The sequence below is a fragment of the Cetorhinus maximus genome, chromosome 21 (genome assembly GCF_964194155.1).
Source record: "Cetorhinus maximus chromosome 21, sCetMax3.hap1.1, whole genome shotgun sequence".
Lineage (NCBI taxonomy): Eukaryota > Metazoa > Chordata > Chondrichthyes > Lamniformes > Cetorhinidae > Cetorhinus > Cetorhinus maximus.
In genome coordinates this window covers 81,380,363-81,452,451 of record NC_135899.1, presented here as the reverse complement: position 1 = coordinate 81,452,451, position 72,089 = coordinate 81,380,363, and the positions used below count along the sequence as shown (strand labels likewise).

Below are 72,089 nucleotides of genomic sequence, written 5' to 3'. Positions count from 1 at the left end.
AGGGAAGACATTTTAGAACAGAGATGAGGATAAACTTCTTTAGCCAGAGAGTGGTGAATCTATGGAATTCATTGTTACAGAAGGCTGTGGAGGTCAGGTCATTGAGTGTATTTAAGACCGAGGTAGATAGGTTCTTGATTGGTAAGGGGATCTAACGTTACGGGGAGAAGGCGGGAGAATGGGGTTGAGAAACTTATCAGCCATGATTGAATGGCGGAGCAGACTCGATGGGCCGAATGGCCTAATTTCTGCTCCTATGTCTTATGGTCTTATATCGGAAGGATTTACAGACTGATAATCAACCTCGGCCAAGTTATGAACACACCTTCCATGGCCATCAAGTCCTGAAGTGGGACTTAGACCCGGAGCTTCTAGCCCAGAGCTAGGGATGCTACTACTGCACCACAAGACCTCAACCTTCTCTGTAACTGTGCTGCTGAATTTCAAAGTATCTTCTGTCAAATAAAAAGATAGGAAGCTAATTTTACAACACAACGATGCCCATTTGCTCTTAGTTTTGTGATAATGGTTTCAGTTTAATTTCCATAGAGTACACAATGTTTGCACCATTAATACTTCATCAGTATGCAGTTGGTGATCCGTTTCTATTCCCTGCTCATGAACATACAGCAGCTCCTGCAAAATATTTGGATCTATTCTTGTGCATTTAATAGGATCCCAAAGAACTGTTGTAAAGCAATATAAAGTGCTGCTTTATATACTGACTCACACTGGGATGAAGAGACAAAGGTCAGGTATTCACTTTCCATGAATAGGATTTTTTTTTCAAAAAAAGGTGTTAGTCAATTCATTGTTATGATGAGGCAACTCACACAGGCCAATTCAAAACAAATATATGGTGGTAACTGTTTTGGCCCATGTTCAATTTATCTCTTCCAGGCCAAAGCCTGAGTAAATGTTTGCCTTTTAATAACATGTTATCTGCAGCACAATAAACAAGTTAATTGGAGCAATCAAAGTTGATTTAAATATTTAATTCTTTTAAAGCCAATGCCTTAATTTCGGTAATGTCTTTTGGGTTTTATGGGACAGTTAGTGTTGCAGTGCTGCCTAATGTCTTAAGCTTCAATGGAAAAGATAATGTGATGAGCCAGTGCAAATATAGAGCCATAAGATGATTACTGTATTAGGGGTATCTACAGGGAGTTCAGGGAACAAATCTGCTTTTTCTAAAATTGAGAACGTTTACAGAACACTGGCGATTTTCCTGATTTCCGTTCCCATCAGGAAGTCTCCCTTTTGGATCCCTCTATCAGAAAATCAGGGGTGCACTGCCCAATGTTTTGCTTCTGTTTATTTTAATGGATGGAAAAGTACTCACAGATGAACATAGGAACAGATATCAATATAACTTTCTGAGATGCCGCCTTCAGCCTTGCAAAATTAGAGGACATAAGTATTTTATTCCCAGAAGAAACTCAGCAGGTCTGGCAGCATCTGTGGAGAGAGAAACAGAGATAACATTTCGAGTCCATATGACTCTTCTTCAGAGATGGTACCTATACTAGCCGGATGGGTTGCACCTGAACAGAGCTGGGACTGAGTTCCTTGCGGGGCGTTTTGCTAGTGCTGTTGGGAGGGCTTTAACCTAACTTGGCAGGGGTGTGGGAACCAAGAGAAAATATTAGAGAGGAATACCAGGGTGCACAAAATACAGGGAGGGACAGATAGCACTAGTATAGAGAATAGTAAGTTAATAGGTGAAGTTGGGGTAAGGGGGAAAGTAACAAAATCTCAATCAGGGTTACTATGCATGTATGTGAATGCACGGAGTATAGTAAATAAGATTGAGGAGTTACAGGCGCAGGTTGCCATGTGGAAATATGATGTTGTGGCGATAACAGAGACCTGGCTCAAGGAAGGGCAGAACCGGTTCTTAAATATTCCCAGGTACAAGGTGTTCAGAAAAGATAAGAAAGGAAGGAAAGGAGGAGGGGTGGTGGTATTAGTTAAGGAGAGCATTGCAGTGCTGGAGAAAGAGGATGTCCCAGAGGGTACAAGGACAGAATCAATCTGGCTAGAGCTAAGGAACAAAAAGATTGCAATTACATTGCTCGGTGTAGTCTATAGACCGCCAAATAGTGAATAGTGAGAATAGGTAGAAGAACAAATCTGCAGGGAAATTACAGTGAGATGCAAGCATTATAGAGTAGTTATAATGGGCAACTTTAATTACCCGAATGTAGACTGGGAACAGTGGCAGTGTAAAGGACGGTGAGAGGCAAAAGTTCATGGATTTTGTTTAGAAAATTTTCTACAGCAGTATGTGTCCAATCCAACAAGAAAGGATGCATTGGAAAAACTCAGCAGGTCTGGCAGCATCGGCGGAGAAGAAAAGAGTTGACGTTTCGAGTCCTCATGACCCTTCAACAGAACTGAGTAATATTAGGAGAGGGGTGAAATATAAGCTGGTTTAGGGGGAGAGAAGTTGGGGGGGGGTGGTGGAGGGAGTGAAGTTGGGGGGGTGGTGTTGGTTGTAGGGACAAGCAAGCAGTGATAGGAGCAGGTAATCAAAAGATGTCACAGACAAAGGAGCAAAGACATGTTAAAGGTGGTGATATTATTTAAACAAATGTGCTAATTAAGAATGGATGGCAGGACACTCAAGATACAGCTCTAGTGGGGGTGGGGTGGAAAGACTAAACAGGGCATTAAAGGTATAGATTTTAAAATAATGGAAATAGGTGGGAAAAGAAAAATCTATATAAATTATTGGAAAAAACAAAAGGGAGGGGGAAGAAACGGAAAGGGGGTGGGGATGGAGGAGAGAGTTCAAGATCTAAAGTTGTTGTATTCAATATTCAGTCCGGAAGGCTGTAAAGTGCCTAGTCGGAAGATGAGGTGCTGTTCCTCCAGTTTGCGTTGGGCTTCACTGGAACAATGCAGCAAGCCAAGGACAGATATGTGGGCAAGGGAGCAGGGTGGAGTGTTAAAATGGCAAGCGATAGGGAGGTTTGGGTCTTTCTTGCGGACAGACCGCAGGTGTTCTGCAAAGCAGTCGCCCAGTTTACGTTTAGTCTCTCCAATGTAGAGGAGACCGCATTGGGAGCAACGAATGCAGTAGACTAAGTTAGGGGAAATGCAAGTGAAATGCTGCTTCACTTGAAAGCATTGGAAGCATTCTACATTGGAGAGACCAAACGTAAACTGGACGACCGCTTTGCAGAACACCTGCGGTCTGTCCACTAGAGCTGTACCTTGAGTGTCCTGCCATCCATTCTTAATTAGCACATTCATTTAGATAATATCACCACCTTCAACACCTCTTTGTTCCTTTGTCTGTGACATCTTTTGATTATCTGCTCCTATCACTGCTTGCTTGTCCCATATTTCACCCCTCTCCTAATATTACTCTGTTGAAGGGTCATGAGGACTCGAAACGTCAACTCTTTTCTTCTCCGCCGATGCTGCCAGACCTGCTGAGTTTTTCCAGGTAATTCTGTTTTTGTTTTGGATTTCCAGCATCCGCAGTTTTTTGTTTTTATAAGAAAGGATGCATTGTTGGATCTGGTTCTTGGAAATGAGGTGGGCCAATTAGATCAAGTGTCAGTGGGTGAACATTTAGGAGACAGTGATCACTGTATTGTACATTTTAGGATGATGATAGAAAAGGACGATAGGCAATCCAGAGTAAGAATAATTAACTGGACAAGAGCCGACTTGGATGGGGCAAGAACAGAGCTGGGCCAGATAGACTGGAATGAAAAATTGGCAGGAAAAACTGCAGCTGAACAATGGGCTACCTTCAAAAAAAATTGGATTGGGCACAGTCAAGGTATATTCCATTGAAAGGGAATATATAGGGCAAACAAATCCAGAGCTCCCTGGATGAAAAAGGAGATAGAAATTAAGACAAAGAAGAAAAAGTGTGCCAGGTGTCAGGTAGGAAATACAATTGCGAACCAAGAGGAATACAGAAGGTTCAGAGGGGAGGTGAAAAAGCATAATAGAGAAGAGAAGAGGGATTATGAGAAAAGACTGGCAGCCAACATAAAGGGGAATCCCAAAGTCTTCCATGGGCATATAAATAGTAAGAGGGTGGTAAAAGGAGGAGTAGTGCTGATTAGGGGCCTAAAAGGGAATTTACACATGGACGAAGGGGCCATGGCTGAGGTATTAAATGAATACTTTGCATCCATCTTTACCAAGGAGGTAGATGCTACCCAGGCCATGGTGACAGATGAGGGAACTGTGTCAGTAGAAGGGTTCAAAATTGATAAGGAGGAAGTGGTGAATAGACTGTCGGTACTTAAAGTTGACAAGGCACCGGGACCGGATGAGATGCATCCAAGGATATTGAAGGAAGTGAGAGTAGAAATTGCAGGGCCGCTGCCCATAATCTTTCAGTCTTCCCTAGACTCAAGGGAAATGCCAGAGAACTGGAGAATTGTAAACATTACGCCCTTGTTCTAAAAAGTTTGTAAGGATAAGCCCAGCAATTACACATCAGTCAGTTTAACTTCAGTGGTGGGCAAGATTCTAGAAACAATTAATCCATATAGAATTAGTAGTCCCATGGAAAAATATGGGCTGATAAGGAAGAGCCAGCATGGATCTCTAAAGGGGAAATTGTGTTTAACTAGCTTGCTGGAGATTTTTGAAGAGGTAGCAGAAAAGGTTGATGAGGGTAATGCTGTTGATGTGGTGTACATGGACTTTCAAATACAATGCCACACAACAGACTTGTGAGAAGTTATTGCTCATGGAATAAAAGGGACAGTAGCAACATGGATAGAAAATTGGCTGAAAAATGGGAAGCAGAGGGTAATGGTCAATGGATATTTTTCAGGCTAGAGGAAGGTTTGTAGTGGAGTTCCCCAGGGGTCAGTATTGGGACCCTTTTTTTCCTGATATATATTAATGACCTAGATCTTGGTGTGCAGGGGACAGTTTCGAAGTTTGAGGACGATGTGAAGCTTTGGAGTGTTGTAAACTGCGAGGACAGTGTAGAACTTCAAAAGGACATAGACAAGTTGGTGGAGTGGGCAGATAAGTGGCTGATGAAGTTCAATGCGGAGAAATGTGAGGTGATGCATTTGGTAGGAATAACATGGACAGACAATATAAAGTAAGGGGTGAAATTTTGAAGTGGGTGCAGGAGTAGAAAGACCTGGGTGTGTATGTGCATAGATCATTGAAGGTGGCAGGACAGGTGGAGAGAGCAGTTAATAAAGCATACAGTATCCTGGGCTTTATTAGTAGGGGCATAGAGTACAAAAGCAAGGAGGTTATGCTGAACTTATATAAGATACTCGTTAGACCTCAGCTGGAATATCGTACAGTTCTGGGTGCCACTATATAGGAAGGATGAGAACACATTGGAGAGAGTGCAAGAGTGGTTTACAAGAATGGTTCCAGGGATGAGAAACTTCAGTACGAAGGTAGATTGGAGAGGTTGGGACTGTTCTCCTTGGAGAGAAGAAGGTTAACAGGAGATTTGATAAAGATGTTCAAACTCATGAGGGGACTAAACAGAGTAGATAGGGAGAACCTGTTGCCACTGATAAGAGGATCAAGAACGAGAGGGCACAGATTTAAAGTGATTTGCAAAAGAAACAAATGTGACTTGAGAAAAAACTTTTTCACACAAGTGGTTCAGGTCTGGAATGCACTGTCTGGAAGTGTGGTGGAGGCAGGTTCAATTGAGGCATTCAAGGGGGCATTAGATGATTATAAGACCATAAGACCATAAGACATAGGAGCAGAAGTAGGTCATTCGGCCCATTGAGTCTGCTCCACCATTCAATGAGATCATAGCTGATCTAATAATCCTCAACTCCACTTTCCTGCCTTTTCCCTATAACCCTTGATTCCCTTACTGATTAAAAGTCTGTCTATTTCAGCCATGAATATATTTAACGACCCAGCCTCTGCAGCTCTCTGGTAAAGAATTCCACAGATTGACAACCCTCTGAGAGAAGAAATTCCTTTTCATCTCTGTTTTAAATGGGTGCCCCCTTACTCTGAGATTATGCCCTCTGGTCCGAGACTCTCCCACAAGGGAAAACAACCTCTCAGCATCTACCCTAAGCCCCCTAAGAATCTTACATGTTTCAATAAGGTCGCCTCTGATTCTTCTAAACTCCAATGAGTACAGGCCCAATTTACTCAACCTCTCCTCATAAGAAAATCCCTCCAAACCCAGAATCAATCTAGTGAACCTTCCCTGGACTGCCTCCAATGCCAGTATATCTTTTCTTAGATAAGGGGACCAAAACTGTTCACAGTATTCTAGGTGTGTTCTAACTAGTGCCTTGTATAGTTTTAGTAAGACTTCCTTAATTTTATACTCCATTCCCTTTGAAATAAAAGCCAACATTCCATTTGCCTTCCCTATTACCTGTTGAACTTGTATGTTAGCTTTTTGTGATTCATGCACCAGGACCCCCAAATCCCTCTGTGATGAAGTTTTCCTCAGTCTTTCTCCATTTAAATAATATTCAGCTCCTCTATTCTTCCTGCCAAAGTGCATAACGCATAACCTCACATTTTCCCACATTATATTCTATCTGCCACATCTTTGCCCACTCACTTAACCTGTCTATATTTCTCTGTAGGCTCTTTGTGTCAACCTCACCACTTGACTTCACACCTATTTGAAAAGAGGTACGGGGAAAAGGGAGGGCAATGGCACTAGGTGATAATGCTCATCTGGAGAGCGGGTGCAGACACAATGGGCTGAATGGCCTCCTTCTGTGCCATTAAAATGCTGTGATTCTGAGTCATATGGACTCGAAACAGTAACTCTGGGCTGTATCTTCCGGTCGGCGAGTGGAGGATGGGGCCCGCTCGCCGACATGTAAACTGGCGCGAGGTGATGTCGGGCGTGCGTCCCAACGTCACCCCGCGTCATTTAGATTTTCAGTTCATGGCTGCGCGCCCGCCGAACTGTCAAAGGCCTATTAAGGCCATTAAAAAAGTAATTAAACTGATTAATGGACCGGCCCATCCAACCTTAAGGCAGGCAAAGAGCCCAGGCGGCCTTTAGATAAAACACGAAACCTCATCCACGGGTGGGGTGACGTTTCATGAGGGTATTAAAATTTGTGCAAAATGTCGAAATAAAAGAAATTGACATGTCCCAGTTCATATGACAGTGTCACATGAGGGGACCTGTCAATAATTTTTGTTTCTCATCGTTATTCAATGTTTGAAGCCTGAGCCGATCTCCCTGAGGCAGCTCTTAAAGAGCGCACTCCCAGCTCAGGGAATCCACCCCCCCACCCCACCCCAAGCCCCCACCCGCACCGGGAGCGCACAGTGCTTCCTGGTGGACGTCACGCTGGGTGGGCCTTAATTGGCCTGCCCATGTAAATCGGCAGCGTGCCCCCAACCAGGGGCGCCAATCGGGAACCCGCCCACTCGCGCCCGCTCCCGCACAACCCTCCCCCCCCCCAACGGGGGGAAGATCCCGCCCTCTGTTTCTCTCTCTCCACAGGTGCTGCCAGGCTTGCTGAGTTTTTTCCAGCACTTTCTGTTTTTATTTCATATTTCCAGCATCCGCAGTGTTTTGCTTTTATTTTGTTCTCATGTGTGTCTGCAACTTCCCAAATTGCACAGCTACTGGGCGAGGCTTTCAGTCAACGGTGTGAATTCATAAAATTACAGCGTGTAAGGGTAGGAATTGGTCCTCACCTGCCTGTTGTCCCCCATAGAAAACAGGGGCAAAAATGAACATGTTGCTCCCCAAGGACGCCTGAACATCATTAACACCACATTGACCATGGACAGTCCTCAACTATTTGGACCAACAATTAGTGTAAGGCTCCGTGCATTGCTAATGAGGGGCCGAATGCCTGTTTTAGGTCCCCTTGGGGCTGGCCTGAACAGGCCAGATGTTGAAAACATCATTTTTTAAAAGTTATATGGAGCATCCATACTTGTGTATGGATTTTTCAAGGCTTAAGATGGTACCTCAAAGGTATCAATTGGAAGCTTTTTAACGTATCTGTTCCCATGTTCATTCATATTTTAACATGGAAGTCCGTATGGATGCCTTTGAGACCACAATGAGATGGGTCAAGAGCACTTTGATCCTTCTCACTTTGCTTCGGTGAGTGCGAGGTCCTAATGCTGTGATGTATTTATAACATATACTCATATATATTAAATATATGTGGCGTTGCTGTAGACACAGAGAAAGGTGGGGGTGAGGGGCGGGGTGATTTGAGGCCATGGAGGGGTTTGTAAACGAGGATGAGAATTTTAAAATGAAGGCGTTGCTTACCCAGGAGCCAGCATAGGTCAACAGGCATAGGGGCAATATGTGAATGGGTCATGGTTTGTAACTTGTAAGAGGCGCAAAAAATTTGCAAGTGACATTAAAGTTAACAACAGAAGATTTTAAATATATATAAAGAGAGAGACAGACTGTTTGGCATCATTAAAGATGGATGTAGGTGACTATAATAGATAATAGTGAGGAAGTTATGTTTAGTTTGCATAGACCCTTGGTCAAAGCCTCTGCGTTCAGTTTTGGACATTGAACCTCAGGAAGGATAAATTGACTTTGGTTGGGGTACACTGCAGATTCTACGGAATGATACTAAGACTTAAATTATGGCAACAGGTTGCAGATGTTGGTTTGTATTCCTTCACATTAAGAAGGTTCATCCTGAGTTTATTAAGTTGTTAAAGGGATTTAATAGGATAGATACAGCGAATCTATTTTCTCTGCTGGGAGAATCCAGAACACGAATGCCTGATCTTAACATCAATAAGGTTATTTAAGGGTGATGTCAGGAAACAGTTTTTAGGTGACACAAAAAAATCATTTCAATGAGGCAAAGGAAAGTCATCGAAAGAGCAAAAGAAAGACTAAACGATCAAAGAGACAGAGGGAAAAGCGCCCGACAATTTTTTTAATTTACTCGTTCACCGGCTATGGGTGTCACTGGCTGGGCCAGCATTTATCGTTCATTCCTAATTGCCCTTGAGAAGGTGGTGGTGGTGACAGTGTGGGATTCAGTGAGCTGCCTTCTTGAACCACTGCAGTCCATATGGATTTGGTACACCCAGAGTGCTATGAGGGAGGGAGTTCCAGGATTTTGATCCAGCAACAGTGAAGGAAGAATGATATATTTCCATGTCAGGATTGTGTGTGGCTTGGAGGGGAACTTGCAGGTGGTGGTGTTCCCATGCACCATGCATCCCTTGTCCTTCGAGGCGATAGAGGTCACAGGTTTAGAAGATGCTGTCAAAGGAACCTTGGTGAGTTGCGGCAGTGCATCTTGTAGATGATGCACACTGCTGCCACTGTGCATCGGTGGTGAAGGGATTGAATTTTGAAGGTGGTAGATAAGGAGCCAATCAAGCAGGCTGCTTTGTCCTAGATGGTGTCCAGCTTCTTGAGTGTTGTTGGAGTAGCACTCATCCAGGCAAGTGGAGAGTATTCCATCACATTCCTGAATTCTGCCTTATAGATGGTGGAAGGCTTTGGGGAGTCAGGAGGTGAGTTAACCTTGTAGCCACAGTATTTATATGGCTGGTCCAGTTCAATTTCTAGTCAATGGTAATCAGCAGGATGTTGATAGTGTGGGATTCAGCAATGGTAATGCCATTGAATGTCAAGGGAGATGGTTTGGCTCTCTCTTGTTGGAGATCGTTATTGCCTGGCACTTGTGTGGGCTGAATATCACTTGCCACTTCTCAATCCTAGCCTGAATGTTGTCCAGGACTGCTTCAGTAACTGAGGGGTTGGAAATGATGCTGAAGATTCTGAAATCATCAGCGAACAACCCCACTTTTGACCTTATGTTCGAGGGGAGGGCATTGATGAAGCAGCTGAAGGTGGTTGAGCCTAGGGCACTACCCTGAGGAACTCCTGCAGCATTGTCTGGGTACAGAGATGATTGACCTCCAACAACCACAACCATCTTCCTTTGTGCTAGGTACAACTCAAACCAACTGAGAGTTTCCCCCCTGATTCCCATTGACTCCAGTTTTACTAGGGCTCCTTGATGCCACACTCGGTCAAATGCTGCCTTGATGTCAACGGCAGTCACTCTCACCTCACGTCGGGAGTTCAGTTTTTTTGTCCATGTTTGAACCAAGGCTGTAATGAGCTCAGGAGCTGAGTGGCCCTGGCAGAAACCAAACTAAGCGTTAGTGAGCAGGTTATTGCTGAGTAAGTGCTGCTTGATAGCACTGCCAATGATACCTTCCATCACTTTGCTGGTGATCAAGAGTAGGCTGATGGGGTGGTAACTCATCGGGTTGAATTTATCCTGTTTTTTGTGTACAGGACATACCTGGGCAATTTTCCACATTACCAGGTAGATGCCAGTGTTGTAGCTGTACTGGAACAGCTTGGCTAGGGGCGCAGCTAGTTCTAGAGCACAAGTCTTAGTACTATTGCTGGAAAGTTATCAGGGCCCATAGCCAGTGCCTTCAGCCATTGCTTGATATTACGTGGAGTGAATCGAATTTGCAGAAGACTGGCATCTGTGATGCTGGGAACCTCTGGGGGAGGCCAAGATGGATTTTTTTTATTCTTTCACAGGACATGGGCTTCGCTGGCTAGGTCACCATTTTTATTACTCATCAATAATTGTTCATGAGAAGGTGGTGGTGAGCCGCCTTCTTGAACTGCTGCAGTCCATGTGGTGTAGGTATAGGCACTGTGCTATTAGGGAGGGAATTCCAGCATTTTGACCCAGCCACAGTGAAAGAACAGAAATATATTTCCAAATCAGGATGGTGTGTGATTTGGAGGGGAACTTCCAGATGGTGGTGTTCCCATGTATCTGACACCCTTGTCCTTTTGGATAGTAGAGACTGGGGGCTTGGAAGGTGCTGTTAAAGGAGACTTGGTGCAGTGCATCTTGTAGATAGCACACACTGCTGCCGCTGTGCATTGGTGGTGTAGGGAGTAGATGTTGAAGGTGGTGGATGGGGTGCCAATCAAGAGTCTTTGTTCTGGATGGATTCGAGCTCCTTGACTGCACTCATCCAGGCAAGTGGGGAGTATTCCATCACACTCCTGACTTGTGCCTTGTAGACGTTGAACAGGCTTTGGGGAGTCAGGAGGTGGGTTATTTGGTGCAGAATTCCCAGCCTCTGACCTGCTGTTATAGTCACAGTATATATATGGCTGGTCCAGTTCAGTTTCTGGTCAATGGTAACCCCCAGGATGTTGATAGTGGGGCATTCAGTGATGGTAATGCCATTGAATATCATGGGGAGATGGTTAGATTCTCTCTTGTTGGAGATGGTCATTGCCTGACACTTGTGTGGCACGAATGTTACTTACCAATTGTCAGCCTAAGTCTGGATATTGTCCAGGTCTTGCTGCATTTGGACATGGACTGCTTCAGTATCTGGGGAGTCACAAATGTTGCTGAACATTGTGCAATCATCAACGAACATCCCCACTCCTGACCTTATGATGGAAGGAAGATCATTAATGAAGCAGCTGAAGATGGTTGGGCTGAGGACACTATCCTAAGGAACTCTGCAGTGATGTCTGGGAACTGAGATGTTTGATCTCCAACAACCACAACCATCTTCCTTTGTGCTAGGAATGATTCCAACCAGTGGAGAGTTTCCCCCCTGATTCCCATTGACTCCAGTCCTGCTAAAGCTCGTTGATGCCACACTCAGTCAAATGCTGCCTTGATGTCAAGGGCAGTCACACTCACCTCACCACCTGAGTTCAGCTCTTTTGTCCACGTTTGGACTAAGGCTGTAATGAGGTCAGGAGCTGAGTGACCTTGGCAGTACCCAAACTGAGCGTCAGTGAGCTGGTTATAGCTGTGTAAGTGCCGCTTGATAGCACTGTCAATGACGCCTTCCATCACTTAATTGAAGATCGAGTGTAGACTGATGGGGTGGTAATTGGCCAAGTTGGATTTGTCCTTTTTTCTTATACAAGGCATACCTGGGCAATTTTCCATATTGCCGGGTAGATGACAGTGTTGTAGCTGTACCAGAGCAGCTTAGCTAAGGGCCACCTAGTTCTGGAGAACAAGTCTTCAGTACTATTGCTGGGATGTTGTCCGGGCCCATAGTCTTTGCAGGATCCAGTGCCTTCAGCCATTTCTTGATATCACATGAAGACCGGCATCTGTGATGCTGGGGCCAACGGAAGAGACCGAGATGAATCATCCACTCAGCACTTCTGACTGAAGATTGTTTCAAATGCTTCAGCCTTATCTTTTGCACTGGTGTGCTGGAGTCTCCTCCTCCAGTTAGTTGTTTAATTGTTCATGACTATTCATGGCTCGATGTGCCAGGACTGCAGAGCTTAGATTTGATCCGTTGGTTGTGGGATTTGTTATGACACAGCAGTGGGTAAAGGCTGAGTTGTTTAAATCCCAGAGGGAAACTTGAACAACTGTCATAACCTATATTTTCAATTGGTATGTTTGAGATGCAGCTCTGAATTCAGGAATAAAACCACCAAGCCTCGAGAGGTTTATATAAAACTAAATTAAACATTTATTAATCTAACAATTAATTAAACACATACATATGTCTACAAATTACTACCATAATGACTTTTAAACAAATCCCCAAATTAATCACTCCCAGGTAAATCTTCACCAAGGCAACAATAACCTGTAGACTTTAAACAGACACCAGGCAAAGCACATTTGACCTTACGAATTCAAAATGAAGTCCCTTGCAATTTGCAGACACAGTTGTTGGCTTACAAGCTGGTTAGATCTTAGATGCTTCTGACCTGCACACACAAAACTCCTTTCTGATTATATCTAGCTTTCCCTTTGAATGTAAATTTTCCATTGTATTACTAGGTTATTTTTAAATTTTACCTCTCCTAACAGTAATCTTTTCATTCCACCAATTCTATGAGTAATATAAACACATTGCTTGGCATCTCCCAGCTAGGTGCAAGATTTTACACCTTCTTTGAATGCAAATGCAAATTGCACTTTACCTTTTAACTAATTTATGTTTATCTAACTAACATCTCAAAACTATACAACAAAGCACCCAGACTAGCTGGCTTTAATCCAATTAAGCCACACATTGACAGAGACATAGACACACACAGAGACACAGACCTAACTACAAGTCCAAGTTAAAATAATTTCCAATAACATTATAGACATAAATATCTCTTCATGACAGATTGCTTAGCTTTGTCTATCGCATACTGCTTTCGCTGTTTGGCATCCAAGTAGCCCTGTGTTGTGGCTTCACCAGGTTGACACCTCATTTTTAGATAGGCATGGTGCTGTTCCTGGCATGTCCTCCTGCACTCTTCATTGAGCCAGCATTGATCCTCCGGTTTGATGGTAATGGTAGAGTGGGGGATATGCCAGGCCGTGAGGTTACAGATTGTGCTTGAGTACAATTCTGCTACTGCTGATGGCCCACAGCACCTTAAGGATGCCCTGTCTTGAGGTGTTAGATCTGTTCGAAATCTATCCCATTTAGCACAGTGATAGTGCCACACAGCACGATGGAGGGTATCCTCAATGTGAAGGCGAGACTTCATCTCCACAAAAACTGTACGGTGGTCACTCCCACCAATACTATCATGGACAAATGCATCTGCGACTGGTAGATTGGTGAGGGTGAGGTCAAATAGGTTTTTTCCTCTTGTTTGTTCCCTCACCACCTGCCGCAGACCCAGCCTAGCAGCTATGTCCTTTAGGACTTAGCCAACTCGATCAATAGTGGTGATACCAAGCCAGTCTTAGTGATGGACATTGAAGTCCCCCACCCAGAGTACATTCTGTGCACTTGCCACCCTCAGTGCTTCTTCCAACTGGTGTTCAACATGGGGGAGCACTGATTCATCAGCTAATGGGTGGGCGGTAGGTAATAATCAGTAGGAGGTTTCCTTGTCCATGTTTGACCAGATGAGGCTTCATGGGGCCCAGATTCAATGTTGAGGACTCCTGGAGCAACTCCTTGCCAGCTGTATACCACTGTGCCACCAAGCAAATTGAAGAAAGTAAATAAAAATCTATAAATACTTGTTTACAGGAACAGCCTTTGATGTTGAACATGAGAGAAATATCTGAGTAAATAGGAAAAAATGTAACAATTCCCTTGCCTGCTGTTTTATTTAGAGATTCCTATCATAAAGGTGGCGTTTTAAATTTAATGAAGCCTTCACATCTTCTGATCTTCACAGCCTTGTAATCTGGCCATCCCTAAGTTGCAAAGCTTATTTTACTGTATAAACCACTAGAGTAATGTGTACAGTTCTGGTCATCTAATGACAGGAAGATTACTATTGGCCGTGAGAATTAGAAGGGGTCAGAAGTAAAGATGATTCCAATTATCAGAAGCTTAATCTGCGAAGAAATGAAAATTGGACTTGCCTTCTTTGGAAAACATGAGAACATGATGCAGCTTCATCGAAATTTTCAAAACTCTTGAAGCAGATTTACTTGATACAGGAAGATTCTGTGAAGGGTTCAGATATCAAGCCGTAATGGCTTGCGTTTAAATAAGGCCCCTGACATGGAAAAGCAGCAAAAAATCATTTTTCACTGGCATATTCAAACAAAAGCTGAAGCCGAACCAGCAAAGGAGATGTTAAAAGTGACAACTGGGTTGCTTGAAAGGAAAATGGAGAGGCAGGGGGAGTTTAGCGAGGGAATTCTAGGTGGCTGAAGGCACAGTAGCTATGACGAGCTAACAGGAGGCAGGATAGGGAGTGGCGGATGCAGTAGTCTGGGAAGGAGCCAGTTAAAAAGTAAGAATAAGGAAGGTGCTCGTGGAATATGATATCAGGGATAATCATTTTAGTGGGAAGTATAAATGTGTTCAACAGGTGTGTTTCTGGAGAGCCAAAAGATTGCAGTATATGTGGAGAGATAGTTTGGTCTATCAAGAATGATAAGCTTGTTATATTTTACAGTCTTTTTCTTTTCCTCCTCTTAATTTTTATGTTCCCATATGTCAATGTAACATCAGCTTCATTGTGAAGCACTTTGAGATGACCTGATAAAGTACTGGACACAGGCAAGTTTTCTCTCTATTTTTCTTTCTTTCTATCAACTCAACTCAATCTCCAATTTCTTTTCGATATTGAGACAACAATAACATTGTTTACTGTTAGAGCCATTACTCATTCATGTCCTGTCAGGATGGAGTCCACAATCCTAGTCACACCCGTATGGCCGCCTGGCATTATTAAAAATAAATAAACTTTATAATTACTCTCTGATCTGTAACTGAAGGAGCTCGGAGGCTAATTCCTTTCAAATTCCCTTTATTTTAGGAAGCATTTTGAAAAATGATGGGATAGTGCAGATTCAAATCAGTTTCTACACAATGCACATTAAAGCACATATTTCCACATCAAGATATTTCTAGTGTTCTTGGGGCTACAACTCAATGATTCCATTTAGTAGTTATTTAGTACAGTACACTTCTGTTAATATATGTCCTGTTAATGGGACTATTGACTTCAGCTTAAAAAAACATTTGTTAACCTACAGATTCATACCCCATTGATTTTACAATGGTTTCTTAACATTGGGCTCCAAACAATTTCAGTGTAATACAAGAGCTATTTTCCAATATTTGGTTCCTAATAAATTTAATAAGCAGGCGACTCTTTCATTATCTCGTACCTGGAACCAATTACTTTTCATCATTCCATCTACACAGGAAGAGGAACTTTCAAAATAAATAATTACCATTTACTGTAAGCAGTTATTAATGGCTTTGGAGAGATTATTTAAATAGTCTACGTTACCACTAGATGTTGACATCATTCTGCTTACTAATGCTGATGAAAATACATGGGAAAATGGAAGAGGGCTGTTTTAATAAAGAGAAATAGATTAAATAATAAAAAATATATTTCTTTAAAAAGCTTGACTAGTTTCCTCAAAAAGAATGTTCTAATCATTAAATAGAATATTTGTTCTTGCATGTTGATATAGAAAAATAATTAAAAATGTAGAATTGGATTTGCAAATAGTCCAACCGCTTTGTGATATAACCATGCAAACAATACATTTCTGAGAATGTCTGCAAAGCAAGTTATAGCTTCCATCAGATAAGTAAAAATTATTTCCTCAGGAATCCCTTTTCATTTCGCTAAAATAATTGGAAAGGAATCGGTGAGAAAAACTTCATATTGAAAGATTGTTCTGTGTATTGGGTATTTTGTCTGGAGTTTCTCTTTAATAGGAATGTTTGGACTTGGGGAGAGACCCTTTGTCATAGATTGGAAGTTTTTTTTAACATGTAATTCTGCGAAACATGTTATTAACGCGTTGTGTAATGCAATGTTCACAAAAAAAAATTATACAGCAACTTTCACTGATTTCCTGCCTTGCCGCACTACAGGGATTTTACAAGAGTCGGTCCTAATGACATATTCCATCAAACCCAGGCCCATATGAAGGCAGCATAGAGAGCTTTCTAAAGAGGAAAGGGATGGCGGAAAACTGAGCTGCAGGTAAAATTTAAAGTGATGTTGCTACTTAGAACAGGAGGAAAATTTTGTTCCAGACTTGCAGATACTGTTTGTAAAAATATTTTTTTAGCCTTGCCAAAGGCTGGACCAGCTACATGTCTGACCATTCCAACACTTCCTTTGTTTTACGAAGGGTGGAATTTACAGAATGAATCCTTCTGTAATACCTATTGAGGAAAATTTAATTCCATGGCGTTGCTAAAAATCCAGTTCACCGCTTCATGTATCGCAGGAGGGAAAGGCTACGGTAAAGGCCATGCAGCAATTTAATTTTGCATTTTAATCAGGAAGATGGTTTGGAAGCTCATATTTAATGTGAATATTTTATCATTATATATAGGTGGTGAGTAGATAAGAACTCTTTGGGCAGAATTTTACAGCCCTGTTTCAGTGGGGACGGGGCTACAAAATGAGGCGAGACATTATAAACCCCATTGACTTCAGCAGGAAGGTAAAATCCCGCTGCTGTAAAATTCTGCCCTTTAGGTGTGTTCAACATTGGCGCGAATAGACGGAACATGCACAGTGCACACTCTGTCCATTTGTACCTCAAAATTGTCATTGGGGTCCCATGAGGCACTGGTTTGTATATAAAAAGTGCCCTTCTATCTGAAACGAACAGGTGTGTACACTGCCCATCTAAAGGTCCAAGACACTGGCAGCTGGAATACCAGTGTAAGCCAGGCATTAAGTGAGTTGTTATCATTTAGAAGCTGCCACTCCTTGGCTTTGGCCCCAGTGACGATCTGCACGGGGTTTACTGATCATCCTTATGATCGATGTGTATCTTCAGCATAAGGGAAGGAACCATGCACATCTGCTTGCAATGTGTGAAAAGTGGACTCAGTTGGTAACATTCCTGACCCTGAGTCATAGGCCCGGATTTTCAGGCCCTGTCGTGGTGGGACCCACCGTGGGCAATTCAGCAGTCCAGACAAAAGCCCGTTGACTTTCGGCAGGACCAGGCGATCCCGGCAATGGGAAGGACCAGAAAACCCCGCCCACAATGTTCCAGCTTCAAGCCCAATTCCAGGGCTTGAGGGCACAAAGCAAAGCTGACACTTGATGATGTCACACTGAGAGGGAGCACTGCACAGTCAATGTGCTGTCTTTCAGATGAGGTGTTAAACCGAGTTGCCATCTTGGGTAGATGTAAAAGATCCCATGACATAATTTTGATGAAGAGCAGAGGAATTATCCGTGGTATCCCAGCCAATATCTATTCTCTCATCAACATCACACAAAAAAATTATCTAGTCATTATCACATTGCTGTTTGTGGGAGTTTGTTGTGCGCATATTGGCTCCTACATTACAACAGTGACTACACTTCAAAAAAAGCACTTCATTAGCTGTAAAGTGCTTTGAGGTTGTGAAAAGTGCTATACAAATTCAGGTCTATTTTTTTCCTTTCTTTGATGTTTTCAGTGTACAGGTTTACTCATCATTGTTTAATCTAAGTAAAACCTGCAAGGGGTTTTGGCAATGTGATATGAGGCTTACTCTCTGGAATTCCCTTTCTAAATCTCTGCCTCTCTATTTCTCTTTCTGCCTTTGAGACACCCCTTAAAATGACGTCTTTGGTCCAGCTTTTGGTCATTTGCCTTGACATTGCCAAATGTAGCTCAGTGCCAATTTTTTTCTTTAAAACACTGCTTTGAAGTGCCTTTGGGCCTTTTATCACGTTAAAGGCACCATATAAATACAAGTTGTTATTGTAAAACAAGGGTGTGCCAAAAGAGTATAACTTTCCAGGATCTGCTTGTTGCTATCCACTTGTATAATGAAATGTAAAGCTCTTAAAACTCCGTAATATCTTTTAACCCTGAAAATACTGTAAAGAAGAAGCAGAACAAAAAATGCACTTTGGGTAATATATTCTGGTTTTGCCACAGGAATTTCGAGTGAACGTATTTAGCATTCGCGCAGCATGATTTCGAAGATGTAGGTTTTTTTTCCCACTGAACTGGTTGTTTAATCCTCCTTAATCAGCTAATTTAACTATTTAAGATGCTTAGACAGAAGTACCATCGTTAAGTAACAGAAAGCTTTAAAATAAAACAGAATTTAAGGAGTAGTCCAAAAAAAAAACAAACTTCAGTTCTTTATAGGTTAATCCAAAGTGATCCAGTTGGGTTTTGTATTCATCCTGGGCAAGATTAATAATATGTGTAAATCCAGTAGAACGTGTAAAACCCGACTGCAGGAGTTCTATAATGTGGATTGTAAGCGTCATATAAGTTATCTGACATTTTGATATTGAATGATTGCAATATTTTACCTTTGATAAATCAATGTTTATCCATTGTGACAATGACAACTCACACTGCAGTAAATCTATTTGTTTTCTTCAGTCTGTCAGTCACATTTTGGAATGCGTTTTGGAAAATTTTAACAACACTCATTTTTGTCATGAATGTAGTCTTTGTGGACGATTGAATAAAATCCATTTGGTTGGTGGCACATGAACCCAGCAGCGTGCCTTAACCTTGATAAGTGTATGGCAAGTTTCCCTGTAGCCTGCTAGAATGGAATGCTGGACGATATCTGGCTATGTCACCCTGTGGGGATTGGTATGTGCCCAATAATGTCGAGTTGAAAGTGATAAAGTCACTCTGCTTTTCTAACACTTTTACAGCCGAGATGGAAGATGACAGGCGACCATCCAGCATGGAGAACGTGACCACCCCATGACCCACAAAGTCATTCACTGTGATTGTGCCCCTGTCTGAAAAGAAATACTTGCATTTATATAGCACCTTTCACAACAACAGGACGCCCCCCAAGGCACACTACAGCCAGTGAAATACTTTCGAACTGTAGCTACTGTTGCAATCTAGGAAACGCCATGGCCAACTTGCGCACAGCAAGCTCCCACAAACAGCACTAATATAAGCATTAAAATCAGTTCCAAAGAAGAGTCATATTGAACTTGTAACGTTAACTCTGTTTCTCTCTCCACAGATGCTGCCTGACCTGCTGAGCTTTTCCAGCGCTTTTTGATTTTTATCCCACAAGCAGCAATGCGATAATGGCCAGATCATCTGATTTGGTGATGTTGACTGAGAGATAAGTGTTGGCCAGGACAGCGGGGATAGCTGTCCTGCTCTTTTTCAAAATACTGGTCACGGGATCTTTTCCGTCCACTGGAGAGGGCAGGCGTGGTTCTTGGTTTAACGTCTCACCCAAAAACAACACCTCCAACAGTGCAACACTCCCTCCGTACTGCATTGGGGTGTTAGCCTTGATTTTTGTGGCTTGAACTCACAGGCCAGAATTTTCGGCTCAGCGGGCGGGGGCGCCCCCACACAACCCCTCCCGACGGTGGTGGGGGGGGGAAATTCTCCCCATAATCTACCAGCTGAGCAATGGCTGACACTGAGTACCTTCTATATTTCACAGCCCCAGCTTCATATCCTCTCCCCACAGTCAATAAAAAAAAAATCACACTCGGTGAGACATAATGCTACGTTTATTTTTATGCATTTGAAAAGTCCGCAGAATTGGAGTTTTGATGGTTAAAAAAACAAAAGCTGTGAGTAATTTCCACATACTCAGTGATTAGCCTCAAAATGCCAGAAATGAACTTCATTGATTTAATACATGCATCAAGCTACAGGACAAAAATATAAATAATATTGAATCTCTGCGGAGTGTTCTTTTAACAGTGCGGATATCAGTTTGCAGCATTTACTGCCCTAACGACAATATGCTCGTCGTAAATCTAAATTGCACAATCTGTAAATGAAGCGCTAGACATCTCTGAGTGAAATGCTGTGTCCCAACACTCCGTGGAATTGACAGACTCATTAAACAAGAAATAACTAAGCAGCAAACAGGTGCTATTTAAAAATTTTTTTTAAAAAACAAGCAAAAATAGCTGGTGGCTTAATTACACCAACAAATATTAACTTTATGCATTAATTGGATGTCAGGGGAAAATCTGTTCTAAATAACACTCAAAGCGATGCTGCCTAAAGTGGCAATGGAAGTATTGGTGATATGTCTGCTCAAATAGAATGGTGTGCTCAATTTAGATTCATTATTCAGCCTTCAATTCCTTCTCTTAACATCATTACTTTAGAGATGGCATTTGTTTTCTATGCCTGGGTAGTTACATCTATTTCCTCTTGTCAGATCACACTGTCCTTGTGCAACTTTATCAATTATAACTTTGCAACATTCAAACTATACTTCCAGATGTTCATTTCACTCATGATCCCATAGTCTCTGTGGGATTCTTTCTGCCCTTCTAATGAAGCTGTGAGGCTTTTTATTAAAGGGCAGAATTTGGCCAAGTGTTAGGCTGCCAACTAGTGTCACTTGTTATTAAATCTGATATCACCTAAACATTAAGATTAAAAGCAAACACCTATATCATTGAAATATGGTTGCACTAATGGGATGTAAGCATTAGTCGTGTCTTTGTACAGCAAGAACTTGCATTTATATAGCACCTCAATGTAGACAATGTGGAATTATTCTAAATGTCGAGAACGAGGGGGCACAGATTTAAAGTGATTGGCAAAAGAAGCAAGTGCGATGTGAGAAGAAACTTTTTCACACAGCAAGTGGCTCGGGCCTGGAAGTGCGTCGGAGGCAGGTTGAATCGAGGCTTTCAAGAGGGCATTAGATGATTACTTAATTAGGAAGGATGTGCAGGGTTACGGGGAAAAGGCAGGAGATTGGCACTGAGTCATAATGCTCATTCAGAGAACCGGTGCAGACACGATGGGCCGAATGGCCTCCTTCTACACCGTAACAATTCTGTGATTCTGTGATAAGGTAAAAAGAGAACAAAATGTGACATCTTAAATTGCCTCAATAACCAACAACAACAACAACAACTTATACTTAAGGAGGTGTTAGGGCAGATGGACCTAAACTTTGTCAAAGAGGTAGGTTTTAATCAGCATCTTAAAGAATAGAGAGGAAGAGAGTACAGAGAGGCTTCAAAAGGGAATTCAAGAGCTTAGGATCTTGGCAGCTGAAGTCATGGCCACCAGTGGGTCAATTAAAAGCTGAAGAGACCAGAATTAGATGAACAGAGATATCTCGGAGGATTGGAGGAGATTGCAGAGGTAATGAGGGGGCGAGGCCCTGGCTTTTTTACCATATTTGAAGTGTGATATGGAATGTTGGTAAAACAATATGAGACAATGGACAAAATATGAACTAAGGCCTGAATTTTTCAGGCAGCAGGTGGGCTTGGCGGGAGCAGGCGGGGGCGATGGTGGAGCCTCTCTCTGCCCGCGATCAGCTCCATGCCGCCATTTTACGCAAGCGGGTCAATTAAGGCCCGCCCTGTGTAATACACATGCCGTCGTGCTCAGCGTTACCTGTGCGGGCAAAGGGAGGAGGGAGAGGCGGGGCCAGTGCTCTTTCGCACATGCGATGGGACATGTTTTTAATCTTTCCGGAAAATTTTTTACTTGTTTAATAAAAGCTTTAGGAAACCTCATCCCATTCGTGGATGGGGTTTCCTAAAAAAAACACGAAGGCCGCTTGGTCTTTTTGCCTGCTCGGGACAACCTTAAGGTTAAGGTTGGACGGGCATCATTACTAATGACATGAATGACTTTCTTAATGGCCTTAATAGGCTGTTTACATATGGGCAGGCGCACAGCCGACTCCGGCGCGTGCCCGCCGAACGAAATATCGCGGGACTGCGCGGTGACGTCGGGACACACGCCCAATGTCATCGCGGGTCATTTTACGCGTCGGCGTGTGGGGCCCACCCTCCGCACACTGACTGAATAACCCTGCCCTAAGTTTCCAAATCACGGGTGAGTGAAATCATTGTTGTGAATAATGATTTGTCCAGATAAAAGACATCAAACATTATTTCACCTCTTTCAGGGGAGACTGTAGTTTCCACAACTGCCAATAAAAGTAAATTGCAATTTTTATTCTAAATCCAAAAGTCTTGGGTTCAGAAAATTAAAATGCAAACGCTGAAGCCCGGATAGCTCACAACGAGTCTTTGGTAGTAAGGCAAAATCCAAATTGACCGATATCGCAAGTTAAAACAGGGGGAAAAAAAGTGTTAGCCCTTTTCTGCTGTAATTTCTGATCTTGAAAACTTGACATCGTCCCAAGAGCAAGAAAAAGAAATCCCCAAGCAGCATCCAGTCTACCGAAACTTGCCTCACCCAATAATCTCTAACTAGCTTCAGGGTGTGCAGGGATGACCTGAATAAATAGTCTTAAAATGAGCAGGTTAAACCTGACTCCAGACATCACAAATAGGTTGAACACCATGATTGCCTGTGAGCAGTGTTCGGGGAGGTAGGGTAATATGGTAAAACATATGCTGGATTCATTTTCACAGTCACATGGAGCAATTTAGTTTCAAGGTGTGAATTCCTGAAGATAATAGCAACAGATCTTAGAAATGTAAACCAGTATTAGTGTCCAGACTGAATAGCCTATACAAAACCATAACTAATTAGGTATTATTCTAACAGGACAATCAGTCCACTAAGATGTCCAATGGGTGGCAAGAGGGAATGGGGAATGTGTCCATTCTCTGTAAGGAAAAGCTGATGCATACTTTGCTCTGTCCTCATCTAACTTTTCAGAATTCTAAGAATACAAATTGCGGCAAATATAAGGCCTTTCAAGGTAAACACAAAGCGGTTCGATTCTTATCACTTTCATTTTGCAATTCATGCAAAGAGAAAGTGCAATCCTGTTGTCCTGATCTTCAGAATGTCCCATTAGTACCTGTTTCTGTGGCATAATGACAAGAAAAAAATGGTTACACAAGATTTATGCCCCCAAACACATAGTAACATGTTTCTGGACAGGTCACAGCTGGAGCTGGCAATATGATGTCTTGGTACAGCACCAAAATGCAAATTCAGCTTAAATGAAATGGAAGCAACATTTAGGGCAGAATCTTCGGCTCGGCCAGTGGGGGCGGGGCCCACTCGCCGAGGCATAAAATGACACGGCGTGATGTCGGGTGTGCATCCCGACGTCACCGCGCGTCATTTAGATTTTCAGTTCGGCAGGCGTGCAGCTGACTTAAGGCCTGTTAAAAAGCAATTAAGGCCATCAGCTGAGCTGCCCGTCCAACCTTAAGGTTGGCGGGCGGGCAGGCGAAGAGCCCAGGCGGCCTTCGCATTTTTCATGGAACCTCATCCACGGGCGGGACGAGGTTTCATGAATGATTTAAAATTTTCAGAATAAATTTTATTAAAATTAATGCACACGTCCCAGCTCATGTGACAGTTTCACATGAGGGGACGTGTCATAAAAACGATTACAACACTTTATTAGTCTGTTTAAACTTAAAACTAACCTCCCTGAGGCACCTCTGTGCCTCGGGGAGATTTCTGCGCTCTCTCGCACGCATGAGCGAAATAGCGCATTCCTGGCTCAGGCAACCCCCCCTCCCCTTAAATATCATCTGCATGACATTCCTTCATTAATGCCAGGCACAGGTTAAATGCAGACTACACCCATAGACCATGGGCATCATCAGTCACAAAGCAGCGCATGAGGAGAGTAACAATCAGAAGCATCTGTCAGTCTGTCGTGCGTTGTTTCATAATGCATGGGATTGACGCATTGTTTATCAAATCAAACAACTGTGTCACTTTACTCATGGCAAGAGTTGCAAAAGGAAGCTTTCCAATGGCATGTTTCCCTAAAGCCTAAGATGGTATTGAAAGCATATAGCCCTGCGTGCTCCAATTTAACAGCCATGCCCCATATCTGAACTGTAAGGAATTCCACTCAATCGACATTCAGTTTGTCCCTAGCTCTGTAAGCAGCTGCTCCATCCCTACAACCATCCAAGATATCTCAGAGGTCAGAGTGCTTCCACACTCTGTGCAGTTTTAACTTGTGTGACAGACTTGGCTTCCAGTGGGGCAGGGAGCAGCCCAGAGGCGATGTAATTAAGGGAGAGAAATAAAAGTGACAAACAGAAAAAGTACATAAGTTCTTAGTTTTAATATTAATTTCTATTTATTTTTAAATCTGCAACAGGTGAGAATGAGACTGCATACTTATAAAATTAATATTTTCAGGGCCTGAGAGGTTGTTCATCAATAATTATCACTGATTACACTGTTAAAAACTCACTTGTTCCTAAATGTGCCAGCCCTAATTTTTTCATTTTATTATGGAACTAGCGGGTAATTACCCCAAGTTCACCCCTTTTACACTGATTTCAGCATTAAATCTATTAGTAAGGATTGCAGCAGGATGTCCTGTGGAGGCTCAGGATATCTTGGCAACAACTTCTGGGTTTCTGCATTTCACTGCACATGGTGCAAGGTTTACCCAGTAATAACAGTAAAATGCTGATTACCTCGCTGTTATTATTACAGAAACATCCAGGTCAAAATGTAATGAGTTAGACAATATAATAAGTACTGAAATATAAATGCCAATAACTACATACAATATTTCCTTTAGCATAACATTCAGAAGAGACATCAGTTGACATGAGAGAATTGGTTGAGGCAGAATCAATGTTTAGAACTTACCTTGGGTCATAGCTGAAAATGGGTAATAATGAATTGGCAGTGCAATATACACCCATCTAATTTTCTTTCCCTAAATGGAAAAGGGAATTGGGTGGAATGTAAAGTGGGCAGTTGATTCCTGATCACCCATTTTGCAATACTACCCAAGATCAATTTCATTCATCAAATCTCCTAATAAAATGCTATTTTAACTTCTTTGTCCCATGCTACTGCTAGTCATATTCTTTCATAAAAGCGTGCAAACCTTTGTTTTGGGCACAACCTTACATCTCCTCTATATCATTATTGATTTTTGCTGGGCTTATCATAAAATAATTTCTATTTTGAAAACATCTCACAGTGCCTAAGAGGAAGCAGTAATCAGACTGATCCTATGTGAGATGCTGTTGCCATCTAGTGCATAAACTGTTAACATGTTTTCCTGTAGAGTAAAGAGACTGAGAAATGATAGATGTTTGGTGTGTTATAATTCACTCAGGGAATCCAAATGGCTGTGGCAAAATGCACCCTTACATGAATGCTGTAGTCCGGAGCTATGGATACTGATGATAGAGGCTCCAACTTTCTTTCCATCACATGGCTGCACAGGTGTCTCTCCCGCTCTTACTGCCTGCCATTGGTGCATGTTGGGATGATTTGTAGGTGGTTACACAACTAGTTTGGTCATGTTACATGCCCCATATCTGAACTGCAAGGAATTCCACTCCATCCATATTCAGTTTGTCCCTAGCTCTGTAAGCAGCTGCTCCATCCCTACAACCATCCAAGATATCTCAGAAGTCAGAGTGCTTCCACACTCTGTGCAGTTTTAACTTGTGTGACAGACTTGGCTTCCAGTCCTAGGGCAGAATCTTCTGGCTGATGGGCGGGTGGCGGAGCCCACCCGTCAGTGCTTAAAATGTCGCGCGCTGACGTCACGCGAGCATCCCGGCATCAGCGCGCGGCATCATGATACTTAGGTCAGCGTGCCCACCTTTAATTAAAGGCCTCGTTAAGGCCATTAACTCACCAATCGACCAGGATTTTGAGGGGCCCGTGCGCACTTCAGGTCGACGCACGGGCCCAACGGGCAGGCGGGTAAGTGATTTTTTTTTTTACAAACCTCATCCGGTGGCGGGATAAGGTTTGATATCGGAATTATAAAATTGCAATAACGTTTTTGTGCATTTCATTAACATGTCCCATCTCGCGTGACATTTACACGAGGGGGTCATGTCAATGATTTTTTAATTTTTCATGTTTCACTGACTTTCAGCGATCTCCCTGAAACAGCACTTTGCCTCAGGGAGATGTGCGCTCTTTTGGGCGCATGCATGAAAGAGCGCACTCTGACAGTTGGGGAAGTCCGTCTCCCACCCCCCCCACCGCCTGCACAGTAAGCACATAGCACATCCTGTCGGTTGGCCCGCTGGGTGGGCCTTAATTGGCCCACCCACTCAAGGGCAAAATTCTGCCCCTAGGGTGAGACTCGAACCCAGAGCTTCTGGCTCATCAGAGAGAGCCACACCACCCACTGTGCCACACGACCTGTGATATATGTTTAAACCAGGACAAATGCACTGTTTTGAAGTTGTTTGTACAAGATGGATTGAAATGAAAGTGTTATGTTCAGTATTACGCATGTGTGAATAATGTTATTCATTGCTTTTTTTTAAGATTGGACACATGCCCATTAAGGCTGTAAGATGTTGGCAATGCTATTCCAGTCCCTTTTCTGAATACTTCAGAAACAAAAACTTCTAATCATGAAAATAGTGGTGACTCAGTCTTCAGAATAGGTTTAATATATACATGTTATATAAAGCTTTTCATCTTAGAATATTTATTCGAATCACTGCCTCCTCTATGTCAATGTTCTTTAATTGTATTGCCAGTCTGCCCTGGTTCTGCAATTTAAAAACACAGAAATTGCATATCTAATGTGTTTTCTTAAGCAATGGCAGTGTTTATTTGAAAACTTGGCTACAACTCTCTCAACATGTGCCACTGTTTCACAGCCTCACCTCTTTATAAAACATACCTTTATGTTCATCTTTGATTGAATGTAACACAGATGGCTGGGCAAAGAAATAGGTAGGACACTTTTTTTTTTAATGTGCCTAGAAAATGTCTCATGTATGAGACCATTCTGATGGATCTAAAGTAAGGACTGAAAGTGTACCACAGGGGTGAGGTTCATAGATGTCCTTGTAATCATATTTTCATCACTTGTCCTTCATTTTTGTTTTGGCTTTGACTTTATTCTGAAACTCTCCTTTTTAAACGCTTTGTTCCAAACAGGACAACAGCAGTTACTATTCAAACAACTTTATCATTGATGGTGTAATGATCAACAATCTCCTTCAGCGCCTCAGTTAGATAAAGCTTTCGACTCATTTTGAAACCTTGTGGGTTAAAACGGCACATTCACTACATACAATTTAGCCATCATTTTAACAGATGTCGAGTGCCCCTAAATTAAAAAGCATGTTTTCCAATAATTACAAACTGTATCAAATGGTCTCGATTGGCTGGTGTCCTAACTCATGCATAGAGAACTAGGGTTTGCATAAAAGTCACCATTACCCTGGAAACCATTCTTTGTTGTGAAGCAAAATAGCCATTATCTTTCACACAGTTGGAATCTGAAAATAAAACTAATTATTGCCCACTAATAAGCCCTCTGTAAGTGGCCACTGGGAAGAATTGCATTCAGGTTTAATAACGTACTGCACCATCAGCTCAAGCTAATGATTCCCCAAGCCACACTCACAACAGTCGTCTCTCATCATCACTGCAGGCTGTCTTCTTTGATTCTGGCAGCAATTATAGATTAACCCAAGCAACCTAATGCCAAGTGATTGGTTTGACATGAAGTGGGTTTTAATTTCAGCAAAAAGATAATCCTGTTTGTGGCAAGATGTGAATTCATAATAAATACAATCTAGGTTTGAGTCTTTCGCAATTGCTTTTCGACAAAGATATTGCAACAATTTTTTTTTTCATTCTTCTTGCCATGTACAAAAATACACGCTGTTTTATGTTCCGGAGAAACTTGCAAACCTGCAGCACTCCCTAAGAGTTTATTCTTCCCCTATGGTTCCTGCACAGTGAGCGTCAGAAGGCAGTCAACACCTGAGCCCATTCTGTCCTCACCTGGCATCTGCACGTGTGATTCCGACAGGGTTCACCGAATACTAACCACAAGTGGGATGATGTTTCCTTCTCCCTTCCGAGTCCAGGGACGCACAAGCTAATTGCACCACTGTTGACACTGCTGTGCTTGGGATCAACCAAGGTAACACATGGAATTGAAACTGGGACCTTTCTTGCTCAGGACCACACCACACAATGCATTAGCCCACAGAGCCATGGGGGAAGCTCAGATTGTTTTGAAATAAAATACAAATAAAATCGTGCCATTACTAAGTATTAGGAAGATGAATTAAAATATTTGGCTCTCAATTAAACAACTAATTAACTAATATTGTACAGGATTGCCTCACAATGGAATTTCTTATAATATCTATTAATGTTAACGTGGCCATTTCTCTGGTTGAAATGAAGTACTTGGTCTGTTAATGAAATGACCACTGACAAAGGATCACTATCTCGCTCCTTTCTATTGTTGAAGTCTGAAGAAAATCTGTCCATTCATCACCATCAGCTAATCTCAACTCAATTTGTACGCATTAACTGCGACTTTTTAAAAAATGAATAAAAAGGTTAACATTTGCAGAATATGATTTGTTATTTCAGGTATGATTTCGCAGGGATTAAATAACAGGAATGTGCCAGCTTTTGTTAGTATGATTTCCTATTTCATGATAAACACGTTGGATAGCACTGTGAAGGTGCCTGACATTATTAATTCTTTATGTTCTGTCGAAGAAGTCAAGCATCAGCATTAGGAAAGAGAGAACAAAGAACCTGCTTAGCAGTTGGGCAAAGTTTTCTTTACATTTTTCTTCCCTCTCCACAAGCCTTCTCCTAGAAATGTCATAGCTCATTGACTGCACGCTGCTATTTTGACTTTTCTATGGGTCTGGAGTCACATGCAGGCCAGACCAGGTAAGAACAGCAGGCTTCCTTCTTTAAAGGCCATTAGTGGGCCAGATGGGTTTTTATGACAATTGGTGATAGTTTCATGATCACCATTACTGGGACTAACTTTTAAATTCCAGAATAATTAATTAATTGAATTTATATCCCCCTCGCTGCTGCAGTGACCCCAGAGCATTAGCCTCAGCCTCAGTGATATCACCCAATGCACTGTCAATAGTTAAGTTCCACCTCCACTTTGCAGGGTTATAATCATGACACTTCATATGGCATCTCTAAGGGACTGGGACTGCAGTGTGAATGGAGTGAAACAGAACATTTTGTCATGAAACATTTAATTGTATATTTAAATGTCTATGTGATGTCAAATGTTTTGGTTTTTTCTGAAGAAGTTCTGTTCCCCCATAGTCCAGGCCATTCTGCTGCACATTGTGTGAATCCAGTAAAATCATGCAAAATAGGTTGTGAATCATTCATTAGGCTATATATTATTGACTTCGCCTATAATGGTGCTATTGGAATTAATGGTTTATTTATAAGGGTTACTATACACTAACTGCCACCAATTTCTGGAAATCTTTTCCTGAAAACAAAAGGCATGCATTATTAATCTTCCTGCATCCTAGCTGATGGTGTGAATGTAACAGTTCAGCTTAACACCCGCTGTGATTGACATTACAGTATTATAAATCAAACAGCTCTTTCAGCGGGATAGATTCAGCATTTCGGGAAAAAAAAATTGTATTCGCTGAAAACGTGGATGTCTGCATGTTTATAATTTGCCAGCATGTTCCACTTTGTGTCAACTCTCTACATGTTTGTAATGGTGACTGGGGAATGGGAGGGTAAACTGTGATGTTTCACACTTCATTCTTCGGCAGGAAGGAACATAACTGTGTGACTGTACAGTCTCACATATATAACTTATAAACAACAATTTATGACATTTACAAATGATGCTCACCATTATTTGGAATCAACAACAACGTGCATTTATATACAATGGCAAAATACGACATATGCTGGAAGCAAAAATAAAAACAGAAAATATTCAACTGATCAGGTAGCCGCGGTGGATATTGCATCTCTGACTTTGCTCTGTTCTGATGAAAGATCATTGACCTGAAATGTTAACTGTGTTTCTCTCTCCACAAATGATGTCAGGGCCTGCTGAGTATTCCCAGCATTTTTTGCATTTATATGGTGCCTCCAATAAAACCTTCAAAGGCACTTCACTGGAACATAATTAGATTAAAAATTGACAACAAACCAGAGGAAGAGACATTGCCCTAGATGTTGTGATGGTTACAATGGAAAAACTGGCAGCCTTTGACATCATTACTTTGATGAAACTGATATCAAACACTGGAAACCGCACATGCGCAGTTAAACACGGAAATCCAGAAGTTACCAAAAAAATATCATCTTCAACTGCTTCATTAATGACCTCTCCTCCATCATAAGGTCAGAAGTGGGGATGATCGCTGATGATTGCACAATGTTCAGCACCATTCGCGATTCCTCAGATACTGAAGTAGTACCTATACATCTGCGGCAAGAAAGAAGCATATTATCCAAACAGTGAGACATTGCAGGGCACTGAGATGCAGAGGGATCTGGGTGTCCTAGTGCACGAATTGCAAAAAGTTAGTATGCAAGTACAGCAAGTAATTCAGAAAGCTAATAGAATGCTGTCGTTTATGGCAAGGGGAACTGAACACAAAAGTAGGGAGGTTATGCCTCAGTTATACAGGGCATTGGTGGGAACACATTTGGGGCAGGATTTTTCGGGGTTTCCGGAACCCCCGACGTCATCCCGCCCCATTTAAATATTCAGGAAGGCGGGGGGACAGCGCGATTACCTGTCCACCCGCCAACCTGTCAATGGCCAATTGAGGCCATTGACAGGATCATTGGGCCAATTAAAGGCCCTGCCCGTCCGACCTTAAGGCTGGCGGACAGGCCAGGAGCCCCAGCGGGCTTCTGAAAAAACTTGAAACCTCTTCCACTGGTGGGATGAGGTTTCATGTCTGTTTTAAAAATCTTTAATAAAGTTTATGCGATATTTATTAACATGTTCCATCTCGTGTGACATTGTCACATGAGGGGGACATGTTAATAATTTATTTTTCTATTTTTCAACTTTCAAAAACCATCAGTGATCTCCCTGAGGCAGCGCTTAGTCTCAGGGAGATGTGTGCACTCTGACAGTTGGGGGATCCCTCGCCCCCTGCACAGTAAGCACATAGCGCTTCCCGTCGGGCAGCCCGCTGGGTGGGCCTTAATTGGCCCACCCACTCAAAATGGCGGCGGGGCCCGTTTCAGCGGCAGTGATCGGCTGATCGGCGATCGGCTGCCCGCCCACCGCCAAGCCGGTGGGGCCCACCCGCCCATCGAGGGCAAAATTCTGCCCCTGGAGTATTGTGTACAGGATTGGTCTCCTTTTTTGAGGAAGGATGAAAATGCAGTGGAAGCACTTCAGATAAGGTTTACTAGACTAATACCTGGAAGGCAAGTTGTTTGTATATTAAACTATGGCCCTGAAATTGCACCATGGGATGGTAATAGAGGAATTTTCCAGAGTATGTTTCACTTGGTGGCCATAGATTTCTTCTCTGTTTCTTAAATTTCCCAGGGCATTACATGGCTGCAGGGAGGATGGGGGTCGGGAGGTGGTGTGGGAGAGAGAGGAAGTGTTTAGTCGTGATGCTCTGGTCAGAGTAAGTTTGGGACAGGCTTGATGAGTCAGCTGGTTGTTTAAGGCTTCATTATGTTTTTATTAATGGGTTAAGATTTTTATATTTGTGGTACGTGGGCATCATTGCCAAGGCCAGCATTTATTGCCCATCCCTAAATGCCCTTGAGAAGGTGGTGGTGAGCAGTTTTCTTGAACTGCCGCAGACCTTGGGGGTGCAGGCACACCCACAGTGCTGTTAAGAGAGTTCCAGAGAGTTTTGGCCCAGCGACAGTGAAAGAAGGGCGATCTAGTTGCAAGTCAGGATGGGATGTGGTTTGAGGGGAACTTGCAGGTGGTAGTGCTCCCATTTGGTCATATCCATATCTATTGCAAGATTGCATGGTCATAGAACTAAGGTTTGGGTAGTGCTAAGTTTTGATAGAACCCTGCCCGGAGTATCCTGCATATAAGTGGAGTTAGAGGATGCAGCTTTTATTCTGTTAACCTAAAGGGGCTCCTCCTAGGTATTTAACTCCGCTGTAGCCTTAAGCTTCCAGACTCCAGCCAAACAGTTTGCCAAAGGGGTGCGGCATATAGAAAAAGACATCACAGTTACAGCTCATTCAACAAAGTGTGAATTTTTCAAGGGTTTTTACAATAACACTAACAGTGTAAGAGCGGAGGTCCCCCCCTAAATGATACGATTTCCCATTGATAACAGTCTGAGGGTGAATCAGCAGCACACCCGGTCAGGAAATGAAGAATTACAGCAACTTCTAGCTCTCTCTGTTATTCTGCACATATGCAGACTCCAGAAGTTGCTGTTAAAAAAAAACCAAAATACTACGGCTGTTGCAAAGCTGAAATAAAAACAGAAAGTACTGGAAAAACTCATCAGGCCTGGAAGCATCTGTTGAGGAAGAAACAGAGTTAACATTTCGAGTCCAATATGACTCTTCTTCAGAACTCTAGAAGTTGCTGTCAGTTTCACCATCACTAATGTCCCTGAACACAGACAGTTTCACCATCACTAATGTCCCTGAACATAGACAGTTTCACCGTCAGTAATGTCCCTGAACACAGACAGTTTCACCGTCAGTAATGTCCCTGAACACAGACAGTTTCACCGTCAGTAATGTCCCTGAACACAGACAGTTTCACCGTCACTAATGTCCCTGAACACAGACAGTTTCACCGTCAGTAATGTCCATGAACACAGACAGTTTCACCGTCAGTAATGTCCCTGAACACAGACAGTTTCACCGTCAGTAATGTCCCTGAACACAGACAGTTTCACCGTCAGTAATGTCCGTGAACACAGACAGTTTCACCATCAGTAATGTCCCTGAACACAGACAGTTTCACCGTCAGTAATGTCCATGAACACAGACAGTTTCACCGTCAGTAATGTCCCTGAACACAGACAGTTTCACCGTCAGTAACGTCCATGAACACAGACAGTTTCACCGTCAGTAATGTCCCTGAACACAGACAGTTCCACCGTCAGTAATGTCCCTGAACACAGACAGTTTCACCGTCAGTAATGTCCCTGAACACAGACAGTATTCACCGTCAGTAATGTCCCTGAACACAGACAGTTTCACTGTCAGTAATGTACGGTATTACAGTTGAATAAAGGCAACTACAGAGGCATGAGGGAGGAGCTGGCCAGAATTGACTGGGAGATGAGCCTAGCAGGAAAGACAGTGGAACAGCAATGGCAGGATTATCTGGGAGTAATTTGGGAGACACAGCAAAAATTCATCCCTAGGAAGAAGAAGCATACTAAAGGGAGGACAAGGCAACCATGGCTGACAAGGGAAGTCAGGGACGGCATAAAAGCTAAAGAGAAAGCATACAATGTGGCGAAGAGCAGTACGAAACCAGGGGATTGGGAAGCCTACAAAGACCAACAGAGGACAACTAAAAAAGAAATAAGGAGGGAGAAGATTAAATATGAGGGTCAACTAGCCAGTAATATAAAAGAAGACTGCAAAAGTTTTTTAGATATATAAAGGGTAAGAGAGAGGCAAAAGTGGACATTGGGCCGCTGGAAAATGACCCTGGAGAAGTAGTAGTGGGGAACAAAGAAATGGCGGAGGAACTGAATAGGTACTTTGCGTCAGTCTTCACGGTGGAAGACACGAGTAACATCCCCAAAGTTCAAGAGAGTCGGGGGGCAGAGGTGAGTATGGTGGCCATTACCAAGGAGAAGGTGCTAGGAAAACTGAAAGGTCTGAAGGTGGATAAATCACCTGGGCCAGATGGATTACACCCCAGAGTTCGGAAGGAGATAGCTGAAGAGATAGTGGCGGCGTTAGTGGTGATCTTTCAGGAATCGCTGGAGTCAGGGAGGGTCCCAGAGGACTGAAAAATCACTAATGTAACCCCCCTGTTTAAGAAGGGAGTGAGGCAAAAGATGGGAAATTACAGGCCGATTAGCCTGACCTCGGTCATTGGTAAGATTTTAGAGTCCATTATTAAGGATGAGATTTCAGGATACTTGGAAGTGCATGGTAAAATAGGGCAAAGTCAGCATGGTTTCATCGAGGGGAGGTCATGCCTAACAAATCTGTTAGAATTCTTTGAGGAGGTAACGAATAGGTTAGACAAAGGAGAGCCAATGGATGTTATCTACTTGGACTTCCAGAAGGCCTTTGACAAGGTGCCGCACAGGAGGCTGCTCAGTAAGATAAGAGCCCATGGTGTTAGAGGCAAGGTACTAGCATGGATAGAAGATTGGCTGTCTGGCAGGAGGCAGAGAGTGGGGATAAGGGGGTCCTTCTCAGGATGGCGGCCGGTGACTAGTGGAGTTCCGCAGGGGTCAGTGTTGGGACCACAACTTTTCACTTTATACATTAATGATCTAGATGAAGGAACTGAGGGCATCCTGGCTAAGTTTGCAGATGACACAAAGATAGGTGGAGGGACATGTAGTATTGAGGAGGCGGGGAGGCTGCAGAAGGATTTGGACAGGTTAGGAGAATGGGCAAAGAAGTGGCAGATGGAATACAACTTTGGGGAAATGTGTGTATTGAATTCAAATTCTACCATCTAATATGGCAGGATTCAAACCCCGGTCCCCAGAGCATTTGATGACTTTGTCCTCAAACCTGCTGACAAGGGTGGTGCTGTTGTTGTCTGACGCACTGACCTCTACCTCGCAGAGGCTGAGCGCCAGCTCGCAGACAATTCCTTCTACCTCCCCCTGGACCATGACCTCACCACTGAACATCAAGCCATTGTTTCCAGGACTGTTACTGACCTCATCTCCTCTGGAGATCTTCCCTCCACAGCTTCCAACCTCATAGTCTCCCAACCTCGGATGGCCCGCTTCTACCTCCTACCCAAAATCCACAAACAGGACTGTCCCGGCAGACCGATCATGTCAGCCTGTTCCTGCCCCATGGAACTCATTTCTTGCTCTCTTGACTCCATTCTCTCTCCTCAGTCTCTTGCCACCTACATCCGCAATTCCTCTGACACCCTACATCATATCAACAATTTCCAGTTCCCTGGCCCCAATCGCCTCCTCTTCACCCTGGACGTCCAATCCCTCTACACCTCCATCTCCCACCAAGATGGTCTGAGGGCTCTCCACTTCTTCCTTGAACAGAGGACTGAACAATCCCATCCACCACCACTCTCCTCCGTCTGGCTGAACTTGTTCTCTCACTGAACAATTTCTCCTTAAACTCATCTCACTTCCTCCAAATAAAAGGTGTGGCTATGGGTCCCCGCATGGGCCCCAGTTATGCCTGTCTCTTTATGGGGTATGTGGAATATTTATTGTTCCAGTCCTACTCAGGTCCCCTCCCACAACTCTTTCTCCAGTACATCGATGACTGCTTCGGTGCCGCTTCATGCTCTCGTCTGGACCTGGAAACATTTATTAATTTTGCTTCTAATTTCCACCCCTCCATCATTTTCACATGTTCGATCACTGACACTTCCCTTCCCTTCCTTGATCTCTGTCTCAATTTCTGGTGATAGGCTATCCACCAATATCCATTACAAGCCTACCAACCCCCACAGCTACCTCAACTACAGCTCCTCACACCCTGCTTCCTGCAAGGACTCCATCTCATTCTCTCAGTTCCTTCGCCTCCGTCGCATCTGTTCTGATGATGCCACTTTCCGAAACAGTTCTTCTGACATGTCTTCCTTCTTCCTTAACCAAGGTTTTCCACCCACGGTGGTTGACAGGGTCCTTAACCGTGCCCGGCCCATCTCCCACACATCCGCCCTCACACCTTCCTCTCCCTCCCAAAACTATGATAGGGTCCCCCTTGTCCTCACTTATCACCCCATCAGCCTCCGCATTCAAAGGATAATCCTCCGCCATTTCTGCCAACTCCAGCATGATGCCACCACCAGACACATCTTCCCTTCACCCCCCCGGCGGCATTCCGCAGGGATCGTTCCCTCAGGGACACCCTGGTCCACTCCTCCATCACCCCCTACAGTTCAACCCACTCCCATAGCACCTTCCCATGCAACCACAGAAGGTGCAACACCTGCCCCTTTACTTGCCCCCTCCTCACCATCCAAGGGCCCAAACACTCCTTTCAAGTGAAGCAGCATTTCACTTGCACTTCCCTCAGTTTAGTCCACTGCATTCGCTGCTCCCAATGCGGTCTCCTCTACATTGGTGAGACCAAACGCAGACTGGGTGACCGCTTTGCGGAACACCTTCGGTCTGTCCGCAAGCATGACCCAGACCTCCCTGTCGCTTGCCATTTCAACACACCACCTTGCTCTCATGCCCACATGTCCATCCTTGACCTGGTACAATGTTCCAGTGAAGCTCAACGCAAACTGGAGGAACAGCACCTCATCTGCCGACTAGGCACTTTACAGCCTTCCGGACTTAACATTAAGTTCAACAACTTTAGATCATGAACGCTCTCCTCCATTCCGATCCCCTTTTTCTCTAATAATTATTATATATATTTTTTTAAATATTTTTTTCTTTTCCCACCTATTTCTATTGTTAGTTTTAAATTTATTTCCATCCATTGTTTTATCTCCACCTTTTAGCCTATTTTGATCTCTTCCCCCCACCCCACCCCCACTAGGGCTATCTGTCACTTGCTCGTCCTGCTTTCTACCCTTAATGTCCCCATTAGCACATCCTTTAGATAATATCACCACCGTCAACACCTCTTTGACCTTTTGTCTGTGACATCTTTTGGTTATCTCCACCTATCACTGGCCCTCTATCCAGCTCTACCTGTCCCACCCCCCTTAAACCAGTTTATATTTCACCACGTTTCTATTTTTCCTTAGTTCTGTTGAAGAGTCATACGGACTCGAAATGTTAACTGTTTTCCTCTCCGCAGATGCTGTCAGACCTGCTGAGTTTTTCCAGGCATTTTTGTTTTCGTTCCCCAGAGCATCGCCCTGGGCCTCTGGATTACTAGACCAGCGACAATACAACTACACCATCACCTCCCCCATAACTTCGAACATTTGATCAGAAAATCAAATTAATTGGCGATACAGGGGGAAGAAAATAACTGAATAAAATCCATTGTTAATCAACAAAGCAGAGCCCCTCCATTCTGCAGCCTCCTCAGTCAGCAGCCAATAGTGAGGACCTTTACTCAGCACGGATCGATTGACGTCAACCTGGTCCAATCGGCTTCCAGGGCTAGAGCGGCACCGCCCATTGCCGTGATGACTGACATTAAAGGTAGCCAATGGGAGTGGAGAGGAGGCGGGACGGCGCCGGGCGAGTAAGCAATAAGGGGCCGCTTTATTGGGAGGTGGGGGTTGGCCTGAGTGTCAAGTCTTTCAGCTGAAGCCACTCTGGTTCCCGGGGAGGGGAAGCCGCCGTTGCCGCCAGAGATGATCGATCAGAAGCGCAAGGCGCAGGAAATGGCGCTGGTGCCGACCAAGCGGCCGAGGAATGAGGCGGCGCAGGGGGGCCCGCAACAGCAGCAGGCGGTGCTGCAGGCGGTGAGGCCGGGGCCTCCGGGCTTGGGCCGCCCGGGGGAGGGAGGGAAGGAGTGGGGGGGTGGAGAGTCGGACCGTTCCCCCCGTCAAATCCGCCGCTATCCCCGTTATATCTCGGGTTTTCAGCCTCTGCAGCATTTTGTTTTTGCTTTCCACCGATCGAAGGACCTAGAAAGAGCCAGGCCGCGTGACGTCATCACCGAGCGCCGGTCCAGCCTGAGCACAAATCACAGAATGGTTACAGCACAGGAGGAGATCATTCGGCCTGTCATGTCTGTGATGGCTCTCTGAATGAGCAATTCACCTAGTGCCACCACCACCCTGCCTTCTCCCTGTAGCCCTGCACTGTCTTCCTTTTTAAATAATAATCCAGTCCCCATTGAATGCCTCGATTGAACTTGCCTCCACCACACTTTCAGACAGTGCAATCCAGATCCTAATTACTGAAGCCATGCAAAAGTTTTTCCTCGTGTTGCCATTGCTGCTTTTGCCACTTGCTTTGAATCTGTGCCCTCTCGTTCTAGATCGTTCCCCCATTAGGAACCACTTTCCCCCATCTGCCTTGTCCAGACACTTCATGAATTTGAATACCTGTATCAAATTCCCTCTTAACCTTTTCTCCTCCAAAGAAGACAGTTCCACCCTCCAATTTATTCATGTAACTGAAGTTCCTCACCCTGGAACCTTTTTCATGAATCCTTTCTGCACTCTCTCCAGTGCCTTCACATCCTTCCTAAAGTGGGACATCCAAAACTGGATGCAGTACTCCAGTTGAGGCTGAACCAGTGTTCTGTACAAGTTCAACATAACCTCCTTGCTTTTGTGCCCCTATTAATAAAGCCAAGGATGCTGTGTACTTTATTAACTGCACTCAACCTATCCTGACACCTTCAATAACCTATGCACATGTACACCCAGGTCCCTCTGCTCCTGTTTCCACTTTAGAACATTTATAGAGTATTAAAACCCCAGAGTACTGTGTGCAATTTTGGCCTCCACACTCAAACACAGTTATTGAGATTAAAAACTGTAAATGCTGGAACTATTCAACAGGTCAGACAGTATCTGTGGAGGGAGAAACCATTAAAATTTCAGGTCAATGACCTTTCATCAGAACCTTAATAGGATTTTGAGGTGTTTTGACCGGGCACAATGCACAGCATTATCTTAAATTAATGTTAGCCAGATAAGGATGTGAAAGAGAAAAGAATTGAAAGTTATGCTGATAAGAGTGGGAGGATGGTTGTGGGTTCATAAATATCGGCATAAGTACTGGTAAGTAGCATGAAGTGCAGCTCGCTGGAGTGCTATTAAACTGAGTACTTAACTCAGGGAATTGATGAATGAAGTGAAAGAAAGAAAGCCTTGCATTTATGTACTTTAGGTGTACAAATGGAACTAAAGGTTGACAAGTCCCCTGGACCTGATAGCCTGCATTCTAGGGTCTTAAAAGAAGTAGCTGCAGAGATTTCGAAGTTCCCCCTAGATTCTGGAAAAATTCTAGCGGCTTGGAAAACTGCAAATGTAACACCTCTGTCAAAGAAAGGAGGGAGACCGTAGGAAAGTGTGGGCCAGTTAGCCTAACATCTATCTGGGGGCAGGGGGAAATGCTGGAATCTATTACTAAAGAGGTAAGAGCAGGACATTTAGGTCCATAACTTCCAAGCTCCAGGCTATTGTAACTCGCTGGCGAGCGAGCGGGGGTATCCCCTGCCCCCTGGAAGTCCCTAGGTAAGGATAGCCGGAAGTTCAAACTTCCATTGGGTAATTGCCTTGCAATGGGGACCATCCAAAAATACAACGTAAGTCGCAAACGTCGGATGGTTCCAACTGTCTTATGGTAGAAGAATTAAAACCATTTCAAACTTCTAGGTAACTATAGTCCTGACCCAACCCCGACTACCCCCCTTGGGCTGGATTTCAAGGTAAAAAAACTACAAGCGGAATGGCAATCTGACTCTGATTTGCCACTCCATGGACATTACGGACCTTAGAAAATCATAATACTATCAGGAGGAGTGAACGTGGTTTTGTGAAAGACAAATCATGTTTGACAAATTTATTAGAGTTCTTTGAGGATGTAACAAGCAGGGTGGATTAAGGGGAACCAGTAGATGTGGTGTGTTTGGATTTTTAAAGGGCATTCGATAAGGTCAAAGGTTATACACAAGATAAGAGCATATGGTGTTGGAGGTAGTACATTAGCATGGATAGAGGACTGGCTGACTAACAGGAAACTGTTGATATAAATGGGTCATTTTCAGATTAGCAGGCTGTGACTGGTAGAGTGCTGCAGGGATCATTGCTGGGGTCTCAACAATTTATGGTCTATATTAATGACGTACCTGCCTCTGCCAATATAATTTGAGGCATATTGCAAGTATGATCTGAGCTGAGGGTATAGTATGAATGTTGGGGTGCAGCTGGGTGAACTCTGATTTTGAAAGTTGACACTAATAGGATCAGCAGAACATGTTTTGGTTCCAGTTTGGCTGGTGTGTGCCCTATGTCACTTGAATTTGTGTCCTTATTATACTTATATTTTGGGATTGGGTAGGGGGAGGCAGTGAGCTTTTACAACAATTTCGTTTGCAAGTTTGGTTTTGAGGGACCTTTCCAATTTTACATTGTCTGTGCAACTCATAAAACTGTGGTGAGATGGATGAGAAATTCATACTGATCTGACTTCCTCATTTGCTTTTCTGCCAATCATTTAGGGTCCCCCAAGAACATCAAGTCTTCAAGCTCCTATAATGCTGCTAACAGGCCATGAGGGAGAGGTTTACTGCTGCAAGTTCCACCCAAATGGATCAACACTGGCATCTGCAGGATTTGATCGACTCATATGTAAGTGAGAGAGGCAATTTTATCTTTGCTCTGTTTTCTGTCATACAGGCTTGGTAAAGTAGATAGATATAAGTAAACTTTAATTATTTTGGAACTGATTATGGGACCGCTTATTATGCAAGGTCCCGATTATTTTGTTAATAGTGGTACAATTGTCTACCCGGTTATACTAATAGCAACTAATGTTCAAATGCCATCCTTTGGTGATGTAGCAATACTGCAGAGTGGAAGTGTGAGTTCACCCACTTTGGATTCAAGAAAAACAAATCAGAATATTTTCTTAAATATAAAAGCAAAATACTGAGGATGCTGGAAATCTGAAATAAAAAAACAGAAAATGCTGGAAAAACTCAGCAGGCCTGACAGCATCTGTGGAGAGAAACCGAGTTAGCGTTTCGAGTCCACATGACCCTTCTTCAGAGCTAAAGAGAAGTAGAAATGTGATGAAATTTATACTGTTTAAGGGGGGGGTGGAGCGGGTGAAGCTGGATAGAAGGCCAGCGATAGGTGGGGACTCAGGACAATATGTTAAGAATATTTTTTTTAATGGCAGACAAGCCAGAACAGTGGAAGAGCATAAGGATTTTGGTTTCCATGTGTACAAACTACTAAAAGATAGTGCATGGATCCAAAAAGTAACCGGAAATGCAAATGGAATGTTGGCCTTTACCTCAAAAGAATTGGGATTCAAGAGTGAAGCGATGATGCTTCAGTTGTATGGCACCTTGGCCAGATCCCATCTGGAGTATTATGTTCAGTTTTGGACACCACATCTCAGGAAGAATATATTGGCCTTGGGCAGGGTACATCACAGAATCACCAGTATAATACCAGCCTTTCAAGGATTAAAATATGAGGGTACATTGCATAAACATGGCTTGTATTTACTTGAGTTTTAACAGTTTAGGTTGGTTCTAATTGGGATTTTTAAAGTGATAAAGGGATTTGGTGGTGTATACACAGACAAACTATTTCCCTTGAAGAATTCAATATCAAGGGCATAATCTAAAAAGTTAGAACAAGCTTCAGCAGTGAAATCAGGGACCGCTTTTTCAAGGGGAGTGGGAATCTGAAGCTCTCCTTATTGCCTCACCAGCCTCACCCACCATCAATTGAAATCTTAGACTCAGGATCGTTGGATTTTTGTCATGTTAAGGTATCAGGGAATATTGATCAAAGAAGTTTAGATACAGGTCAGTGATGGACTGATTAACTGGGAGAGCAGGCTCAAAGAGCTGATTGGCCTGCTTCCTGTTTCCTATATTCCTAAAATACATAATATGTTCATGTTCTGTTCATCTCGAACTGTTAGTGCAAGTATAAGGCTTTGTTTTCTTCAGCTTGGAGTGAGTACTTTGAGCTCTAAAATGCATGCAGGAAATATCCATCGTTGATCACATTTGACCAGCTTGATGTGATCAGTTGTGTAGCATAGAAGCATCTGAGCTGAAATGCACGTTTGTGAATTTGAAATAAAGCATTAAATATTGCAAGTGGCCATATTGTATTTGTATTGTACACCCTCTGAGTGGGGCATTTATCCTGAGCTGGATTGCCAAATGTTGAATCAAAATAAACATTTTGCGGCATTGATTCAGCTTCAGGACCACACTTCATATTAATACTGGCTGTAGAGGTGAATTTGTTAGTTGTACAGTACAAGAGCTACTGCTAATAGTGGGGAAGATTGCAAAAATATTTAATTGGTTTGTGTAGAAAGGAAATGTTACTGATTTGTTAAGATGTGTAAATTGGCAATTGAAGCCATACGTGATAATTTTGAAATAGCAAAAAAGCAAACAACTGTAGCCAGCTCTCAACTGGAAACAGAAAATGTTGAAAACGCTGAACAGGTTAGGCAGCATCTGAGGAGAGAGCAGAGAAGGTGATATACTTGTGGGCTCTTCATCAAATATTACATAGTGTCTACAGCACAGAAGCAGGCCATTTGGCCAGTAGGTCCATGCAGGTGTTTACATTCCACATGAACTTCCATCCAATAACTTGCCTCCACCTGCTGCCTGACCTGCTGCATTTTCAGTATTTTCATTTTTTTTTAGTTTAAAGTAGCCATTTGTTAATATTTCTTATCTTGCCGTATACCTATCCCTCCTGTTGGTCCAAAAGGCTTGTGCAAGAGTAGTGACACTCATTTGCAGAATGTGTTTTCAATTAGCTTAACCTAATAAAACAGCACCTTTTTGATGTTTTGATAAGTGCACAAAGGCTATGTGTGGTTTAAGCTCCTTCATGTTTTTGTCTCTCGTTCTCTGTCCTCAGTGTTGTGGAATGTGTATGGAGACTGTGATAATTATGCTACATTGAAAGGTCACAGTGGAGCAGTTATGGAATTGCATTACAACACAGATGGCAGGTACTGTAATACTGTACTGGATTGTCATATTTAAAAGAGAGCTGATTTGTTTCTTGACATGATTTAGTTGAATCAGAGTGTATAGAACGAGATTTGTTTGAAATTTGGGACCATTTGGGATAGGTTGCAACCTTCTGTCCCAGTCCTGCATGTTCCTTTGTGTGGGAAAGTGCTTCAATTTAATAAAAGTGATTTGATGCCATGCCATTAGCTAAAAGAAAGACTTGCATTTATGTAGCGCTCCTCAACCACCAGACTTCTTGAAACTCTTTACAGTCAATGAAGTCCTTTTGAAGTGTAGGCGCTGTAGGAAACGAAGCATCCAATTTGTGCACAGCAAGCTCCCACAAACAGCAATTTGACAATGGATAGATTATCTGTTTTTGTAATGTTGATTGATAAGTATTGGCCAGGACGCTGTGATTACACCCATGCTCTTCAAAATAGTGCCATGGAATCTTTTACATCCATCTGAGGGGCAAACAGGGCCCTTGGTTTGACATCTCATCTGAAAGACAGCACCTCTGACCAGTGTAGTACTGAGGGAGTTTTGCACTGGAGTGTCAGCCTTGATTTTTCTGTTCAAGACCTGAGTGGGACTTGAACACAGGACCTTGTGACTCAGACGAGAATGCTACCAATAGAAGCATGCCTGACTTAAACCGTTGGTTTCCTATGTGTCTGGTATTATACAATAGTATTGTGCTCCTTTGAATCAACAAAGCAAATGCACCATCCTACACACTTTTCCCCTTCCTATCCTTAATGTGTTGATTTCAGCAGCAACTACTCCAGCTCATTCTATGGACCTCAAATTTATCTCTCCTCTTTTCCATATTGGTGTTCTTACCTCTTTAACTTTTTGAGTATATGTCATATTTTATGTGCTACTTATTCTCATCTTTGCCAGTCTGAAAAGGATGGTTCCCTGGACACTACAAGGAGCTTGAGCTATGAATCACAGAATTGTTACGTTGTAGAAGGAGGACATTCAGCCCATCGTGTCCGCACCGGCTCTGAGCATTTTAACTTAGTGCCAATCTCCTGCCTTTTCCCCATAACCCTGCACATTGTTTCTATTTAAATAATCATCCAATGCCCTCTTGAATGCCTCAATTAAACCTACCTCCGCCACACTTCCAGACAGTGCATTCCAAACCCTAACTACTCGCAGAGTGAAAAAGTATTTTCTCACCTCGCATTTGCTTCTTTTACAAAACACTTTAAAACTTTACCCTCTGGTTCTCAATCCGTTTACGAGCAGGAACAGTTTCTCCCTATCTACTCTGTCCCGACCCTTCATGATTTTGAAAATTTCTATCAAGTCTCCTCTTAGCCTTCTCCTCTCCAAAGAAAATAGTCCCAACTTCTCCAATCTTTCCTCATAACTGAAGTGTCTCATCCCTGGAACTATTCTCGTAAACCTCTTCTGCACTCTCTCCAATGCATTCACATCTTTCCTATAGTGTGGCGCCCAGAACTGTACACAATACTCCAGCTAAGGTCTAGCCAGTGTCCTATATAAGTTCATCATAACTTCCCTGCTCTTGTACTCTGTGCCCCTATTAATGAAGCCTAGAATACTGTATGCTTTAAAAACAGCTCTCTCTACCTGTCCTGCCTGTCTTCTGAGCTTTGGCAGTGACCAGTAATTGACAAACTTGTGAGGTCAATGCAAGTAGACAAAAGGGAAACAGAAACAAATAAATTTCACTGAAATAAAGCCAAGGTTATCAATTTAAAAAACTATGAAGAATATACTGTTTTTTTCCCCCTTCCTCACCCTAGTCTATTCCAGTTTAAAAGCTGGTTTAATGTTCAGAGATTTGTTAATTTAGTGTTTTCTTGTCACAGATGAAATTTGTGTGTTTCCTTTTACTGCCTGTGATCAGTATGTTTGCATGTAAGAGGTGAGTTTTTTCTTACCCTCAGTGAGTGTCCCAATTAATTAACCCAGCAGCAAGCTTTTTGTGAGTTTAAAAATAGAGGGTTATTTATTAATACATACCTTGAATTTATCGCAACATTTCACTCATTCATCTCGCGCACACAAAGATTAGATATAGGTGAGGGCAGTATATTGTTACAGCTTATAATTATCCCAGTCTCTTTCGTGGCAGGCCTGTAGTTTCTTAGATGTAGTTGATGCTTTAAAATTCAAGTGAAGGTCTTGTGAAGCAAAGGATTCTCAGCAGGCTGTGAGGTTTCTTCTGGTTGAATTTCTAGGAGGTTGGGTCTCAGGTGAATTCACAGTTGGAACAGGTTGGGAACCCTTTCTGCAAGTAACTTCTTGCTGATTTAAAAGCAGTCTGCAATGGTTCCCTCATCAAGTTCAAAGTCTTTTTTCCAGACAAAAGGATGGTGTGAATGATGATTCCAATCATCCTGTTGATTCTTATTGAAACATATGAGATCCTGCGGGGACTTGAAAGGGTGCATGCTGAGATGATGTTTCCCCTTGTGGGACAGACTAGAACCAGGGGGTATAGTTTAGAGGTCTACCATTTAAGCTGGCAATGAGAATTTTTTTCCTGAGGTTTATGAGTCAATGGAACTCTCTTCCCCAGAGGGCAGTGACCATAAGACATAGGAGCAGAAATTGGGCCAGTTGGCCCATCGAGTCTGCTCCGCCATTCAATCATGGCTGATAAGTTTCTCAACCCCATTCTCCCGCCTTCTCCCCGTAACCTTTGATCCCCTCACGAATCAAGAACCTATCTATCTCGGTCTTAAATGCACTCAATGACCTGGCCTCCACAGCTTTCTGTGGCAATGAATTCCATAGATTCACCACTCTCTGGCTAAAGAAGTTTCTCCTCATCTCTGTTCTAAAAGGTCTTCCCTTTACTCTGAGGCTGTGCCCTCGGGTCCTAGTCTCTCCTACTAATGGAAACATCTTCCCCACGTCCACTCTATCCAGGCTTTTCAATATTCTGTAAGTTTCAATCAGATTCCCCCTCATCCTTCTAAACTCCATCGAGTATAGACCCAGAGTCCCCAAACGTTCCTCATATGTTAAGCCTTTCATTCCTGGGATCATTCTTGTGAACTTCCTCTGGACCCTCTCCAGAGCCAGCACATCCTTCCTGAGATACGGGGCCCAAAATTGCTCACAATATTCTAAATGTGGTCTGATCAGAGCCTTATAAAGACTCAGCAGCACATCCCTGCTTTTATGTTCTAGTCCTCTCGAAATAAATGCCAACATTGCATTTGCCTTCCTAACTACTGACTCAACCTGCAAGTTAACCTTAAGAGAATCCTGGACTAGGACTCCCAAGTCCCTTTGCACTCCAGATTTCTGAATTCTCTCCCTATTTATAGAAAATAGTCTATGCCTCTATTCTTCCTACCAAAGTGCATGACCTCACACTTCCCCACGTTGTATTCCATCTGCCACTTCTTTGCCCATTCTCCTAACCTGTCCAAATCCTTCTGCAGCCTCCCCGCCTCCTCAATACTACCTGTCCCTCCATCTATCTTTGTATCATCTGCAAGTGGAGGCAGGGTCATTGAATATTTTTATGGCTGAGTGAGATTGATTCTTGATGATTGACAAGGGAGTCAAAGGGTATAGGGGGTAGGAAGGAAAATGGAGTTGAGGCCACAATCAGATCAGCCGTGATCTTCTTGAATGGTAGAGAAGGCTTGAACAGCTAAATGGCCTACTCCTGCTCCTAATTCGTATGTTCGTATGTATCCTGTATTGTTTTTTGACACCTTGAGATTCACCCAGTCTAGTTTGGATGAGGAAAACTGTCATAATACAATGGGAGTTTGACAGGATCCAACCACATCCATCTTTCACATATTTGAGTTTTGATATCCCCTTTTGTCCAAGGTGAAACAGAAAGTCAAGTTGGCTGGGATTCTATAGTCCTTTTGTGTTGATCCATCCTTAAACAAAGGGATGCGTGAATTCCCCAGATAGCTGTGAATGTCTATATTAAGGAATGCCAGAAGCTCAAAATGCCAAAGGTCACGTGATTTGGACAGCCATTTTAATTGTGTGTGTGTGTGTGTGTGTGTGTGTGTGTGTGTGTGTGTGTGTGTGCGCAGTTTTAAAAAGTATTGACTGAAAGCTCATAATATGTTGGAATCTGAGACTGTCTTACATTTGGGTTAATTTTTCTGCTTTGTCTTCAGCATGCTTTTTTCAGCATCAACAGATAAAACTGTAGCAGTGTGGGACAGTGAAACAGGTGAAAGAATCAAGAGATTGAAAGGCCACACTTCCTTTGTGAACTCATGTTACCCGGCAAGACGAGGACCACAGTTAGTCTGTACAGGAAGTGATGATGGAACAGTAAAGGTGATTGCAATTTAATATTGCGTCATAATGTATTTTGCTAACCTAATGGTTCATGGGACAAAAACTGAAGGATCAATTCAGAAATTCTAAAGCAGAAGCTTGCAGCGATGAAACTATCCTGGCAATGACTGAGCAGGTTCCAGTATAAGTATATTACCCTCTCCAGGGGATAAATGTGTTTGGTAGGGAGTGGGGCTCTGCCAAAAGCTCAGTGAGTTTATCCAGTGAATAGCGAAGTCAGACAGACCATAAATGGCCAAGTTCAATCTTGGATCTGTGCTGAATTTGCTAATTCGAGGCAGGGTTGCAGTTGCATGATTAGCATTGGCGTCAGTGCTAGGCAAGGAAGAGAAGTGTTAGCAGGATTTCTGCTCTTGATTTGCAATTTAGCAACTCCCTACTAGAAACTATATTTAGGGCGAGAATGGGATCTGGCTGCTGTCACCTTCAAACCTTTGATAACCACTCCCTAGCCTTTACTATTTGAGCAAAGTACCAAAAGGTTGGTGGCAACTGTTGGGTTGAACCCTAACAAAGGTCAGTGCCTTCAGAAGAGGTGCACAATGTGTTGGTTAGGTTGCTTGTGCAGGTAATATAAATAAAACCTAGACTAGTATAATTATCGCTTAAATTTGAAAAACATGAAAAGGCGTGCAAAAGAAAATGGGAATGTACAAATTGTTCATAGGGCACTGTTCCAAAGGAATATGTTAAAATTGCCACCTTTCAGCAAAGTCCAATATGCATTAGACTCAGTTTTTTACACTTGTTGCTGTTTATGGAAATTCATTCCCTGTGAAACACTCCCTATTACAAACAGAGGCAGGTTGACAGTTTGGACTCTGTCTCTTCCACATCTTTTCTTCTTTCCTCACTTGCTCCATCTCTCCTTTACCTTCTTGTTTGCTTCTCTTCCTCCCTTGTTTGCTCTCCCTTCTTTCCCCCTCCTCTCTCTTCCCTGTCCATTGGTTTTTGTCTCTGTTTTTATCGCCTTTATTTTCTTTAATGTGTTTCTACATCTAATTTGCATTTTTTGGTTCCCTAGCTATGGGATATCAGGAAGAAGGCAGCTATCCACACATTTCAGAACACATACCAAGTACTCGCGGCAACGTTTAATGACACAAGTGATCAGATTATCTCGGGCGGTATTGATAATGACATTAAGGTAAGATGCTCCTTAGGGTGGTTCGTTAGCCACGTGAAAATGTAAAATTTAATCAACAAGAGGAACGACAGTGCTGTGTTTTAGAATCCATTAAAATTTGTTGTTGTAATTATTTTGATAAAATGACACTTCTTATTTCTTTGTTTCCTGGGGTGAATTGAATTGCAGGAGCGTAGTTGAGTACTGGCCTTTTGTCTTTGCCCTGGGTTTAACAGCGATTATGTTTTAGCAGTAGCCTATTGGTATAGTTTGGCCTGGTGGTCCTGAGAGAGGTATTTTATATAGATTCAGTTTGTAGGCACTGCTCCTTCATATGGGAATGCATATCGCACTGTTTATCGACCCATTGCAGACACCACCTGACATATTGATCAACTGAGGCTTCAGCTTTTTGAGCAGTGGGTCCCCTTACACTGGGAAGATATTTTCCCCCCATCGGCGGGGAAGTGCAGGAGCAGGCGCACCTCCGATTGGCGCCCCTGATCGGGGGCATGCCACCATTTTACGTGGGCGGGCGCACGAAAGAGCGCACTCATCTCTCTGAGGCTAAGTGCTGCCTCAGGGAGATCGGCGCCAAATTTAAAAATGGATAAACAAAATTTCCCTGACATGTCCCCTCATGTCCACCACTTTTAATCAAACATTTATTAAATTTTTTAAAACCCTCATAAAACCTCATCCCGCCCGTAGATGAGGTTTCATGCTTTTTCTGAAGCCCGCCAGGGCTCCCGGCCTGCCCGCCAACCTTAAAGTTGGACGGGCAGGTCCATTAATTATTTCAATTACTTTTTAAATGGCCTCAATAGGCCGTTGACAGGTCGGCGGGTGCACAGCTGATTTGGCTGTGCCCCCGCCGACATGAAAATTGAAATGACGCGGGATGACGTCAGGAGTTCTGCCCAATGTCATCCCGCGTCATTTTACACGTCGGCAAGCGGGCCCCGCCCTAAAGATCCTGGCCACTGTGTCTACTGATAAAAGAACATCTCTGTCAAATCATTGGGCGAATTGCATGGAATCTGTTCTTGCTTTTAATCCTGATTCACTTCTGATCTGGTAATGCTATAGTTGGCACTAAATCATAACTGCTACCAGTACCTCACCTGACTATTTTGTGGTGGGCATTTTGTAGTAGGGATGCCAAACACCTGCATGAATCAAGCTATTGAAAACCTTATCTGCTGTTTTGTAGAATAGACTACTGAAGTTCTATTGTTCAAGAGCTGAGTGGTAACCAATGCTCTGGCACCGCTAGAGGGATAGTGCTGGTTGTTGCTACCTGTTGTGTAGTTATTAATGATGTCTACTTTGAAAACCTATCATTTTGTTCAAAAAATCGTAGAATAATTACAGCACAGAAGGAGGCCATTCAGCCCATCATGTATATGCTGACTCCCCGAAGGAGCAATTTACCTAGCACCACTCCTCAGCCTTCTAACCACAGCCCTGCACATTCTTCCTTTTTAGATAATTGTTGAGGGAGTATTTCATTTGTTCTCACAGTTTTATTTTCTAGGGCTTTGACTCTTTTATTGAAACATAATTTTCCCAATAGCTTGCCCAAATGATCATTCATGATGTTTTGATAGGATACTTAACTGTATTGTGGATCCCTGCTGAGCCTCACCCTGTTCTCACCTAGCATCTACACATAAAGATTTCCAGTGGGGATAAGCAGGTAGTGTCCAGGACTGGAAGCACTGGCCAACGTTTCCTCTTTTTCTCCTCAACCCTGTTCTTTCTGTGGTCAACTGTAGGAAATCGCACAAAACGTTCTTGGTTCAGTTACTCACAGGATGAATTCACTGAACATTGATTTTAGCTTGGATTTTAATATTGAGCTTTGATTTTGAGCTTTGTAAGGAAGCCTCAAAAAATCAAGCTCTAATAAAACTTTATTTCTGTTTATAATGTTTATATTCTGCCCTCCTTTAAGCCTGGGACTTTGAGTCCCCCTAACATCCTTTTAAAAAAAATAATCACACTTCTGACTTGGACCACACCAACTTCTAGCCTCAGAATCAGGAAAATGATGTGGCTGGGAAGCTTTATCTGATGCTTCCACTCCCTTAGTTGGATCATGTGTTTATAATGTACCAAATAAGCATTTTTATCTGAGAATTTTAATTCGTTGGATTCTTTCTTGCTGGTCACAAAGTTAAAATTGGTTAATGCTAGTTAACTCTGCAAGGCTCAGAGGATATACTTTATGGCCTGGTGTACCAAAGGCAATTGGAGACAGGGTAGTTCAATATGTCAATACCAGTTAAATACAGAGCTTTAAACATATCCCGTCCAAAGCAGTGTCCCTGACAGTTGCTTGGGGCAGTAATAATTTCCTTCAATAACAAATTGATCTAAGTGGTTAGAGCAGAACATTGGGTTTCTCAGATCAATCCATTCAATTCAATCACTCTGTATGAATTCCTGGGAGATTGTTAAAGGAATGTTTGATTGACAGCTGCATCTGAAATGAAGACAAGTTCATTTTGTGGGGCATGACCGCAATTCTCCTCAGTCCCTTTGATGGATACTCTGCAGCCGAGTTTCATGTTATGGGTTTAAATTTGGCCCAGTGAAACACCTATCAGTCAGCCTGAAGCTGTCAAACATGGGAGCTAGCCAGAGGACTTTGCAGTAGCTCTGTAAGAAGTAAGCAACTACATTTTGAGCCTTAGCACAGGGTGTATATCTTTGTTGTTTTTAGCATTTAAGGAGATGAGTAAAACTTAATATTTTCTTTTATTCATTCAAAGGGATGTGGCTTCCCTGGCTAGACCAGCACTTATTGCCCATCCCTAATTGCCCTTGAGAAGGTGGTGGTGAGCTGCCTTTTGGAACCGCTGCAGTCTATGTGGTATAGGTACATCCACAGTGCTATTAGGGAGGGAGTTCCAGGATTTTGACCCTGCAACAGTGATAATTAGGTATGCTGAGTACTGTTCTTTTTCCAGTTCAGTTAATAGTCTAATGGGGATATGTCAAATGTGAGGACACTGAACCTGAGGAAAATATTTGTGATTAAAAACCTGAAGGTGCAACACTGTCTACCACAGTTCTTTGTTCAAATAAGCAAAAAAGATTTCTATTTTTAGGGATGTGTTTTGTTCAAACAGTAATACTAGGCCAATCCATTTTTCAATAATCTTGCAAAATGGGTTGCTTTGTAACAGATTGCTGGCTTAAATCCAATCTTATGCTGCCGCTTAAGGGCTGCAGTGGACCCAATTTGTAACATTACCACATGTGGAAAAAATTCTCAGTCCTTAACTAATTTTAGTAGATCCTGCAAGCAATGATATGTTTTTTCAGTATATCTATCCTTAATGACGATTGAGAGCTTACACTTGAATTTTGTGGAGAATGGGGTAATAATCTCCCGATGGCTTTCTTGAATGCATATCGAAACAGACGAGGAAGGTCTCTATTTCTGCCCTTGAAATATGCTGAATTATCTGACTTCAATCAGTGAAGCAGTTTTGGTGCTACATTGGCTTTAAGAAAGGTGTGAAAAGCTAAACCAGGTTTTCCACCGCAGATCATTAAACAACTCGTGTTGAATGCATGTGTATGTATTTTGACCCATGTGTATTTTGTTTGTGAGGAGAATTGAATTCTGTTGTGTATCCTTTATAGTAAAGTTGGCTGTCAATCATTATGAAAGCGCACATTTTAACAGTTATCATTTAAGTGAGGGACCTAAGGGTGCCCAATGTCATGGAACTACAAGCAGTCATGCCTTATGAGAAGAGAATATTTGGCAATTGGAAAAATAATTGACTTTCTTTATCATGGGCGTTTTCTGAAATATTGTTATCTTCCCAAGTTTGAGGTTTGAATTGTCAGGGAGAGGGGGATATTGTAAGCTTATTCAATCATTCAATTTGCTTACGCTTAATTACAGCTTTTAAAGAAAAAAGAACTTGGGAGGCAGTAGAGTGGGGAGGAAATGGGATAAGTGAAGGAATCCCAGTAAATCCCTGGATTTGAAATGTCTGAAAGGTGTCATGACGTGTTTCTTTGTTTCCCTAAGCTTCATTGTTTAGGATATTGCACTAATCCATTGTATGAAAGAATGAGGTCATTCAGAATGTTTACTAAAAATGAGGAATCCATGCATCAGTTGTTTTCTAAATAGATATTGGTTAGGGTGAGTTTACACTGGTTAAAAGAGATGGTAATACAGATATTTGAGAGAGCCAAAGAGTAACTCTATAACATGAAACAAAAACAAAAATACCTGGATAAACTCAGCAGGTCTGACAGCATCTGCGGAGAGGAACACAGTTAACGTTTCGAGTCCGTATGCCTCTTCACCAGAACTAAGGAAAAATAGAAAAGAGGTGAAATATAAGCTGGTTTGGGGGTGGGGTGGGGTAGGACAGGCAGAGCTGGATAGAGGGCCAGTGATAGGTGGAGATTGCCAAAAGATGTCATAGACAAAAGGACAAAGGGGTGTTGACGGTGGTGATATTAGCTAAGAAATGTGCTAATGGTGACATTAAGGGTAGAAAGCAGGACGAGCAAGGGACCGATAGCCCTAATGGGGGTGGGGTGGGGGGAAGGGATCGAAATAGGCTAAAAGGTAGAGATAAAACAATGGATGGAAATACATTTAAAAATAATGGAAATAGGTGGAAAAAGAAAAATAAATATAAATTATTGGAAGAAAAGGGGATCGGAAAGGGGGCGGGGATAGTGGAGAGAGTTCATGATCTAAAGTTGTTGAACTCAATATTCAGTCCGGAAGGCTGTAAAGTGCCTAGCCGGAAGATGAGGTGCTGTTCCTCCAGTTTGCGTTGAGCTTCACTGGAACGTTGCAGCAGGCCAAGGACGGACATGTGGGCATGAGAACTCTATAACATGCCTGTGTGGGCTTGTAAAAATTTTAGGGAGACTTGCACATTCTGACACAAACTTCACCACTCTCAGCTTTGCAAAATGTGTAGTAGAAAATCTGTACTAAATTCACTTTGCTGCACACTGCAAAAATAATAAATGAATTTCTGCTATGGTTAATTTTAGAACTTTAAAAAATTTGCATGTGCTTTAATGTGTTTGGCAAGTTGCTGACTGATTAGAACTTATTTTAAAGTTTAACTTGTTTTTCTTCTGTTAGGTTTGGGATCTCCGACAAAACAAGTTAATTTATACCATGCGTGGTCATACAGACTCTGTGACTGGCTTGGCTCTAAGTGGAGATGGTTCTTACCTTCTTTCTAATTCTATGGACAACACAGGTAATAAAAGTGTGATTGTGTTTTCTGAAGAAAGGCAGAGGTGATTGACTACTGTGTTTTTGAGGACTTTGAGAGTATTAAATAATAATTAAACAGGACAGGAGGTAACATGCATATGATTCTATTAATCTTTTGGGGAGAATGACAAAAAGTGTAGGAAGTCTATAATGCCTTGTCATGTTCTCCGCATGTTCCAAATTCACTTCACATCCATTCAATTACCTTTAAAATGTAGTCACTATTGGTAAGATGACAAACCTGTCAGCCAGTTTGTACACAGGCTCCCATAAACAGCAAACCATGGAATGATACAGCACAGAAAAGGACCATTCAGGTCATCATGCCTGTGCCAGCTCTTTGAAAGAACTACCTATTCATCTCGCACCCCTGTCTTTTACCCCTATCCCTGTAGGCTTTTTGTTTTCAAGTGTACATCCAATTCCGTTTTGAATGTTACTATTGAATCTGCTACCATACCCTTTGAGACAGTGCATCTCGGATCATAGCTGGTCAGGGCACAGTCCCGTGCTCTCCTTGAATCATCTGTGGAGACAGGTGGATGTGATGGTGCTTCCAGCAAGTATGAAACTGAAGTATCGATCTAGGTTATGCCCAGGTCCTGGAGTAAGGTTGAACCAACAGCCTTCTGACTCCCTGATAAGAGTGCTACCAAAATGGCAGGACTAAGTATCCTGTATTTTTGATATTCACATACCAAGACTGCCCAAACGGTGGCCACTTTTTACCAGGGCCACTTTGTGTGACCCAATTTTTTTTTATTCATTCATGGGATGTGGGCGTCGCTGCTTAGGCCAGAATTTATTGTCCATCCCTAATTGCCCATGAGAAGGTGGTGGTGAGTTGTCTTCTTGAACCGCTGCAGTCCACGTGGTGTAGGTGCAGTCCACGTGGTGTAGGTACACCCACAGTGCTGTTAGGGAGGGAGGTCTAGGATTTTGTCCAGCGATAGTGAAGGAACGGTGATATATTTCCAAGCCAGGATGGTGAGTGACTTGGAGGGGAACTTACAGGTGGTGGTGTTCCCATGTGTCTGCTGCCCTTGTCCTTCTAGATGGTCGTGCTCGTCGATTTGGAAGGTGCTATCGAAGGAGCCTTGGTGAGTTCCTGCAGTGCATCTTGTAGATGGAACACACTGCTGCCACTGCTTCGGTGGTGGAGGGAGTGAATTTGTGTGGATGGAGTGCCAATCAAGCAGGCTGCTTTGTCCTGGATGGTGTTGAACTTCTTGACTGTTGTTGGAGCTGCACTCATCCAGGCAAGTGGAGAGTATTCCATCACACCCCTGACTTCTGCCTTGTAGAAGGTGGACAGGCTTTGGGGAGTCAGGAGTTACTTGCTGCAGGATTCCTGGCCTCTGACCTGCTCTTTTAACCACAGTATTTATATGGCTAGTCCAGTTAAGTTTGTGGTCAATGATAACCCCCAGGATGTTGATAGTGGGGATTCAGTGATGGTAATGCCATTGAGTGTCAAGGGGCAATGGTTAGATTCTCTCTTGTTGGCGATGATCATTGCCTGGCAGTTCTGTGGCACGAATGTTATTTGCCACTTCTCAGCCCAAGCCCATTGTCCAGGTCTTGCTGCATTTGGACGTAAACTGCTTCAGTATCTGAGAAGTTGCAAATGGTGCTAAACATTGTGCAATCATCAGCAAATATCCCCACTTCTGACTTTAGGATAGAAAGAAGGTCATTGATGAAGCAGCTGATGATGGTTAGGCCTAGGACACTACCCAGAGGAGCTGTTATCTAAGTTGAAAGTGGCTAACTGTGTAGACTGGGAATCGTACCTGTGACCTTATTAAACTGTGTGGTTTAGCTGCTCATGAACATCAAACAGACTGTACACTTTGCTGTCTTTTCACACATTCTTCTTATAGTGCACTCTAGTTTGTTCCTTATAATATTTACCCCACCAATTCACTTCCACTGCTGTCTTCTCTACAGAAGCCAGTGATGCCTTTTTGGGATGTGTTCTACTGGTGACAGTTTTGTTCTGCAGTATCTTGTATAATTGGCCATTTGCCATGTACACATCAGGTTATTTGACAATTGGAGGTTTTTGGGGAAGCAACACAATCCAGGATGATCCTGTCTAGATCCAGTGTCTACTGACTCACTTAGTTGGGCCTGCTAAATAGTGATAAGGAATGGGAACTGTCATTGTACTTTTTCACAGCCGTTAAGCTATAGCTCTAGTAACAATGTGCCAGCTGAGATTGGCTAACTCAACACAGGTCAAGGATTGTACCTGGGAACTTCGAAGCCTGGTTTGACTCTAATGAGCTGAAACTTTGGATTAACCTTTCTTGGGTTTCATTTTTACCATTTGAGATTATTGTGCATTAAGTTACTTAAGTGAAGATTGATGGAAATCTCAAAATAAACCATGGCGTATGAGGCTAATTGGGTTCTCTGATTTGTATTAGTTTTGCTGTTTAATGATCAGAATATGTTTCTAAATCAGCAGAAAAGTAAATTGCCAAATCTTTGATTTTTGTGTCTGGATATACAGTGCGGGTCTGGGATGTCCGTCCATTCGCTCCAAAAGAGAGGTGTGTGAAAATATTCCAGGGTAATGTGCACAACTTTGAAAAGGTAGGGGCGTTTCTTTTAAATTATATCAGTGTATTATCTTTGTAAATCAAAAAGAACACAAGGACTTCTTAAAAGACTGCAGTGGCTGCAGTATTCTTAGATGTTCTGCTTGAGAACACTGAACTCCTACGAGGCGGGAATGCAGTCAGTGATGCAGAATATAAAATGGTCCTAAGTAGCATTTTGTGCCTTGCCTTATCAGGCAACATAAAGTGAAGTTGAATGGAAAATGAGGACATATTTCAATTCTTTATTTTTATTAAGTGGTTAAAAAGTTCAACAAAGGTTATTATTTTTTAAGCTGATAATGACAGCAAATACAGAAAGCCATCATGGAGTCTTTTAAATGAGTTAATGTTACTCATCCAAGTTTCCAGACTCAATCAAATAATTTGGTGTGGGAAATGTTGTGTAGAGTTGGGAGTTGGGGACCAGTGTCGCATTACCTTAGCATTAGCGTTTCTTTTTTCACTCTAATAGTGTGTTGATCCCTTGTGCCAAATTTGACATTATAGAATTTCTTGCAGAACCTTTTGAGATGTTCATGGTCGACTGATGGAAGCAAAATAGCAGCTGGATCTGCTGACAGGTAAATTTTGTTTCATGATAGCTTTGATTGTATATGTGTGATAAAGCTTGGAATTGATGGATGATCATTCAGATGCACTTTTTACATTTATGATGTCCACTTACTGGTCTGAGTGATGAATTTTATGACCAGCTAGGAGCTGCATGCTGCGTAACTTCGAATACACTGTCTCCCTATGGTGACTTCTAATTTAATAACTTTACCATATTTGAAACCACCTCCTTTACTGAATATTAGGATGATGAGTGCAGGAAATTGTTTAAACATCAATTCTATGAAACAATGAAATTTACCCATTGAGAAAAAGACACTGGTGTTAACTTAATACCGCACCAGCTTAATCTGATTTCAGGATTGTTAATCACCTGGCAGCATATGTTGTGCCAAAAGTCTACAAATTCTAAAACTGATCTTTTTAAAGGAGCTAGGGAACATGGCAGGGAGCAGGGAATGCACTTTCCAAATAATGGAGCCATAATTACTAAGTATTGTGTCACATTAAGATTTTTTTTTTGCTGCCGTATAAAGCTACATATCTCCATGGATTACATTAATTTAAAGAAGTGCCTTGGAGGCATTACTATGATAAAGGCACTATATAAATGCAAATTGTTGAAGATCATTTAAAAAGACATAAAACTCAACAGTGCTAAGAGATTACACTATTTCTTCCAGATTTGTTTATGTCTGGGATACAACATCACGAAGAATCCTGTATAAATTGCCAGGGCACGCAGGCTCAGTGAATGAGGTGGCATTTCATCCTGAAGAACCAATTAGTAAGTGTCTTGTTGCGGTCAACAATTTAAAACCCAGCATAGTTATATAATTACTTCCAACATTTCCTTAGAGAAAGGAATTGTACAGCTAATTCGAAATCGGTAAAGGGGAAGAATGTGTGTGACGTTTCAGATGTGTAATGTTCAGTAGGGTGAGCAATAAAGGTTATGCACCCAAAATATGAACCTGTATTTTTCTGTTGACAGAGATTGACTGACCTGATATGTATTTCCAGAATTTTCTGTTGTTTGTACATTTCAGTAACATTCTTCATGTGCAAACAGATGGATCAATGCAATTTAAGGAACGTGGATACTAAGTGAAAGGGATAAACAGGAAATAAGGGATGGAAGCAAAAGTATTGTTGAAGAGCAAAAATTTTGTAACCAGTAGGGATGGAGTCAGCAATGTGGAGGGACTATGGAAAAATGTTCCAGGGAATATAATGGCTGAGGAGCATCTGCTGATTAAGCAGATGAATCACAGGGCAAGGAATAGATCTTATTGAGGTAGGAGCAGGCAGCTCGTGAAGGTTGGTGAAATGAGCTGGGGCAAAGGCGTGGCACTGTAGATTCACATTGTACGCTCAAGGTCTGATATGAGATCAAACTCCCAGCCTTATACTGATGCTGTGTATCCTGTTCTCTTTTTCTCAAAATCTTTATACTAATGGCTCTTCAAAAATAGGGTTGAAAAGCTGTGTCTTTAAAATGTCAAGTTACAAAATTAATTATTTTGTAATTACAATTTAGCTCATTTAAATATTATTGGTAACTTATTTGATATTTGTGGCATCTTGCTGTGACTGGCTTTGGTGATCCATAGCACGCTACTTCAGGCAGGATAATAGCAGGAATGTCTTCTGAGCATACTGGCTGGCACCTCAATGCCAGAGAGTCTAGAAACCCCCCCTGGAGAACTTAGCCATGTCCTTGACATGAGTGGTTCAAGAGCCGGACTAAAGTTTTTGCCTTTTACAAAACCCTGCACGTACTGGCAGTATGGGTTGGGACCTGACATCGGCCAGAATTTTCCGGCTGACTTGCGGGTGGTGGAGCCTGCACGTCAGCACTTAAAATGTCAGCACGCAGCATCGCATTATTTCGCAGCAGGGCGTTCGCCCACCATTAATTGAAGGCCTCGATAAGTCCCTTAACTTGCTAATTGTCCTGGATTTTGAGGGGCCCGTGCGAACTTCAGGTCGGCGCAACGGGCCCAATAGGCAGGCGGGTTGGAGATTTTTTTAAGAAAACTCATGCAATGTCGGGATATGTGGACTCAGAGGGGTTGTTCATGTTTTACACGAAGTTTTAATTGCTGAAAGTGTTTAAAAGTTGCCTGTTTGATTGTTAGCAGTTCTCATCAATTTCCAAGAGCTTCTTGTGTACTTTGAAACCAGTCTGCAGACAGTAATCTTTCTCGGGCCTGCAGCTTTCCGGAGGCCTGCATTTAGCCTGGGGGTATGGGTTCTGACCTCTCCACTGGAGGTAGCTCCCCTGAGGAGGAAGGGAGGGATAGAATAAGGAGGAGCCCAGGGCAGGACAATCAGCCTCCAGGGGAGCCACCTTTGGGAGGCCAGGTGTAGGCACAAGGGGCGCAGGGCCAAGAGGTTGTCCAAGAAGCAAGGGGCCGCAGAAGCCACTATCCTGCTGCCAGGGTATACAGGCGGCGAAGCAGCTACCTCAATATGACTGAGGTGCAGTGCCAAAGGAGGCTTCGAGTGTCAAGGGAGACAGTCAACTATATCTGTCAAATGATTGGCCCTAAGATCTCCCCTAACTGTGTGGGTGGACACCCCATGCCAGCGGCTGTGAAGCTCACAGTTGCCCTCAACTTCTATGCCTCTGGCTCCTTCCAGGGCTCGGTGCGTGATCTTTGCGGTGTCTCCCAATCAGCTGTCCACACTTGTGTCAAGCAGGTTACAGACGCTCTTTTCAGACGGGTATCCACCTTCATCCACTTCCGCTGCGACCAGGCCAATCAGACACAGCAAGCCAGAGGCTTCGCGGCCATTGCTGGCTTCCCCCGTGTCCGGGGTGCTATAGACTGTACACATGTGGCCATCAAGACGCCAGCAGGTGAGCCCGGTGCCTTCGTCAACAGGAAGGGCTTCCACTCCATGAACGTGCAGATAGTGTGTGATCACAGGATGCAGATTCTACAAGTCTGTGCAAGGTACCCTGGCAGCTCCCACGACGCCTACATCTTAAGACAGTCCCAGGTGCCGGGGCTCTTCAGTGCTCCGGCTTGGCTGGATGGTTGGCTGCTGGGTGATAAGGGCTATCCCCTGCGAAGGTAGCTCATGATGCCACTACACCGTCCAAGAACAGAAGCTGAGCAGCGCTACAATCGGAGCCACGGCACCACAAGGGCTGTGGTGGAGAGAGCCATCGGTCTTCTCAAGATGCGCTTCCGATGTGTGGACCGCTCGGGGCGCACTCCAGTAGCCCCCAGATCGCTTCTCTCTGATAGTTGTAGTCTGCTGCGCCCTGCACAATCTTGCGCTGGAAAGGGGGGATGCAGTTGACGAAGAAGACCTTGACTCCCTGGATGAGGCTGCACATGATGAATCCAGCAGTGGCTCAGAGGATGAGGAAGCACAGGGCAATGATGAGGGGCAGAACGATGACCTGCAATTACACCAAGGATGCAGGGACACCCGGGACGATTTAATCCAAAGAACCTTCAGCTAGCTCCACACACATGGATCAGCAGGAGCAGCATTGCCTGGCACTTCCACATGTGGCACTTAGGTGCCACATCTTCCACCTGTTCAGCTGCAACTAAGGGCTTAGTACAAAAACATCAATGTCCACTCAAACACTCATGATAAATATGTGATAAAGAAAAATGCACCACAACAAAAGACCCTCAGCCATGGTAACAAAGGTGGACTTTATTCTGCCCAAAAGAAAAGCAAACAACACTCCATTGCAATAAGAAAAATTTGGGTCCCTATTCTAAGGGCTACACAAAATCACCAGTGACGTACCCATGGAGTGCCTAAGGTGCCTTATGCTTACGTTTTCGGATGCTACGTCTAGGTGCCGCCCCATCGCACAGAGTGACTTGAGAGACAGCCTGCTGCCTCTGCTGTCCTATTGGCCTCGATGACCTTGGCGGGCGTCCTCTGGCCCATGGAGCCTGTGATGGCTCCGCCTGGGAGGGAGTGGCCAGTTCCAGAACTGGCACCTCCCCAGGTGTCGTAGTCTCAACGGAAGAAACGTTGACTGGCAGAGGGGCGGAGGAGTTGCTGCCCTCATCCAGAGCGCCCTGAGAGGAGCTCGCAGCAACAACAGGCAGTTGCTGCACCGATGTGAGGTCCCATTGGACCTCCCTGCTCACTGCAGATGCATGGGCACCGATTGCCGACGCTTGGTGCCCACAACATCTCCCATATTGGGAATAACCACCCGTGGCCAGTACCGCTGTGAGGGCTTGCAAGTCAGAGCGTATCCCAATCATAAAATGTTCCATTCAATTGAAGCCCCTCTCTGAGAGTCGCCAATCTCTCATTGGAGGAAGTCTGAAGCTCTGCCCTGAGGGTCAAACCTTCACGTGCACTCTGCCTGGATTCCTCCGTCGCAGAGACCAACTGAAGCATTCCCTCATGCAACCCTGCCAGATGCAAACGCACTTCCTGCCGCCTGTCCTGCAGCTGCTGCATTGGGGACAACATCATCAGTGCAGGACTCAGCATGTGCCTCGTCCCCTGCAGCCCTCCGGCTGCTGGCGCCATCGGCACTCTCTGCCCCTACCATCTCCTCCAGCAATTGTGATGTGCCCTCTCCACTGTGACCTGGGACACTCGCCGACAGTAAAGTCCCCACTGAGGTGTGTGTGTCTGCGCTGGAGCCTGGCTGGCTGAAATGATGTGCCACAAGTTGCACATGTTGGACCTCAGGTGTGGAGTGGGGGCTGCGGTGTCGAGGTGCAGCTCGCTCTGGTGGTGATGCTGAAATTATCAACAAGGACAGTGCATCAGTTAGCGTACATTCAGTTCAGCCTTTCATCCCTTTCACCCCCAGCCTCATAAGTCGCTCACCCTTCAAGACCCTAAGGAGACGAACATTGGTGAGGTGGGAAAGAGTCAAGAGGTGCCCAAACCATTAAGCGCACATGCAGACAGGCTGGTCAGATGGCCTCAGGAATGGCACGTGGCATGTTATGTGCCATAGGAGTAGGGAGAGTGCAGAGGTACCTGACCTGGATGCATGCTGGCCTGGATAGTTGCGGGGCTGAGGAAACATCGCAAACAGTTGCAACATTTGCTGTGGATCACAGGAGATTGAAAGGTCACAATATTGGCCTTCATTCCGTTAGGAGGGGCATAGACCGGGTGTGCAGAAGGCAACATTTCTCTTTGGCGCAGGGATGAGTAACGTGGCGGTATTTATCTAAGTTGAGTGCCATGAGGTTCACAGCTGAGGTGCTGAGGACCTTTTGGACAAAGTAATGTGGGGCGCACTGGCTGAAAGGGTGCTGGAGGTCCCAAACCCCCTAAGATGCAATAAGTCTTTGGCTGTGCAGCAGCAATCCAATGGCATGTTAGACCATGGTGATAGTGGTCACAAATGGGATACGGTGACTTTGGAAGGTGGTGGAGACGCGAATCCTCAAGGGGACCGGGGTCCCTTCTGTATGACCCACACGTCACAGTGTCTCAGTCTGTGAATGAGCGTTGTTTCAGCATTAATGATTCCAGCAACCATCAGTGGTTTGGTTGGTGGGCAGACAGAGTGGATGGGACTGTGGACCTCAAATACCTGCCCGCCGGACCCCAGCCTCGCCGCCCCTGGCCTCCTGCCCAGCTCCATGGCCTCTTCTTCAAAGGTTGTGAGGCGCTGGAGGAGGGCGTGCCCACCTCCAGTTCTCTGGCACTCCCGGGCATTGTGGTGACTTCTTGCCTTCAAAACAGAGAAGAGGATTAATTGGGGCTGTTCGCTCATGTACTCTGCACGCGCACGCTGCACACCAACCACAGTGGCCCACCTGAGGTCTCCAGCGGCTCCTGTCCACACTGCTGGTGACCAGTCCCCAGAAGATAGTACGGCTGCTCCCAACGGCCACCTTGGGCACATTCGACGATCATCACTTTGAATAGCACATGGGTCTTAGCGCCCATGACAAGGAGGTGCAACTAGGTGCGGCGCCGATGCCAGCAGATGCCACTTGGCCAAAACACCTTGAGGTACCCCCTGCACCATCTCATTACCATCAATGTGACATGTGCTGGAGTTCTGAGTATGTGTCTAGCGGCCTCCCCTGCAGGTTGCCCCTAGACTACTCAAATGCCACAAACACCAACATATGCTGCGGGGAGAGACCCTTCTTCAACTCAACCACTAAGGCTGATGTAAGCATGGTCAATACCCATTTGCCCACCCAGCGTGCGCCAGATGCCCTATGCAGTAATGACAGCAAGACATGCTGAGGGGGGCTCAAAGGCTAAGGCTGCCTTCTGGGTCAAATAGCCAAGACAGACATGGTACTCACCCTTCCAGAGCGCAGCAAGTCATTGAATCTTTTTCTGCACTGGGTGCCAGTGCGCCGCACATCACCATGGGCGCTCACAGCATCACCCACCTCCTCCCACGCCTGGCTGGTGACATGGGGGGGGGCCTCCTCCTCCCATCCTCTGGTTACAGGACGTGCCGACGGATAGACACCTCTTGGAGGAGGACAGCAAGGCATGCATCTGAAAATCGGTGCCCCCCGCTGGCCTCTCCTGCAGCCTGCCCCCCTCCTCCTGCTCATGCTGCTGTCCAATCGGTCCTCCCTCCCTCTCTCCACGAGTGGCCATGGTGCACTGCCTCAAGCAGGCTGTCTGGCCATTCTTTGTACAGGCTGCCGGCTCCCCATTGGAACCGGCGGTCTGAACACGCCCGCCCCCACAACTATTTTCCCATTCTACACGGGAGTCGCTTACCCGCTGGCTGGGCCTTAATTGGCCTGCCCGCGGAAAATGGCGGCGCGGCCTGTTTCTCCGGCAACAATCGGCTGCCCGACCAACAAACAGAAAATTCTGCCCATAGTGTTGTACCCACTATATTGATTTTTGTGTGTGCGTGTGTCTTTCTCTTTCCTCTCATCACCACACACTCATCTTGTTTCTGTTGTCTTGATATAATTGATTGTCACCACCTCCAGGGCAGAAGGTTGAGAGTTCAATCCCCACTGCAGACTTGAGCGCATAATCTAGGCTGTCACTTCACTGTAGTACTGAGGGAATACTGCACTGTTGCAGGTGCCATCTTTCAGACACGTTAAAACATGGTTGCAGGCGATCACCTGACAGTATTCAAACAAGAGCAGGGAGTTCTTCCAGTGTCCTAGCTTCTAACACACATCACCCAACCACTTCTCATTGTGGAGGGAACTTGCAGAGATCCATTAGCTATGAATTACTTTGGCACAACTCGACATGAAAGCTGCTTTATAAATGCATGCTTTTCCTTGGGGTTTTCTCTTTCCATATTTGTAAAAGAGCCTGTAATACAAGTAATATGATACAATGCTGTTCAAACCCACCATTTTCCACCATAAGCTAAGTTTGTTTACAAAACCTCAGTTAAAATCCCCATGTAGTAATTACTAATAAACAAACATGGTTGGGAAAACTAACTCGTGAATGTTTCGTGCTTTCAGAATATTTTATGGTGGCAGATGTAATGCAATAATATCAATGAACATGAAGATGTTATCGAACTGGTTGAAGAATTAGACCAGTTTTAACTTTGTCTTGTATTTGACAATTTGCCAGAGGCACTTCCTCACCAGCATTTGTGCTGGTATCATGAACCTCACTAGTGACCTTGGGTTATTGAATTGTGAACTTAGTGCATTGTCTTGCCGCCCTACTAATGTCTACAGTTGTTGATGTTGTAATTGTCATACGCAGATCAGATAGGTGAGTGTGATATTTCAGAATAAGGAGCGGGAGGGATGCAAGTTTTTAATTTAACTATTAACTGCTTGTAACATCCAAGGTAAAGTTTAAATTGACTGAAGTCTACAATTTCTTTTTTATTCCAACAGTCCTTTCAGCATCCAGTGACAAAAGACTCTACATCGGGGAGATACAGTAAAGAGGAACAATTTGTGACGGGGAACTTGTCTGACTTCAACTGGCAGCTACACACAAAATGTTCAATTATCAGAGAAGAAAAGTAATACTATTGGGGGAAAATACATGTATAAATACTGGACAAGTGATCCAACCATGAATGGGTTTGAAACATGTCTTATTTTCATGACCTGGCAAATGAGCCTGGCTGGTTTTGGAGGTCTGGACCAGTTTGTACAGTTCCTGCGGAGAGCAATGTGAGTGCAGAATCTGAATCTACACAGTTTGTTGTTGTAAAATCTGGCCCACATTCAGTTTTGTATCATGGCTGTACAGACAATTTTGTAATGTTTCTTTTTAATATTCAAGAGAAATAAATTGACACCTCTTTTGCTTACAACTGTTACTCAAAATGGATGCAAAGAGATTGAGTTGGGTTATTCCCACTTTATTTTAACTGCTCAGCCTGTATTTCACGTTTCTTTTTTCCTCCAAATATCCAGGTTAGATTGATACATTTATATGGATGACACTTAAGTTTTTATATTTCTGAATATTTAACTAATTGCTAGTTTGAGACTAGTAGTTAAAAATACCATGAATTGCAGCGATAAGACGGTCCCATTTCTCCAGCCCCAAAAATCAGGACCAGGGCCAGAATTTTTCCGTCGGCGAGTTGGGGGCGGGAATAACGACAAAAAATTTAGAAACCCCAGAGGCAAAGATGCAATCAGCAAAATTTGTGGAATTAAAAAACGAAATATTGGAAATCTGAGGTTAAAATAGAGAAAAATGGATAAATACGAGTCAGTTAGCCCTTGTTAAATATTTTTAAAATTTAGTCTGTGTTACAACGCGGCAGACGATGTGTGTCAGGAGGATCAAATCCATGGGGAAAAATTGATCACGTGGTCACAACAGTTTTGCAATTTGTATTTTATTTCAAGATGCGTGCCCTGATTTCAGTAGCAATAAGTCCACCAAGACTCTAGAGATTTTTACAAAACTAAAGTAAACATTTATTAACAAAAGAAAAGGTTTCAAGCACATACGTAGGTCTACAAATTACTACTATAATAACTCCTTAAGCCCCTATTTAATCTGGCTCCAGTTACACCCCCATTAAGTCAACAATCATGCAAATCACCACAATACCCTGGACAATAGAATTCAAAGCTTTGCCCAGCTTTAGTTTCTGTAGACAACAGCTGAATGCACAAATACTGGAGGCTTTTCACACATCTGGTACATCTTGCAAAGCCTTCCCCTCTGGCACATAGGGGAGAATTTTCCCCCTGTTGGGGGGGGGTGGTGTTGTGCGGGGGTGGGCGGGACGATCAGGTCCGCGCCGCCATTTTACGTGGGTGGGCCAATTAAGGCCCGCCCAGCGTGACGCGCACCCGGAAGCGCTGTGCGCTCCCTGTGCAGGCGGGGGTGCTCCCTGAGTCGCATGCGTGCGAAAGAGCGTCGAAATCTCCCTGAGGCAGATAGGTTTGAAGCTTGAAAAATTGTAACGAAGAAAAAAAAAATTTAAGACATGTCCCCTCGTGACAGTGTCGCATGAGCTGGGACATGTTAATGAACTTTAATGAAAAACTTTATTTAATTTTCCTAAACCCTTCATGAAACCTCATCCTGCCTGTGGATGAGATTCCATGAAAAATGCGAAGGCCGCCTGGGCTCTTCGCCTGCCCCCCCAACCTTAGGGTTGGACGGGCAGCTTTCTCAATAGGTTTAATTAGTTAATTAATGGCCTTAATAGGCCTTTGACAGTTCGGCGGGCGCGCAGCCGACTCAGCTGAAAATCTAAATGATGCGCGGTGACGTCGGGACGCATGCCCAACATCACCCCGCATCATTTTACGCCTCTGCAAATGGGTCCTGCCCCCACTCACTGAGCTGAAAATTCTCCCCATAGCCTCTTCTCCTTTATACATGTCTCTCCCTTTTAATGCAAATTCCATTGTTTCCATACGTCTTTGGAATTTTACCTTTCGCATAGTTTAAATCTTTTCATGGTGCTAATACAATCAGTAACCTTTGGGAAAAATAAACACACTGCTTGGCCTAGCTTCTCTGGTATCACATCCTACCATCTCTTTGAAATTCAAAATACCCTGATTTATCTAAAAATGTAAATTCTCCTCACTTCACATTCTAAAGCTTCAGCCGTGTTTACGTATTTAGCATTTCAAACCAAGCTCCTTTTGATAAATCAAAAGCCTCCAGACTAGCTGTCTCCAATTCAATTAAATCCCACACACACAGAAACTATCCAAACCCCGCTATTAACCTACTTTTACAATAAATCACAATAATATTATGCGAATTATACTTTCATAACAGTCTGCTTATTCATGAAGAAACCCAGACACTGAATGGTCTGCTGTGCATTTGCAGAATTCAAAGAATGCTTGTTGCTTTAAAAAGAATTACCTCAGGAATTATGGTTCCAACTATTTATTGTCTTGGTTACATTGAGCTATTGCAGTGCATTTAAAAAGTACATTCTTTTTAGCATTCTTTTTAAATGCAGCACAGTAGAGCGACCTTTTCCTCGTTGCTGAATACAGTGTCACTGTTTTAGAGCCTGCAAAAATTGTTACAGTTTTTCAGAAGGAAGCAAAGCAGCCCTCGGACCTGATAACTCAGCAATACTAATCTGTTGGGGAAAGCAGGCACTTGTTTGAACACAAGAACACAAAGCAAAATGCAAAGTCTGCAATTCAAATTGTACCTGGGGAAGAAAAAACAAAAACAGAATTACCTGGAAAAACTCAGCAGGTCTGGCAGCATCGGTGGAGAAGAAAAGAGTTGACGTTTCGAGTCCTCATGACCCTTCGGCAGAACTGAAGTATAGTTAGGAGAGAGGTGAAATATAAGCTGGTCTAAGGTGGGGGGCGGGGGGAGAGAGAAGTTGAGGATGGGGTGGTTGTGGGGACCAGCAAGCAGTGATAGGAGCAGATAATCAAAAGATGTCACAGACAAAAGGATCAAAGAGGTGTTGAAGGTGGTGATATCTAAGAAAAGTGCTAATTAAGAATGGATAGCAGGATACTCAAGGTACAGCTCTAGTGGGGGTGGGGTGGAAAGACTAACAAGGTATTAGTTGTAGATTTAAAAATAATGGAAATAGGTGGGAAAAGAAGAATCTATATAAATTATTGGAAAAAAAAAGGGGGGGAGGGGGAAGAAACGGGGTAGGGATGGGGGGAGGGGGAGTTTAAGAAGTTGGGTAACAATATAAATGTGACCTGGAAGCCAGCTACTACTGTAGCACCTACTGGTGCTTGTTCTTTGTCCAAGTGCCTTGAAATGTGCAGCCCTACCCTGCCTCTTGTTTGATAAAATGGGCTGTTTCAGATTAGTCCCCTTTGCAGGACAATGGCATGTATTGCACCCAACATCCGTTATCATTATGGAATCACTATCTCTCCTCAGTGCTGTATGAGACCAGGAGAAGACCACCTTGAAGGCTTGAGGAACAAAAAGAAAGATTAGAAAATGTCTTCGTTTGAGCGCTAGCGCATCCAGAAGTGACAACCTATCTCCTTCATGGGATCCTGGAAGTATCTTATTCCAAAGCTCCTGCTGAACATTCATCCTTGGCAACTAAGAATATGGTGACAATTTATCATGAACAGTCTCTTGCACTATCCTGGAAACACCCTGCTTCATAGCTTGTAAATGATGCATAAGTGGTAATGGAGCACCTTTCATTTGTTTAATATTTCTGTTGCATCATTGCAGGGGAGAAATGAGGGCCTTACCATTGTGTTCCCAGCGTGTGTGCACAGCCACTCTTTACAGCAGTGGATATCAGGGTATCTGTGTGCCCTGCCTTGAAGAATTGTCATTAACATATTCAATTTGGTCTCCCACAGTGGAATTAGATGCCCGATGTTGGTTGAGGGCACCTAATAGTGGCTCTGACACTGGGGGTGAACTCCCTTACTCTTTCTTAAAGGTAGTTCCATGGAATATTTCTTGTTAACTTGAGAGGGTAGGTGAGGTATTGGTTTAACGTCTTGAGCAAAAAAAAAAAGCACCTCGGTGTGTGCAGCCCTCCCTCAGTACCAGACTGGAATGTCAGCCTGGATATTATGCTAAACTCTTCAGAGTGGGTTGTGTAAATATGGAGTAAAGCTTAACACGAAAAGTTGTCCATTGACTTTTAAATAACAATTTGTGCCAAGAGCGGAACTTTCCCCAGTGTTCGTATCCTAGACTAAATAAAATAACTGAAGCTTTGGGGCATTAACTGAATGATTAATTGCTTAGGAAAGGTGTGGTAAAACTATGGGAACTTTGCCAGTAGCATACGGGATGAGTAAAATTAGGGTAGCCCTGAGCAGTGCAAACAGTGCAACAACTATACAGCTAATTAAACTTACAGTCACCACCAGCTCTTCCACATCAACAGTGCTGTTTACATTATACTTGTGGCTGCATAAGCATCTGTGACCCGTGGCTAGAAAGGGGACAGCAAGTGTTGAGTGAGCTGCCACTAGTATAATGACATCGCAGTCCAGATGGTGTTGCACTTGGTCCTATATGCGATAATTTTAGTGGATCTCTAAAACAAAAAAAAGTAGGTAATATTTTCAAATGAACCTGATACAACCACAGAATGTAAGATGCTCTGCACAGCAATATACCTGCAAATCCAAGGGAGTTTTCTGCAGCTGAAGGATGACTTTTGTTTATTTGGGGCCTTAGGATGAATGACTTCATGTACAATTACTGAACATACAAAGAATTATTGAGCTACTGTTGTGAAGCGGCAAGCGAGTACAGCAGTTGTTTTGCATATGACAAAATTCCAGAAAAAGCAGTCATACTAATGACCAGCTGTTTTTAATGGTGTTGATTGAGGAAGAAAGTTAATTGGGGGAATGCCCATTGGTGCCTCAGTTCAAATGAAAATTAAAAATTCTGTGTGAACTATTATGCTGTCAATCAGACAAATGCTAATTTCCGCTTGAACATACAAAAGAGAACTTCCCACATACAGTCTTCTGATTGGAATTTATATACAAGAAGAGTATTGGGGCTACTAACCCCACAACTTTTCACATTCCTGCTGCTATCAAACAGGTAAGACGTGAGATGGCGTACATAAAATCCACAGCACAGAAACAGACCATTTGGCCCAATTAGTCTATGTTAGGATCTAATTATCTCTCTGCCATCCTGCTCCTATATCCCTCTGTTTCCTTCTTCCTCAAAGCCTCCCCTCAATTCATCAATGCTGTCTTCTTCAATCACTCCATGTGGCTGTGTTCTCCACTTTCTCACTGGTCTCTGTGTATAGAAATTTCCCCTAAAATTTTAACTTGAACTGTTAGTAGCTATCTTGTATTTATGTCCTCTTTTTCTGGGCTCACCCACAAGTGAAACTATTTTTCCATTTTTACCCTAGTGAACCTCTTCATAATTTTTTAAAGATCTATATCAGTTTTAATCTTTCCTGACCGTTGCATCCTCTCAATTCTGGGAACATCCTTTTACATTTTTCCTCCACTTTCTCTAGTGCTTCAATATCCTTTTTGTAGTATGGAGACCAGAATTAAGCACAGTGCTTGTATGGCCTAACCAAGGTTCTATATGAATTTAACTTTAGCTCCCTGCTTTTGTATTCTATTCGTCTAGCAATGGACTATCAAGCAAAGGAGCGAATAACCACAAACACAAGTCCTATATGGAGTATTCTGAGTATTAACTAACTTGCAACAGTGTACGTGTACAAACTGTAGAAACTTTTCTTTGTGAGTGAGTTGAGTTTGTTTCTATGAGTTCATTTCAAAGTTAATACTTGAAGGCAAACCATAACCATTTCTTCAAGTCTAATGTTATTTGTTGTGAAATTCTATGCTCCGCTGCTGCTCTACTGCATTCTCTGATTTGGATCATGACCACATTAAGCAACATAATTGTCCTTCGAACCTCAGAGTCCCATGAGCAACATATAGGAGATCGGCTCATGATAAATATGCGTTGTCACTTGTTGCATCCTCTTGTGGAAGTAACACAAACAACTTCACCCAGTATATTTATCACAAATGTACCCATATTTGTACAAATCTGCTAATGTCAGTCAGAGCCTCCAAGTTAGTATAGGTATTTGTGCATAAAATTACCTTTGTTGATGTGACAGATTCATGGTTTGCAGAAATAACTTTATGTTCCTCCCGACTTGGCTGACCTAAAACAAAAATGTTTGCATTTAATGTGAATCATGGATCCTAAAAAGAAGTGTGATATAGGGGTAGGCTTCAGAATTTATGTTCCTGATGCAGAACCTCATCCAATGGGAGTGCATACTGAGAATTGGTGCTAAAGGTGAGCAAGCTGTTAATTTTGCACCCACTAATTTTACTGGTTAGAACATTTTGTTGGGTGTAATGGCCTCTGCCTCTGTGCGCTGTCACCATGCAAAGCTCTGCTGCGGGAGTGATAATTTATAAAATCTATCCCATTATATCTGGCAGCTCCCAGAACCAGCAAACCGGAAACTTTGTTACTCATCCCACTCAACATTTCCCCAGTCTTCATGTTAGTGGGCGGGACACTATTTGTGCTCCAATGTGCCATGCTGGAGAAAACTAAGAATCAGGTGGGTGAAGGTCATCATTTCCCTTCCAATAAATTCTGGGCATGGCTTCCAGGGAGCAAGTTGCTGCACAAAGACTCAGGCTATCCTCAAAGGCTATCCTGAAAATGCTAAGAAGCTAGTCCTACTGACACACACACTGGCATCCATTCTATACATACACCACTCTCTGCATCAGGTAAGCTGACTTTTCACCCTCCCTCTTCAAAGTTTGCAGTTTTGCCCACTTGTACAATCTGCAGCTATGTAAATCACAACGGTTTATATTCCCAGGTCTGTTCTAAGATCCTGAGGACATGTGTTCACCATTGTAGGAAAATGCAGCAACCAATTTGCACACAGCAAAGTCCCACAAACAGCAAAGAGATAATGACTGGATAATCTACTGATGTTGGCTAAAGGATAAATATTGGCAGTACATTGGAACCTTCTGCTCTTCTTTGAAAAGTGCCACGGGATATTTTACATCAACCTGACATTTTTAGCAGGGCTGCATCCAACAATGTAGCACCCTCCTCATCACCACTGAAGTGTCACCCTTAGATTGGCTGTTGTGCTTCTTACGTTATAAGAGTCACTACACTTTAAAAATATTTAATTGGCTCGAAAGCACTTTGGGACATTGAGTGTGTGAAAGGAGCTATACAATGCAAGTCTCTTTCTTTATTATGTTTTCAAACCGCTAGAATAGGATGTGAACCCACCACCTCAGAGGTGAGAACGTTACCACTGAGCCAAGACTGACAACTGGAGAAGGAACTATACACATATTGAGGGTGACAGATTAGCAACTCAAATGACATTCTTGATGTTACATCCATCGAACATAATGAGTATGTACAGAGAAACAACAGTAGGTCATTTAGCCCCTCAA

The 72,089-nt window shown here is 43.3% G+C and overlaps 1 protein-coding gene across 1 annotated transcript; it reads left to right on the top strand.

Moving 5' to 3' along the window:
- The first annotated feature begins 37,414 nt into the window (after positions 1-37,414).
- Positions 37,415-65,002, top strand: snrnp40 (small nuclear ribonucleoprotein 40 (U5)). Its single transcript, XM_078567266.1, has 10 exons — positions 37,415-37,611; positions 40,326-40,455; positions 42,736-42,829; positions 46,976-47,141; positions 48,187-48,309; positions 53,429-53,549; positions 56,085-56,167; positions 56,695-56,756; positions 57,432-57,535; positions 64,575-65,002. Exons 1-10 carry the CDS (start codon positions 37,501-37,503, stop codon positions 64,622-64,624), a joined length of 1,044 nt encoding a protein of 347 aa, XP_078423392.1. The 5' UTR covers positions 37,415-37,500; the 3' UTR covers positions 64,625-65,002.
- Positions 65,003-72,089: the final 7,087 nt, after the last annotated feature.

Coding starts and splice junctions, on each gene's coding strand:
- snrnp40 (XM_078567266.1), top strand. CDS start 37,501: ATGATCGATCAGAAGCGCAAGGCGCAGGAAATGGCGCTGGTGCCGACC. Junction 37,612..40,325: donor AGCAGGCGGTGCTGCAGGCG/GTGAGGCCGGGG, acceptor CCAATCATTTAG/GGTCCCCCAAGAACATCAAG. Junction 53,550..56,084: donor TAATTCTATGGACAACACAG/GTAATAAAAGTG, acceptor CTGGATATACAG/TGCGGGTCTGGGATGTCCGT.